The sequence below is a fragment of the Protopterus annectens genome, chromosome 8.part1 (assembly GCF_019279795.1).
Source record: "Protopterus annectens isolate FY-2018-M chromosome 8.part1, PAN1.0, whole genome shotgun sequence".
NCBI lineage: Eukaryota > Metazoa > Chordata > Ceratodontiformes > Protopteridae > Protopterus > Protopterus annectens.
In genome coordinates this window covers 337,481,090-337,553,178 of record NC_056742.1, presented here as the reverse complement: position 1 = coordinate 337,553,178, position 72,089 = coordinate 337,481,090, and positions in this window count along the sequence as shown.

Sequence of the window (72,089 nt, the reverse complement as noted above, 5' to 3'; positions counted from 1 at the left end):
ACAAGTAGATCTATTTGCCCTCCCTTCCAAACAGACAACTTCCTCTATTTTGTGCTGGAGTCCCAGGTCCTCTGGTGTGGAACGTGGAAGCCCTTTCTTTTTCTTGGAAGGGGATGTTTCTTTATGCATTTCCTTTGCTTCCTCTTATTCTAAACGTCCTGTTCAAAATTCAACAGGGTGCTCCCAAAATCTTGTTGGTGACTCCCCTTTGGCCACAACAGCATTGGTTCCTTCTGCATTTAGCCAAGGACAATCATCACAAGTTACCTCACAGGGTGGACCTACTCACACAAGACAAGGGATCTCTCATCCATCCCCACCTGTCCACTCTTCAACTGACACTGTTGGGTGATAGGATTTTGATTCCACAGAGTCACTCTGAGGTTGTGCTGATGTTCCTGCAGGAGACCAAGAAACCCACTACTAGAGAATCCTACTTATTCAAATAGAAGAGGTTTTCTGTTTGGTGTTTCTCTTGTAAACTGGCCCTACTTATTGTGAATATTCCTCTGGTTCTATTTGTGTGAGTTGCTCAATGCTGGTTTGGCCTATCATTCTATTAAGACCCACTTATCAGCTCTCTCTCCTTGTCTGCCTTTATCTCCTCCTTTAGCTTCTAGGTTTGAGGCTAAACAGTTTCTTAAAGGCGTCCTTCATATGAGACCTCCCAGGAAGCCTATTCCACCTCCCTGGGATCTTAATTTTGTTGTAGAGAATTTTACTCAGGCTACTTTTGAGTCTGCTCCTTCAGCTTCTTTGCAACATTGCTCTTGGAAGATGTTCTTTTGTTGGTCATTACTTCTGCCAGATGGGTGTCTGAGCTTCAAGAAGGACAGGGTGTCCTTGCATACTAATCCTTTTATGCCTCAGGTGGTTAATCCGTTATCACTTAATCAGTCCATTTACTTTCTTACGTTTTTCACCTCTCCTCAATCTGACAGTGAGAGGGTGCTGCATACTTTGGATGTGCATAGACAGCTCATATTTTATTTGGATAAGACTGAAGCTATTAGAAAATCTGATCAGTTGATTCTTTTCATTCTAGGTCTTTAGGATTAGCTGTATCCAAACAAACTATTTTTTATTGGATTTCAAAGGCTGTTTCTTTGTTATACTTTTCATGGTAAGAGCCTTCCTTCTTCTGTAAAGGCTCATTCTGCTTGAGCTGTGGCTATTTCTGGTGCCTTTTTCAAGGAATTGGATACGAATTCAATTCTTGAAGCAGCTGTCTGGACCTCTGTGCATATTTTTAGTAAGCAGTACAAGTTGGATGGAATCTCCAGAGTTTAAACTGGTTTTGCTAGGGCCATTCTTCATGTCTTCTCAGAGGGTTCTACTGCTCCTTCCTCCTACTAAGTTTCTTCATGTCCTTTCCTTATCTGTTGCAGTATTCTCTCCCTCCCTCCTTCCCCGTAGTCCTTTTTCTTCCTGGATGTCCTGGTTACCTCCTGGGTTTCCTTAGATTGGTCTCTCTACTGGGGCAATCACTTATGAGGATGGTACATCCAGGCATCACCTTTGTGCCCTGTACTATCTGAGGAGCATACATGTGATGTTCGGCATACATTAAAGCAATAGTAAGTTAGTTTATACTAGCCAATCTTGGGCTAACCATGGCAGGGAGTCCCATATGTTAGGAATTCTGTAACAGTGAGGGGAAAGGGCCTCTGCTGTTACGGTAAGATTTTGCACAACTGTGCTTTCCTGCAAGTTCAGAATATCTGCACAGATGTTGTTTAAGGGCAATAGTGTAGGAAGCCAACTGCTGTAATGGGGAAATAAGCTGCATCTTTGGTCTGACTCATTGTAGTAATGATTTCCATTAACAGAATAATTTAGGACTTTTAAAAGTGTGTTTATTGTAAAGTGATGTCTTATTTTGCTGGTCTGGCCTGATAAATATCTACTTTTGTATTTTGCATTGAAGGCTTTGTTGTTTAAAAAAATCCATTCTGAGGAATATGCCATAAAGACATACTTGTTTTAGCACTCTGGAACACTTCCTTTCTTCATGAAGCATATTTGAACTGAGTTGTTAATTAACATTAATTTAGAAATCTTTTTTCAGTAAAAAGATAAGCCAGCATGTTCTTTAAAGGTTATTTTCTATTTATGTAGTTTTCAAATAAAAAAAGAAAAACTAAATGTATGTACAACTAAGAGTGTTTTGAGACTCAGGTTTAGTTATATAGTGCCAAAATTAAGACAGACGGGTGGCATTCATTGTAAGGATTACTGTTGCAGTGCCTTTCCATACTGAAGACAACTTCAGCCTTCTGAGCTGACTTCCAGAGCTCTTGCAGACATCCCTTGTTGAGCATAGCTCCTCCTCTAACCAGTGGTGGTCTAACATAAGTTTAAGACATGCTCACACATTATATGACATGCTCACACATTACTCAGTCCTTTTTGAGGCAAAAACAATGATCAGTCATCATTTCACTGACCATTGATTCTGTTTGATATGCAGAGTGATAGGTACCCAGGTTGGTAACCTTTATTGGGCTTTAAATTTCTGTTATTGCTTGTTTCTTAATAGTGTTACAGGAGTTCAAGTAAAAAATAGTTTCTTGGAAATTGGATTTTTTTTTAAATTTTCTGAGGTCCATAACTTAAAAAAAGTGTTTAAATTATGAATGTTGTAGACAGTTTCATCTTTAAGATTTCTAGTCACAGTGTCTCTTTTTGTTTAAGTAAGGAACAGCAAGTGTTTTTTTTTCCCTGAAAGGACTGTGCTGCATTCAGGAAAAAGACTCTGGGCAGTATGGCCTGAAACCTCAGGCCCTGCTTAGGTCAGAAAAAAACAAGAGACCTTCCTTGGTCCAGGTCAGCTGTTCCCAAAGCAAGACTTCTACATCAGGTCTTCAACCAAAGATGCACAACATGAAGTAGCACAAGAAAATTCATCTGCTGACTTCAGTAAGCAGAGAGCAAGAGACATTTTTAGTCCCCTGGGTTCTATTGACTTTGGTGAGGAATTTTGCTTTTTCAGACTCCTGTTTAGCTGTTGTGGATTCCTTGCCTGTGCTGAACCTTTTATAGGCAGATATTGGGATTCAGAGTTTAACTACTACTTCACCGGCCTCCAAAAGAGGTTCTGGAATGTCTGGGTTAGACATCAGGTTCTCTGTACATGCAAAGTGCCTTAAAGATTTTTGCTGCTTCATCTGAATTACATGTGTTGTTGGGATGTTTTGACAATTGTAATAGATGATGGTCAAGAGTTCCTGTTTTGAAAGTTCTGTAGACTCCACATAACTAAGGTTTTGACTTCCACATAACTAAGGTTTTGGCTCCTGGTGGTAGAGTAAGCACAATGCTAGAGTGCCTAAGTTACCACCCTTATGCTGATACCTGAGGTGGTGATTTGTATGATAGTTGATGGGTATGTCACAGCATGGCAAATCAACCCTCAGCCCTCGTAACACTTTGTGCCAGGGATGCCCCTCCTCCAGAGAAAGAGTCTCTTCTTTTTGTATTCATCAGAGTCCAGCTTCAAAGGGCAGGATTTGGTGTACTTTCTCCATATGTTGCTTCTTGTAGGGTATAGTGTTGACAATGTGGAAATACTGTCTTCTGGCTTCTTTTTAGAAAACATGTCATTTGTACCTTGATTTGGTGAGCTTGAAGAGCCCAAGCCTTTACCTGAAGGGTGTCAAAGGGCAACTTGTATATGTGCCCTTGGATAAGGTTTTGCTGTTTGGGCCACCTTCCCAAGATATTTTTTAAATATCTGGAGTACAAAGTTAAATGGCGACATCTATGAAGATGCTTTCTCACTCCCTTCTCCACGTGTAGCAGAAACTGTCCAGTTAAAGTGCCTGGTTTATAATAATAAGATGAGCAGGACAGTTCAAACAGAGTAAAGGTTTAGAGGAGACACAAGCATAGTAGATGGCAAGTGAAGGAGTGAAAACTCCCCTGCCTGCCAAAAAATTCATGTAAGCATTACAGACTATGCCATCAGTTCCTACCACTTCCAACTTTTCCTTCATTCTTCCTTCAGTCCACCTCTTGAGCAGTAGGCTGACTCGCTTAAGAAATGACTGGTTTCTTGTGACATTTGACAGGTGAGGGGCATTATCATGGTTGCAAGTTCTTTTAAGCCATTCTGCCTTTAATATCAGTATATACCTTCAGTACCTCTAGATCACTCCTGTCTAGGATTAAAGATAGACAAGTAGTTGTGTATGGTAACCTGAACAGATCTCCTGTGAGACTAAGGTCAGGGTATTTACTCAGACCCTTCCCATGAAAGTGTTGCTAAGCTTTTCTCCACTGTGATCAGTAAAACTAAAATGCTCACTCTGCAGGTCCTGTTTATGTTGCTGTTTCTGGGAGCCTTTCTTGGCAACCCAGACCTAAATGATGTCAGTTGGAACATTCTTTTTTACAATTACCGTGTGATTCTTGAAATTCATGGTTGGTGGCTGGCATTTTCTTTTTGCACAGTGGGTATTTGTAGGTTTCTTAATTCCAGTATTGACCTTTTTGAGGATACCAGGCATACATGTTTAAAGGGGGTAAGTAGTCTATGACCAAGGGCTGCCTGACAACCAAGGCCTCTCCCTGATTCTTCTGAAAAGATTGAAAGTCGTCTTGAAAGTCTTCTTAGACATGGAAAGGGGCTACTTCTTTCTGTTTGCAAGAAAACCCACCAGTTTTGAGCCATAGTCCACAAGTACCAAACCACAGATAGGAAAAGTACTTTGGTATTTAGACCTTGTGTCAGGACTCTGTATGGTTTTTAGTGTCTAGACTATGTATGTAAAAAAGTATAGTGATCAGGTTAGTATTTTGCAGTTAGGTTTACCCTTTTCATCTGAAACAATTATATGGAGACCTCTGTATGCCTTTCCACCCTTGCCACTGTTACTAAAAGTGTTCAGATGAATAAAGGCAGACTGGGACAGGGTCCTACCAGTGCGCTGCACTCTGGATCAGATGACCATGGTTTATTTGCCAATACCGATGGATAGAAAAGGGCTTCTTAAACTGTTACAGTACTTTTATACTGCTAACTCAGGGCAGGAGTACATAGATGCTCCCAAACCTCAGATGTTCTAAGACTAGTTTTGTGGATGGTCTCAGACTGATATCTAGTAAGAGTGTGCTGCCTAAAGAGAAAGTCATCATACTGTAAGAATCTGAAACAGTGCACTAAAAGATAATGTTTGGTGAAGTGGGAAGAACCTCTATATTTGGTTTGCATCCAGGCATAGTTGTAATGGAATGCAAGTTGCCACACACCATGCAATTTTTGGCTGAGTTTCTCACACACATTTTCGCTCTGTATCAAGGTGCATCTATCCCCCATTGCACTATGCCTCCCTGTGGATCTGCATTAGTCAACCTTTTACTTTGTAAAGCAGTTTTTGATGGAGGTATTGCAACTAAAGTCACCTGGGGAAACCACTGCATCTTCCTTAGAGCCTGAATTTTGTCTTTAAAATGCTGACACTTGCTCACTTTGAGTAGTGTCTCTAGTCTTGTAGTTCCTTTCCTAGAAAACTCTATTCTTGGTGGCTATGACTTCAATCAAGAGGGTGTCGTAGCTTCAAGCCATCATGTGCAAGAAACCCCCTATATATTGTTTCATAAATACAAGGGGTTAGCCTTGGAACCAGATAAATACCAAAAAAAAAATGGTATCTGAAATAAGTCTTTTTTTTTTTCAAACACCTTTATTCAATTATTACTTGTAACAGACAAATTTACTTTCATATAAAAGTAATCAAACTGTATTAACATAACAAACAGTATACTTTACGTATACTGAAATAACAAGTCTTGTCATACAGTTCATCTACTTTTTCCGTAAACCTCAAAACAAAGGTGAGAGAATATTGCATCTTTGGCATGTTCATAGGTAGTTCAGGCATTACATTATCGGAGCCAACTACTAGACACATAGACCACATTTGTTTTCTTTGTGCAATGCAGAATGGGGAGGACGATCTCTAAACAGATCATTTCCAGGTGGTTTGTAAACTCCAGCAGCAGTTAATTTGCTTATAGTGCACTAGGGCTGGAGCCACTACAGCTATAACATTTCAAAAGGAGATAGATGTACTGTTGTCTCCTCAAAACAGCCAAGCTTTTATCACAGTAATTTGGCAACAATAGTTCGCACCTGTATTGAACTTTTTTGCATTTGTCATGAAGATGACACTGGACGACAACACCCTGCACCCCCCTACCTCCTTCACCCCCTTACTTTGTTGTTGCTGCAAGGTCATTGCATCTTTGAGATTAATCACCTCTGCTGCTGTGCTTTCCATCATAGAAATTTTGTAGGAAAGGTAGGCAACTATGTCCCTAACATCTGTGTTTGTTCAAGCACATAATGTTAACTGTGGTGTTCTTTTCAGTGTTAACTGCTCTGTTATCAAGCTGAAGCTTTTCTCCTTGGACCTCTGCGGAAAAGGGGCTTCTGCCCAGTCGGACTTTACCAGTCAAAATGCAATAAATAACTCATCCAAGTGGATCTTCTGTTTTGTTTTGTACTTAACATTGCCAGGCAGGCATTTCCTTCCCAGCTGCCAATGTTTATGCTACTGACGTGCTTTGAATGGTGTAAATGTTTCTTTAAGCATTTGTGACTTTCAGTGACATAGCTTCATTCCTTAGGAATGTGAGTTACAACATGGAGAGTATGATTCATGCAGGGCATTCTTAATTAAGTCATGTAAATTGATACTGCATATTCTGTTGTGTCAGACCTCTGTCTTATGACCTTCTGAAGCTGCTGTTGCAGTTGCAGTTACATACAGAACTGCGAGTGGTATATGAGTGACCAGCTGTTTGACTTTTCAGTAACTTTTGAGAAAATGCAGGACAAAATTTAGCTTTTTATTGTTTTAATTAATAGAGTATTAAGATATTGGGCTTCTGAAAATTGGTCTTTACCATTCATTGCTGAAATTGGACTCTCAAAATTGTATTTGAACGGCTTCGGTAATGCAGCCATCTCATGAGAAAATGTGTAAATTTAAAGTTTGAAAAGTTGTCCAGCCGTATTCATACATGCTTTCTATCTAGTTTTGGCCCCCAAATGTTGTGCTTTATTCTTTGATAAACCTCTTCACCCCTCCCAGTGACTGTGGCCATCATACAGTAAGGGACTTTGAGATTTTGTAATGCTCCTATAGCCTTCCCCAGCTGACCTGTAGGTAAGGTGCTGAGCTCATGACACCATTCCTATCATAAATGCTCGCATCCACACAGTGTTCATGTCGAATTCAAGCACCGTCTTTACTAGACTTGCTGCTGAGAGTCTGTGTGTAGCACACATTAGTTTTCCACAAAGGAGCACTGTTGTAAAGCATAGCCAAGTTTTTTTTTTTTTTACTTGCTCCATCAGGCACATCTTGTCTTAGGACTAGTGAGATATGCACATCCCTGCTCCTGATTTGCAGAAATTGCTGCATATGTGGATTTGCAGATAATATAATGACAAATGTAATCTCTATTTTACATTGGTAGCATTGCAGTACATTTTACTTGATCACAAAAGGAGGCAGTAAGCATGCCTCATCTGTCCTTAAAATGCACTGAACATTGTGCCTTTCTTCCTTGCCTTATCTAATGTCATTTTTCCACTTGTACTATGTCCTGTTGAACATCTCTGTTGATTCTTTGTCAGCCATTTTAGTAGACCATTTCATGTGTCTGCAGCCTTTTTTAAAAGATCTACAGAGTAGATGATCCCTGCCTCATTCCTTTTCACAATGACACTTTTTATGTCTCTCTGACAGGAACTTATGCATCCATGTCATGTCCATTGCATATGTTGTGCTTTCATTTGTGTAGAGCTTTAGCTCCTCAAGCCTTTGGTCATATCCTTTCCCTTATTTTATATTTGTTAACCAGATAAATGAGCTGGTCTGAGAGCTCTTTGTAGCTACAGCCTCAGTCAAAAAAACAGACTTGAGCCATCAGTCAGCTGGAATGCACACATCCATGCAACTTCCTTGTTGGCTACTACTAGCAGTTTGAATCCCCTATCTCAGACCTCTAGAACTGCACACAGTAGTCAAAATCTGCTTAACCAGGGCCTGGTTTAGTGGAAGCATTGCTTCTGGATTCGGTTCTCTTGAGGGTACATCTCAGCATTCTTTTAGATTGTACTACTGCCCTCTCTCACTCTGTTCCTGGTTAACCAGTCTAGGTATGATCAGCATACATGGAACCATTTCATGCTAGGTTGCCATCAGTTCACCTCTGAGCTGATGCTTCATCCTCCAGGGCTGTTGTGGTCTAGATACGGTATTTTGTATTTGTCTGTTTAACCTTATCTGCCACCTTTCTAGCCCACTTCATCTGCCATTCTAAATAATTTTGCCCATCCTTCACTGTTGCTTGTAACTTGTGTAGTTCGCAGAGCTGTTTACCCTGTTTTTTTTTTCTTGCAGATATGTCTGAAATGTACATAGTAAAGAGTACTAGTCTCAGGAGTGTTCCCTACTGTATTCAACTGTCATGTTCTTTAGCTCAGGCATATACTGTCTTTTCCACAAGCCTCTATTCCCTTACCATTTAATCTTTTGACCCTGTGGTGTTCTGGTTCATTAGTCTTGATTCTACAAACATCTTTTTCAGTTTTCCTAATAGTGTGTGACAAGAGTTGGAATCCTTGCTGAAATCGTGGTAGACCATGGCAGCCACTGCTCCTTTTTCAAGCTCTCTTTAAACTCTGTCATTACACTGAATCAGGTTTGTTTGAAGGCTTGTTCTGGCCACAAGCAAAAGGTTTTTGCTTCCTTAAAGAAAGTAGACAGCCTATAGTTGAGTAGTATTTCTGTGACATCCCCTAACTCTCATATTAGGCTAATAACACTTAATTTCCCTGGATTCTTAATCTTTTCCCATCTTGTACAGGGGTACTGCAGTTATCTTTGTGTTCCACAGACAGTTCTCCAGTGGCAAGTGATTTGTTGAACATGTTTGCCAAAGTATTTGCCAGCACTAGACCAGATTGTTGTAGACCCCTGAAGGCAACACCATTCATGTCTTGTGATCCCACCCTCATCATACACTTAGCAGTTGAGTTTGAACCTCTTCCGTCACTATCCTGGTGTCTGTCCACTACTTGCTCTACTCTGCCCTGCTTACCATGATGTCACCCTCCTTTAGAGAGTCTGTCAGCAAGGGCTTTGAGTGTTTACTAGTCTGTATGCCCTAGCAACTGTCCACTATTTTGAGGTACTCCATTCACTGCTTAATTTGGGCAGGTTCAGGAAGAATGCCAGGTTGATTAGTCAGTGGTGAAAGAACTCTTCCCATCAGTTTGCATTCACTTTAATCCATATGTATGACTAACTTTCTAGGCTAAGGGAGAAGTATGTCCCTGCTCTTGGGATATTTGTGAAGTTCTAGAAATCAGATCAGATAAGTGTGAAATGTCTGCCTGCTGCTAATTCACACTAATAAGGAGTCATACTGCAGCAGTGATCTTCTTACTTGAACATCTACTCTTTTATGGTCAGAACATTCCTACAACTTTTTTTGTTCATTTTTTTTATTTGCTGTAGGGATCAGACAGTAGACGCTGAGTGCTTATCATTCTATATGTAGGAGCAGTGCACAGAATACAGAATTGTCCTTGTACAATCTACATAATCTTTGTAGATAACTAATATAAATTTAGTTACATGGTGCAGAAAGTGGCTTATCTGCAATCTGCAGGACATATTGCCCTTTGTGTAGGTTGTATGCATACTGTGGAATCAGTTTTTGCAAGTAATTAAAAAAAAAGCAAAGATTGCTTATTCAAAGGTACGTACTGTAATGAGATGACAAGGTTGAAAAAAAAAAGCTACACGGTTTCCTTTTTTTGTTAGGAGCTCTAGGCCGGTAAGAATAATTTTTCTATCATTTGATTAAAAAAAGTGTTTTTCCTTGTTCTCCTTGTTATGTATGACAAACTTATTTGTGCTTGCTACACTTTCCTTTTGCAAACCATTGTGTAAGAATTCAGTGAGGGAGCCGTTCATAGATGCATGTACATGCACAAGATTCCCTTTTTGTTAGAAACACTGGGATGGGAAGAAATTATTTTTCTACCAATTAAAAAAAAGTCTAGGGACACTATTCCTTTTTAAGCTCTTGCAGTCAGTCAAAGGTGTATCTCCTTTTTTTATGGTGTGTAGTATCTAGTACAGGGAAGAAAACATGCGTACTGTGAATTGTAAGTAATAGACTGATAGAATGCTTGTGTCATTCAGTGTTGTTTCTCATTTTTTTTGAGACCACTTTTTGTGTAGTGGCTTGTGCTGGGTATATTTGGGGACTCCATGAGAGGTGATTACTGGTTTATCTCAACTTGCAGAATCAATCGTGTTTAATAAGCAGACAATTGATGTTTACCCAAATTCCTTGATTTTAATTGCCTTGTGTATTTGTAATAAACTGACAGCAAGTAAGATGTTAACCATAATTCTTTGTTAAATGCCTCGAATCAACATCTGTTTTTAATCAGGTGCTGTGGTCCTTATGCATTTACCTTCATTTCTTTCTTTACTTCTTTGTGATTAACTGCATTATATTTCTTCATGACTGTGGTATGCAGACAGCATCAGGCAGAACCCAGATTCCCTGACCTGGACATTTTAAGTTGGAGCCTTCAATAGCTTGTTCACATTGAAAAGTGGGAAATTTGCGTGATTTTTTCCCCCACAATTTGGATAGCGTCAGGGGCTTATTGCTGAATCTACAAGTGCATTTCACTTGACCACTTAACATTTTCATAGCCAGTGTATGTGATGATGCATCTTTGGTGTTTGTGTAAACAACTGCATTCCTAAGTGCATTTTAAAGTTGTCATGTTTATATTAATAAATTGTGTTAAATGGTTGTGGTATAATGTATGTTTACATCATTTTTTTTCTCCGTTTTTAATTTTATTTGCTTATTGGTATGGTAGGATGATATTAGTAATTCATGTGGTAGATATCCTTGCAAGAAAACATAGGATGAAGAGAAGCAATATTGTCTGCATCCCCTTTTAATCTTTGCGACTCATGAATGAGAGCACATTGTAAGTAACATTGCCTAAAGTGACTTGTTTAAGTCTTAGGACACTGATAGCAATGTGAATTAAATTGACTGACCTCTAACAGAACAGAATGGGAATTGTTTATCTTCTGTGTCCAAGACCGCTTCTGTAAGGATGGACCTCGTTAAAACTGGCTTTAGAGTCAGCTTGCTTTTAAGTAGGGCACTACTGCTTTCCAGAAAGTCTTCAGAATCCTTACTCATGTGGTTAACAACTCCTCTACATTTCATAGACACTAGCTTAATTGAAACTTCAACCATGCAAAATCATACATACCAACTCCATACCCAGACAGGGAAAAATACACTTTGGATCACTGAATATACATGACTAGAGCCCACAATATCAGTTATTTTGTATGGAAAAGTCACTGGAGTACTAGATAAGGGAAGAGAAATGTGGACATTTAAAACATGTCCAGTTTACACTTGCAGAAGTGAGGGGAAAGCACTGTTAAGAGTAATGGTACATCAGAGAACCTGGTACTGAGCTTGACTTTAACTGCTTTTTCACATTACTTTTTTTCATTTGTGCTACATTTAGTTGCTTTATATGCCTTCAGTGCAGTCTAATAGCTTTTAAACAAATTAACGTGTATGATGACGTGAGACGAAAGGCCTGTGTAGTCTGCCTTCAAGTACATTAAGCATTCTGATTTCCCTCTTTTCTCATCCTTGTCACCTTTCCACTTCCGCAGTGCCCTCTTGAACACCTCTCTGGGTTCCTTCTCCATCACCTAGTCTGGTAGTAGTCCATAACCTTGTCTGTGAAGATATACATTTACAGATTGTGCCAATATTTTTGGTTACTGTTATCTGCTGCATACACCCATTCCTCTCCTTTTTCCTTATGGTTCAGTGTGACCCCTTATCTGTCTTGATTTTGTGCAGACGTTATGCCCTTGTCTTATATTTTTGGTTACTATTGTCGCCTGCGTACACCCATTCCTCTCCTTTTTCCTTATGGCTCAGTGTGTGACCCCTTCTCATCTATCATGATTTTGTGCAGACGTTATGCCCTTGTCTTTTCCGGTGCCAGTTAAGAAGAAGTTTGATTTTTTTAGTCTGTGGTCACATCCCCAACCATTCTTGTGTTGAATTTCCTCTGTAACATTATTGTTTGATATCCAGAAAAGTAGAAGTTACTTGGGTTATGGCCTAACCATAGTCCAGTTTAGAAGAAATAGTACGTCTTTGCCTCTGGAATCAGGCTGTCTGAGGATATATTCCAATATTCTATTGACTTGAGACAAGACCGTTCTGCTGCTGGAGATCCAATCCATTTAGCTGGAGATCCAATCCATTTATGATGACCACGCTAAGTCTTTTCCAGTATTGCCATTAGTTCCACTCCTCCCAGTTAGGACTTCTCACCATAGTTACTGTGGCCTAGGTTAAGTATTTGCCATTTGTTTCCATTGAACCTCATCTGCCACTTTTCAGCCGTTGGTCCCTTTCCAGCTCATTAGATTCATCCTACTTATCCTTCACTATTGCCTCTAACTTTAACTTTGTGTTGTCATCAGCATAGAGGTTAGTCATTTACTGTGCTTCCTTGTATTTACACTAAAGAGCACTGGATTCATGAATGACCCATGTTTTTATCTGTCATATTCGTGATTACTGACATTTTTACTATAGCCATCTTTGTTCTACCATTTAACTATACAACAGTCTGTTTCTTCAGTCATGATCCCAGCTGCAGTCCCTGCAGTGTTCATAGTAGCCTGCTTTGTAGGGCCAAGTAATAGGTTGTGCGTGTGTCCAAATATACCATGTCTTTTGGTACTCCGTCTCGTATTCTTTTGTAGCCCAGTTAAACTGGGCCAAGTTTGTTTGTCTGACAGCTGTTTGTGACATGAACCCATGCAGTTGTCTAAGAAAGCAGTCAGACGTTCCAGCAAGATTCTGTCCAGGACGTTTCTTGACACTGCTATTGGGCTAACAAAACCAGTCCTTCCATGTGCTTTTATTGCACCCCCATTACAAGGTCACTAAAATTGCTGTCATCCACTCTTTAATCAGCTACTATGGAAGTGCTTTCACCTGTTGCAAAGCTCTATCAGGATATCTGTCAGCACTAAGGTTAAATCTTGAGCATCATGGGAGGAAGTCTTATGTGGTCCTTGTTTCCATCTTCCATAGGGAGGCTATTTCAGTCTTGGCCTCTTCTCTCTGTCCTGGAATCTACCCAGTCTTCTTCCTATGCTGCTATACCTCTCTTGTAACATGGCACTTTTCTTTTTGTTTTCCTTTTTAAGTAATGAAGGAAAGAGTTTATTCAGTTTCTGTTTTTCCCCAATCTTCTCTGACATACTTCCCATTTTTGCTGAGCCTGTCCATGTTTGTTACTTCCTTCTTTCTACTGTGTACCTAAAGAAGTATTTGATCCAATTTTGTTTGTTTTTGTCTCTAAAGCTTCTTTGGATCCAGAGCTCTGACTCCTCCCTTACCAATTAATTCCCTGGACTCAACCATAGCTGCTCAGATCGGAGTTGCCACCTGAATTTATCAGATGTGTAAAACAGCTCTTCTCAGTTGTATTTGTATCCTTTTTTGGATTTTCAGCTGACTTCCTCTTCTACCAATAGTTTTCTCTTGCTCTCTATTATAGAATTAGCTTTCTAGTTATATTTAGATTATAGTGACCTTCCAGTTAGTTGATTTAGTATTGTAGTATAACTGAAACTAGCTTAGTTTTTTCTCTTCCAATTTCAAGGGCTTTTGACCAAGTTCAAGTTTAGTGTGTGTGTGTGTGTGTGTGTGTGTGTGTGTGTGTGTGTGTGTGTGCGCACATTTAAAACTGGTGATTCGTTTTAGGATCCTGACTCTTTCAGAGATGAATGTCTGAATCTTCTGGATTCAAGAAATGTTTGGAGTCTGGATATAAGCTCCCACCCCAGGACCCGTATTCTTAAGTGCATCTATTGCTTGGGCATGGCCCAAGCAGATGTAGACTCAGCCTTTCACTGCCTTCAGTGCAAGGGCTCTTCAGACTAGAAGAGAAAAATTTGTGCTGAAGAGGCTCCTTCCTGCACAGATAGGGGCACTCCAAGTCCTCCTTTCCCTTCCAATAAGCAAGACAACTCTGAAAAAAAAGAGTCAAGAGAAAGGAAAGGACAGGGAATCGGACAAAGAAAAAAAAAAAAAAAGAGAGAGAAGGAAAAAAACTGAAATGGGAAAGCCAGTCAAATTTCCAACAAAAATGGCTAAAAAGCACTCTAGAGCTGACATCTTCTCTTGGACTTGACCCAAAATGTGCATACATCATAACTGGCTTCTTGACTCCAAATCTCCATCTCCAAGACCTAGGTACTCTGGAACTGAGGAGTCCCTGTCTATAGTCCCCTATTTTTCAAGAGAGAAGGTACTCCAGACTACCATTGGTCACTTCATGTGCTCAAACATCTCAGTCTCATGGAGCAAGATGTTGACAGAATGATTAAGTTTCTGAGAAAGCAAATCCAGCTTGGGTAATCCCAGTATCATATCCTGGGAAGTTACGGAGTACTAGCCATTGTACCCATCCAGTCATCGATCCAATACTGGTCTGCTGTTCGGGTCCAGTTGTTGGATCTGACTGGACTCTGTGCACCTTTGTTTACACTGGAATTAACCATTTTAATGACTGTTTCCATATCTCTTTTGACACAGATGCCATCAGATAGAGAGGAGAGACAAAGCATTGGTGCTGGGTTCTGGGGGGGGGGGTGAGTTGACATCGAGGTTCTCTGAGCCAGCTCTTCCTCTTAGTCCTCCTGCTCTAGATAGCTTGGATCTGAGATCAGCTTCATTGCCAGAAAGTGTCTGTGCTAAGGGTTCCTTTCCATCTTCAGAACGGAGGGCATCCTTTGTACTTGTTGCGGCTTCGGCCTTTAAAAGGGTCTTGGTAGGTTCCAAGTATAAGGTCTTCAACCAGTTCAGCTCCATCTGAGCCCCAGTAGGGGTTTGCTTCCCCCCTTCATCATCATGTCGGACAGGGGAAGTCTGTTCCAAAGGTTTCCAAGGTGGTCTGCTTTGTCAGTTCCCAGTCTGATTCAGAGCCTTCCGATATTTCCCCAGAAGGACCTCACAGGAAACCGATGTGCAGACAGAAGCATATAGACTCTTCCTCAGAGTAATTCACAGAAGTCATTGACTTAGAGGAAGGGGAGGGTTCCCCTCGTTCCCTCTCTGAAGACCTCGCCTTTGGCTATATACTCAAATTGATGAAGTATATAGTGGGTTGGTCATCTCAAGACCCTTCACCTGATGAGTCAGTGTTCTTGGAAGCGTTTGGTTCTGGCCCAACACCATCCTGTACAGTATCACCCATTGATCCTCTTATTGACCTTATAGCTCAATAGGCATGGAAGAACCCTGGATGTGGTGGAACCCAGCCCCAAGAAAGTGAATCACATTTTAGCTGTTCCTAAGGACAGGAAACACTGGAGCAAGGGTCCACCAGTGGATGCTGTAGTGGTAGCGGCAGCAGCCACAAGAAAAAAGAACTGTCTGAAGAGAGTTCATCTTTTCATCCCCCAAACAGAGAGTTGAGGGTGATGGACAGGTTTGGGAAGCAGGCCTATGCATCAGTGACAGAATTGTGTTTACAGACGTTTAAACAAGGCATTATTGGGATGCTTGTTTCTAATGTCACTAAGATGCTCCCCAATCCTAAGGTGAAAGACCTGGAGGTTTGTCCCACATAGAATAAGGAGCATGAACAAGTGACTAGGTAGAAGACCCACTCTGTGCTACAATTAGCCCAGTTCTAAACATGTCTGTAAACACAATTCTGCTTCTTTTTATTTTACTGTTATTGATTGCATTGTAGGTAAATGTAGGGATAAATCAGGTTGGCATGATTTACTTAATTTCAAGGAATGTAAATGGATCATTAAATTAGGGGCTTTATTCCCACCTGGTCTTAATGACCAATTCTAATTTACCAATGAACTGCCTTTCTGTTAGTATATATAAATACACTTATTTGAATGGACATTATGTGCTGTTTGTTAAACTCACTGAAGACAGCTATTATAGCCGAAACCAGTTTGAGACAGGTAGTTGGGCTTACTACCCCCTTTCTAGTTATGTGCCTTATATTAAAAAACATTTTGTATTCCACCATTTCTGCTGGCTATTTTTGTTTTTTTCACCTAACCAGATTCCAGCTAGACTTGACCAAAGAGATCACAAAGTCCATCTTGGTGGTATTGCCTGTGGATGTTCAGAAAACTGTGGACTCCCAGCTCTCTACCCTTTAGTACACCTCCTGTGTGGCCATGCATTTGCTCTCTAATGCAGCTGATGGTACGGCCAGAGCAACAGGCGCTGGAATTACTGTGCACCGCCATGCCTAGTTGTATCTATGACTTTGTGGAAGGCTTTAACTCATCCCTTGTGAATGTCCCAACTCTATTTGCACCTAAAGTTAAAGACACACTTGACCAGGAGTAAGCAGGATGGAAAGATGTGCTTTGCAGTGGGAGTCAGCTTCTCAACCCACAAAGATCTTTCTCTAGGAATTGGAGATCAGGGAAGAAAATGTGGTTCCGTAATTCACTGAGTTCTTACCATGGCTCCCCATGTGATAGGTCTCCCCATGGTGGGGGGGTTAACACTGATGGACAATGCTGTAGAGGCAGACCGCATAACTAGGGCTTTTGCAGCCCTTTTACTAAGAGAGACTATCAGCGCTCCTGAACAATTGTCAACTGCTGCACTCTGGAGGCAGTCAAAGGCTGCTAACATTGCATCCTTAAGCATGGCATTACATAAGTTCAGATTCTTGGGTGCTGAAGATAATTTCTAGAGGCTATTCAGTTCCCTTTTCCCTTCCGCCTCAGAAAAAGAAGAAAGTCCCCGATGTTCCACCCAGTCAGTGGGACTTATCAGCTTTACAAATGTCAAAGCTGCTGAAGAGTCATCCAACCAGTGCCCCCAAGACCATTTAGAATCCAGAGTCTATTCAGTGTTCTTTAGTACCAAAGAAGACTGGGACTTCAGACCCATTCTGGATCTTGGTCACCTAAACCAGTTTGTGAACTGGACAAAATGCCAGATGGCCGCAATTCAGTCCATTTTACCTCTACTGAGGAAGGACTATTGGATGTGCTTCATAGATCTCCAGGACACCTACTGTCATAGGAAGATAGCAAAGTACTCCAGGATATTTCTCTTCTTTCAGGTGGGAGCTGGTCACTAGCAGTTCCAAGCCCTGCTCTTCTGTCTCATCACAGCTCCCAGGGTGTTCATCAAGATCATGGCAGTGATGGCAGCACACCTGTGTCTGCTGGGCATCCAAGTTTTCACATACCTTGTCAATTGCCTTCTAACTGCAGTCTCTGAGCATTTACTACTCTACCATCTGGACCACATGCTCCAGTTGTTGGACTTGAGGATAACCATGAGTATAATAGTGCCACATGACCCCAACTCAGAAAGTATAATTTATAGGATGATACCTAGATACCACCCTTCAGATAGTCAGCCTTCAAAGTCCAGCGTTTTTTTCATTTTGTTTCACAGCAGTGAAGGTACTACATCATCCATCACCACCATTGAGGTTAGTGCTGCACCTTTTAGGGCTAATGGCATCCACAGTTCTGATGGTTTCTCTAGCCAGATACTGTATGAGAGTACTACAAGGGACTTTAGCAGTATAGTGGTCTCAGTCCATTCATCATTGCATGCAAAGATTTGAATTACTCAAGTTTGCAGACAGCACATTGCTTTGTGGGTAACATCTTCAGCAGTAAACGGGTGGTGGGGCACTTTGAACGGAGAATGGACCGAGGTACATGGTCATCTCTAGGACAACCAGTGTGTTGATGTCTCATGATTCTCTGTCCTACAGTGGCACATTTTGAACTTCAGTTGCTGGGGCCAAGCTTGTTGCAGTCTATTTGCCTGCTATCTCAACAAGTGCTGCAGGTATTTTGCCTTGATCCCTCCTCCACAGGGCAGTCATGGAGACACTGTGGTCCATAATTGGCCCTTGGGTCTCCTATATGGTTTTCCAATGAACAAATTCATACAGAAAGTGACAGTACAAGGCAAGGGTGATTCTCATTGCCCCTTTTTGGTCCTGACAGACTTGGTTCTCCAAAATATGGATTCTACGTGCACATCTTCCATGGATGTTGAATCACTTCCCAAACCTAACTCCCCATCTGGTGTAACTCTCCCTGATCTGAAGTCCATGACGTTAACTGTATGATACCTCCAATTTTTAATGTAGCTATAAATACCAGACCCCCCTCTGTGGTAATCAATTTTCTTTCTTCTTCAAAACCAGCCATTAGAAAGATATATTGGAGCAAATAAAAGAGATTCTTTATTTGGGCCTTTTCTAAGGGGTAGACCCTTTTTCAGTGCCTGTTCCATCCATATACTAGAATGCTCATATTTGTTCTTTGATAAAGGTTCCAGCTATTCCACCATCAATGTTCAGATGGCAGCTATTTCAAATTTTCATATGGAATGCAGGGACGCTTCAATTGCTTCACTGAAAATATTTAAAGCTTTTTGGAAGGCACTTTCCTACTAAGACCTTTGATTAGAGACCCAGTCCCTCCATGGGACATCACCATTAATGCTGTAAGCTCTGACTCTGTTTCCATTTGAATCCACAGCCACAGTAGATTTAAAGTTCCTTAGTTGGAAAACAATTTTCCTAATTGCACTGACATCAGCCCTATGAATTTTGGAGTTAGAGCACTCTCATGTAAGCGTCCCTATTTAGTATTTCACAAGGATGGTCTCTCTAGAACCAGTGCATCCTTTATTCCTAAGGATAATCCGTCTAGAACCAATGTGTTCTTTATTCCTAAGGTGTCATCTGAAGTAAACCTAAAGTAGTCCATAAACTTAGCAGTATTCTTTCCCAGGTATTCAAAGCAGAATACATATTGCATATGTTGTCTACAGACAACTCGGATTCTACTTTCATAGAACAAAACCGTTCACATTTCATTTTCAAAAGCAAAGTTTGGAAAAGTGGTAGCAAAGGTTAATTGTCAAGATGGTTGTTGCATTGTGTTTCCTTGGTCTGTCATAGGTTTACTGGGTGAGGGTAAATTCTTAAGGATCATTCAACTAGGGCAGTTTCTACTTCAACAGCCTTCTCTAGAGCACTTTCCACTGATGACATATGTGCTGCGGCCACTTGATCCACTGTATGCATATTTGTGTCTTACTATAAACTGGATGTACAATCTAAGTTGCTTTCTTCTTTTGGTTCCACCATACTCAGGAATGTCATTCCTTGATACTGCCCAGTTTGACTACTTGGGATTCTGTCCCATATGTTTGGATCAGATAAAAAATATGTACTTACCATAACATTAGATCCATGTTGTCTGATTTTCATCTGGTTCAAACTCCCTCCTGCCCCCTTCCAGATAGTCACCTATGGCTTTGAGATGATTGAGTAGATCTTTATTCTCTGTGCAGTCATGTGAGACTCTACCCACATTTCCTCAACCGGTTGGAACTATCTAGTTTAGGGGATTCCTTCTATAGGATTGTTCAGATATAAGACAGAGGGGGCAAGCTCGAACTGAGCAGCTAAAGTGGAGTCCAGGGAATTATGGGTAGGGGGAGTCTGATCTCTGGATCCAAAGAAGCTTCAGAAGTGGCGCCAAGGCCAGATCCAACAACCCATATGTTTGAACCAGACTAAAATCTGACATCATGGATCTAATGTTATGGTAAGTACATAACTTTTGTTTTCCCCTTTTGACCCCTTCCACCAAATGTTTCTTTGGGAATAGGAGAATAAATATGTTTCAACTCCTGCAAGGCTTTACCCTTGTATTGGGGAGACTTGAAAAGTTCATCATCAGCAGATCCAAAAAATAATTTTATTCTGTAAAGGAGCTTCCAAACATGTTGCACTTAATCTTGCCTCCTTGTAATACGACTCCTCTTGTTTCAACCCCTCTTTTCTAACCCATCCCTCCCTTATCTGTCATTCTGTGCCGCCTATACCTGGCATCTTCATTTCTAACCTGTTGTATAGGTAGTGTCCACCATCCCCTTCTATATCACTGTCAGCTGCTCCATCATCTTACCCTAACTCCTTGAATAATACCTAACCACTCTAGTTTGTGTTCCTGTTAGGGTTGTGTACCTTTTCCTTCTTTCTGCTGCCTCCTAGCTGTAAGCACTACATTTTCTAGTTAAGCTGGAACCTGTCCCTGACATACAGCTGTTTTTCATTGGAACTGCTCCCATCTACCTTTCCATACACTTGCCTGTCTTGTCTGCTGCAGCCGGGTATTACACTCCTTAATCCCTTTCCTTCAATGTACTGACATTTGCCTCAAGTAATACTTTCAAAAAATGGAACCGCCAGCTTTCTATTTGGCCTCTCGGCCATCTTCATTTTCACTCTTGCTACTGCCTCTGCTGTCTCCTTTGACAGTTCATTGGTGCCACCATGCACTACAGCCTGCATCCACCCTTTTCAATTTATCCATCTTTGCCATCTCTCGTAATGTCTTGTGAAGTATGAGTGATGTCACCAAAATCTGGTCTTCCTTGCTTCCTTTTTAGAGACTCAATCCCCTTTCTCTGATCAGTAACCCACCTTTCTGTCCCTACACTTTTTCTGGCTAGTTATTCACTTTCCATCCTATCCCATTAATTATCTTCCCCAGCCCTACTCATTGTCTGTGCTATTTTTATTCCCAGTGATGCATTTGGTCTCTTTCCCTTCCTTTCTGCAGTCTTCCTTGAAACTGTTTTCACTGTACTGTCCCTCTAATCTGTTAGGCTTTCCACTAAGTTGATATGTTCATCATTTCCACTGCTGCATTAGTCTTTAAGCTATATGGGTTGACCATCTTCCAAAAGTGCTGTCTGCCTCCCACACTTCCACTCTGATTACAGATTGGTCACCCCTGAGGAAAGAGAGAAAATCAACAGTCAGAGGTTAAAATCTTCAGTACTTTTTTGGTGCCTCGTGAAGAAGCAACTTAGAAGCTTTACATGAGCATCAACCGGCCTTCCAGCTCCTTTCTGGCAGATAAGTCCCTTTTGGAGAACCCTTCCTCACAAGATTTATTAAGTGTTTTTTATCTTTTTTTTTTTTTTTTTTTTGAAAATGTAACATGGTCCCTTCAAGAAACCTAGTATTTCTTTATTACCATCTGTTTCCTATCTGGGACATTTTTTTAGCTTCAGATGTTATTGTGACTTATTTTACGTAGAAGTGTACTGTTTATGTAAACATTGTAAATATTTTATAAAATTTAAAGTGGGACATGGTTTCCTTTGTGCAAGGATGACTACAGGGCATGTTGCACTTGTGTTCACGTTGTGACATCTTCCTGCCATTTGTTTGTCAAACTGACTATACTTCTAAGTTTTCTGACTGGATTTTAGTGTGCTGTTTGTGCATACTTGTGTTTTGGGGACTTTATGGGAGTAGGAAAAGTATAACTGCAGTGGTGGTGCTGCGGTAGCGTTGTCATAAGACATTGCCCCATTCGATTCTCAGAGCGTCTTCTGTGTGGCGACATGCGTGAATGGGCGTTCCTTCGTTGAAGGTTGTACATCAGGCCCGGCAAGTAAAAATCTACTGCCAATCATTAGCGGACCGGGGTTCCACTGTGGCGACCCCTAACTGGAAAAAGCTGAAAGAGACAACAATTCCAGTGATTCTTGCTGCATCAGAATCATGCTGCTTGGTCACTGCATAGATACATACCCCGGTCCAGTTGGTCTTTCTTTGTAATTCCTGGAAAGAAAAAAATACCTACCAGAGAGCCCTTGCCTATGCCTCATGCTTAGGTTTCTCCTGAGCTGATGGTGGGTGTCTCTGTAATGGCCAGCAGTCATTCCTCAGACCACTGACCTCTTCTTTGATGTCCTTTCAGCCAGCATAAACCAGGGGTTCCTGGTATAACTGTCCCAGTGTCTGATATGGGCATGGGTGGACCAGGCTTTCTGGGTCTGAAAGATATTCTTGGGGATGCTGCTGGATGTGTTAGAGGGAAGTGACTTCTTAAGGGGTTGATTTTTTTGTCTTCATGTCTGTTTCTGCACATACCTGTTAAAAAAAAAAAAAAAAAAAAAAATCTACATTGATGTTCTTCCTAGTCAGTGTTGCAGTATTGGTTCTTGTGTTTTACTGCCATGCAGGAGTCCTAACTGGCACATTTTTCAGAGTCTTTGCGTTATCCGAACCTGATGGATGACCAAAGACTGAGTTCTGGATATCAGGGTGTAAGAAAGGCATCTGGCATCTTCAGATTTCTTTCCATATCACTATTGTAGTGTTTTTTACCAAAGTGATCTCCTGCCAAGGGTAGCCCAACATCCAGCCAGTACACCAAAGCTTCAGCTCTTACAGGTGTCATATGTCACACACATGCCCCTTGCAGATGACGTAAGACATAAGCTGGCATACAAATGCAGATATTCATAACTTCTTTGCCACCAGTCAAAACACCATTGCTGAACGTCTGGTATGAGCGCCCTTCTGCTGTGCTGATTACCAGTCTGTGTTTACAGATAAGTGCTCTGTTGGGGTTTCTTCTCTTTCTCATATTTTTTGTGGTCATGTAGTCCAGAAAGGGAAAATGTTAGTGTGGGAGGCAGATTCCCAATAAATACTGTCATAACCAGTGTCGCTTCTTTATGGTTGTGTCCCACAACCATATGCAGTGCTGTGTCTGCCAGGCATTTGTGCCCAAGACCCTTTGTAGTCATCTTCCCTCCTTGTCTATCTACCTGGAGAACCAGTGGCTTATGTTGTTGGCTCAAGAAGCTGTGGTGGAATCCTTCTGTCCCGAAGGTCAACCATCTGCCAAGAAGACCAAAAATGTCTGATGTTCATCGTGTTACATTGCTGCAGTCATTACACTTGGGTTATCCTGCCATCAGGCGGTTCCCCAGTCGGCCTGAGTTCCAAAGTCTTGGTCCGGCGTCAGTTGCTGTCGCCTCCTCCCTGACGTCAGTGCGGCAGAGGTATGAAAGATGCAGCAGACGCCATTTTCTTCAGTCTTTCTTGCTGTGCGGTGCCCGAAGCAAAAGCAGTTCGCAAGTGCCAGTCGGCCAACTCCTGAGATTTTCATTCCGAATCCAGAACCAAAGTCTTCTACAAAGCTAAGTACCCCATTGGGGAAACTTTTTCTTGCCTCAGACCGATGTCAGTAAAAGTTAATAATTGTATTTCTTGTGGGAAGCAAAAACCTCATAAGGATTTCCATTCCTATTGTATCCCATGCCTAGGCCCAGACCACGACATCACTGGTTGTCGGTTTTGTGCTAGGTTTAACAAGCGCACTATTAAACATCGGTTTGATTTTGCCTGACATTATTTTGGCAGAAAATTCAATTACACCATGCCGTCGGAACTTCCAATGGCCGGTATACATAAAAAGTGCAAAGATAAGGACAGGCATTCGAGGCCCAAAACTGACGACAAAGCCTCTTCTAGGCCAGTCCCCAGTTCTCAGGTTTTCAGCGAGGCGCTTTCACAGCCCCTGATGACCGCTTCTGCAGAACCACAAGCTGCCTCCAACTCCCAAGTGGAGATGGCTGGGCCTTCGGACGCACATGTTTTTCAGCCTACCGAGAGTAACCCTACAGAGGGATCCGGAGTAGCTGAGCAACCCGCAGTTTCAGAGGGTGTCTTCAGACCTACTCAGTTAAGCATTAAACCCTCTGCTAAGTCTAAGACTCCTTTAAAAACAAAGAAACAAATGCAGCATTCTCCAGGACAGGCCTCTATGCCTAAGAAACAAATGCTCAAAATGACCGAAGACCTAATCACTCTGATCAGGGTTTCCCATCCCCCTCCTGATAAAAGGCCTAGACAGGATGCAGACTAGGACTCATCCGACCAGGTGTCCATTTCTTCAGATTCATCCTCAGACCTAGGATATTCTTTACCCCCTTATGAGGATTCTGATGCTGAGGAATCAATTCCATCAGCCTCTCCACCTGAGGACTACTCTTTTGGGGAAACCTTTCATACCATGAGGGAGCATTTCCATTGAGAACGCCAGGATTACTCAGAATCCAAGAAAAGGCTCAGAGACTTCCTTTTATTACCTCAACACAGACCCCTAGCTATTCTGCCAGTGTTAGACATTGTGGATGATGTGTATACTGAATCCAGCTTAAATCCTGATTCCTTACCTCCAGCCCCAGTTAAACCTGACAGATACTACAGAGTCCCTGACTCACACAAATTTCTGTATAAAAGCCCTGTTGCTGACCCTGAAACTGTTTCTCAGGGACCCAAAGGAGTTAAGGCCTCATCAGCAAAGAATCCAGTTTTCTCGGACAGAGATGCCAAAGCATTAGACAGATGGGGAAAGAAAGTATATACGCCTGCAACTTTAGCAATGAGAGCCTTAAATTGCCAATTTCATATGTTAAAATATCAGCAATTTCTGATGTCTCAGTTGAAACAAAAAATGCTTCCAGATTCAGATCATCCTAATATAAAAGAAATGCAGGATTTATTGCATGCTGCTGAACAAATGGGAAAACATACTTTGCAATGTGGTTTTGATTCTTTAGAGGCCTCCTGTAGAGCAGCAGCTACAGGCTCTGTCATTAGAAGACATGCTTGGTTAAAAGAACATACGTTACCAGATCATGTTAAAGCAAAATTATTGGATGCACCTTTACAGCAGGATGTATTATTTGGAGTGAAGGCAGAAGAGGTATTAAAGAAAATGGAGGATAAGGCAAAATCTATGCAAACGGTGAAGGATTTCTTACAGGTTCAGCCTCCTCGATTTAGCAGAAATTGGCCATCAAACAATTGGTCCTTTCCAGTTAGACCTCAAAGGGGCAGATACAGACATCCAAGAGGGTAGAGGTCAACCACAAGGTCCTTACATGCCTCGACAATGGGGTGCACCAGGCCAGAAAGAAGGGGAAGACAGGCCCCAACCATATAAAAAGCAGCCCCAATGACTTCCCACTACAGCTGCCAAACGGCTCTCTCTTGGCAGCCCCCTTGGGAGGAAAACTGGTACTTTTCTATCACAATTAGCAAGTGGTCACCAAAGACAAATGGGTTCTCAACATTGTATCTCAAGGTTACAGGTTCCACTTTCACACTCTGCCAAGGTTAAAAGGAATGCCAAATCTGCCAATAAATCAATGGGCAGAGGCTCAAAAACAAATTACAGCACTCATAGACATGAGAGCTATTCAAAAGGTACCACCACAGGAACAAGGACAAGGATTTTACTCAAGACTCTGGTGCCCAGAAAAGACAAAGCCTGGAGGCCCATTCTGGATATTTCTTCTCTAAACACTTGCCTGGATGTTCTGAAATTCAAAATGTTGACACTACAGCAGCTTCTTCCCATGCTGGGCAAGAAAGCTTGGCTTGTGACCTTGGACCTCAAGGAGGCATACCTGCATGTCCCTATCAGACAGAATTGCAGAAAATACCTCAGATTCATAGCTGGTTCAATGCACTATCAATTCTCTGCACTGCCCTTTGGCTTATCTACTGCGCCCAGGGTCTTCACAAAGTGCCTGGCACCAGTAATTGTATTTTGCAGACAGAAAGGAATTCAAATTTAAACGTAACTGGACTGCTTGATTCAAACAGAGAGCAAGGACATTCTTCTAAAGCATCTGGCATTTGGAAAAAAGTTAAGTTGCCTGGGGTACACAGTAAACAAAAAGAAATCAAAACTAGTGCCCTCACAAGAGATAATATTCCTGGGTGCCAGCTTGAACACAATGGCCCAGATGGCTTATCTCACGCCAGACAAGCAAGGACAATTGACTCAATACTTTCAATTGATGGCAACAAAGACCCAACTCCCTGCAAGAAAAATTCTGCAGGCCTTGGGTTACATGGCATCTTGCATACTACTAATTCCATATGCCAGACTGCATATGATGAAACTACAATGGTACCTAAAGAGTGTATGGTCTCAACACTGTCAAAGTTTGGAAACAGTTATACCACTAATTCCTTGCCTTCAACAGGAGTTTCTATGGTGGGCTCTAGATTGTCACCTCAACAAGGGACAGCCTTTTATTCAACCCACAGCCAGACAAACACTGACAACAGATGCATTGGATTACGCCTGGGGAGCACACATGGCAGGAAAATGTATTCAGGGCAAGTGGCCTGCAGAACAAAGGCATCTTCACATCAATCAAAAAGAGATGCTAGCTGTACAAAATGCCCTTATAGCTTTCAAGGACCTGCTGCATCCATGACAACTACTACTAAAGACAGACAACACCACAGTTATGTGGTACATAAACAAGCAAGGGGGCACTCACTCCTACCCCCTCTGCAGACAAGCCATGATCTTGTGGAACACAGCTCTAAACTATCAAGTTAATCTGCAAGCACAATTCCTGCCAGGAGAGAACAAAACACTGGTAGACGACTTAAGCAGAAACATCATGGATCCCCACGAATGGGAATTGATTCCACAAATATTCAGAATAACACAGAAATGGTGGAGCCTGGACATAGATATGTTTGCATCCCCAATGAACTACCAGCTACAGAAATTCTGCACAAGGAGTTACCATCCACAAGCATGGAAAGTGGATGCCCTCTCGTTCAGCTGGAAAAGCCTACAAGTATACGCTTTCCCACCACCTCTCCTTCCAAAGGTACTCCTAAAAGCCAGACAAGAAGAGTCAAAGATGATCCTGATTGCACCAGATTGGTCACGACAACACTGGTACCCAGTCCTAAAGAATTTAGCACAGGGACCACCCTGGATTTTGCCTCAAATCCCACATCTGCTGACTCAGCACAGCAATCAGATACTCCACAGCCAGCTAAAGACCTTAAACCTAGCTGCATGGAAGATTCCTTAGTAAAGCAAGCAATGCCTCTCTCCAAAGCTGTTATGGATGTCATTCTGGAGGCCAGAAGGCCTAGTACCAGGAAAGCCTATTCGGATAAATGGAAGAGATTCTGTGCCTGGAACCAGGCTCACAACCTTGACCCTCTTGTCCCAAACATTCCACAGATACTACAGTGCTTACCTGAGATGCTGGACAAAGGCATCTCCTTTTCATCCATCAAGATCCATGTCTCTGCTCATTACAGCACGGATCCACCAATTTTCTCTCATCCTTTGCTAAAACAGCACCTCAGAGGGGCTAAAAACATAAGACTGCCCCGTAGAGCACCTACTCCAACTTGGGACCACAACTTTGTTTTGGAAAAATTAACTTTACCGCCTTCTGAGCCAGCTAACACAGCACAATTAAAATATATCTCTTGGAAAACTGCTCTGCTCCTGGCAATAACATCAGCACGAAGAGTTTCAGAATTACAGGCACTAATGGCAGTGGAATCTTTCCTAATTTTCCACCAGGACAGGTTGTCTTTAAGAACTAACCCTACGTTTATGCCAAAGGTGATATCAAGTGTGGCTCTAAACCAAACTATTCACTTGCCAACTTTTTTATCCAAAACCACAGAATAAAGGGGAGAGACTACTGCATTCTTTGGACATTCATAAGCAGTTATGCTTCTACTTGAACAAAACCAAAGCTTTCAGAAAATCTGAGCAATTATTGGTAGCATATGCTGTGGAAGCACAGGGAAAAGCCATTTCTAAACAGACTATTTCAAAATGGATAGGACATTGTATACGTTTTTGCTATACACACCATGGGAAACCTGTACCTAGCAGCATTCAATCTCACTCCATTAGGGCAACAGCCACTTCAACTGCCTACCTCAGAGGAGTACCTACCAAGGATATTTTGGAAGCAGCAACATGGAATTCTGTGCATACCTTCACCAAGCATTACCATCTGCCTCTTTACTCTAAATCCAGAGCTGGCTTCGCCACTGCAGTGCTGCAGGGCCTAATAGCCACCCCTAATGCCTTTTAGAACCAGCCTCCCTACCTCAGATTTGGGATTCTACCCAAGTGTAATGACTGCAGCAGTGTAACACGAACATAGTACAGTTTTGTACCTACCATAAATGTAGATGTTCGACTGTAGACACTGCTGCAGTCCAGGTTACCCTACCTCCTTCCCCTCTTACTTGCTGGTACGTACCCATATCTTCTACCCTTTACTACCTATGGGGAGTATTTGCTGGTAACTGAAAGTTATTTGCTTTTCTTATGTATATTTTATTAGGAATATAAATTGCCTACCTATTTGGGGGTACCCGACATCTGGGGGAAGAAAAACTGAATAAAATGCGTCGGCTGCATTTTTTATACCCCTGCCACACTGACGTCAGGGAGGAGGTGACAGCAACCGACGCCGGACCAAGACTTTGGAACTCAGGCCGACTGGGGAACCGCCTGATGGCAGGATAACCCAAGTGTAATGACTGCAGCAGTGTCTACACTCTTAACATCTACATTTATGATGGGTACAAAACTGTACTTTCTGGCTGCTGCCCAGTCTCCCCAGGCATCTATCTTGAGGCTGCTGAAAGCAAGGAGGACCATCCGGTAATTGCACGTCCTCTGAGGCTTTTCAAATATCTGTTCCTGACATTGAGGGGGAACCTCATCTGATTATATCTGAAGGACTGGGGGGATTCCTCAGATCTTAGGGAGGAAATCCCTAAAACCATTGAGTCACACTAAGGGTCTAACTGTCCAAGGGTGTTTTGGGCAGATGTCCTGCAGAAGAAGAAAAAAAAAACTGAGCATATTTCCCTTTTTAATTTCTCCAAATCTTTTGGGTTTCTAATACCGTGACAGGAGTGGACCCCATTCCTAAGTCAAAGCACGATTAAAGGTCATGAAATTAGTATCGTTTCAGTCTTTGTTGTCAGCCAAAAGTGCTCTTTGCTGTACCTGCAATGTGCCCAGTAATGCCTCCTCCTGCACTTAGTACAGGGTTATGTGTATTGGTAACATATCCAAATATGACCGTAGATTCTTTAAGACTTGTGCTACTACTACTGTTGGAACTGTGTGGTTATCTTTCTTCCACATTGCTCTTGTTTCTGCCTGCAGATCCTGATATTTTATGACTGGGTCTGTCTATACACAAGACACTGTAGTCACTGGGTATGGCAATTTCAATGATCAATGCTACTTTTGTCTTCTTTTCATGGACCACTGTATCCAGTTTTCTAGCATCTATCCTTTGAACTGTTGGTAATGGGTGATCCCATGTGATCTAAACTTAAGTCATTTTCAGTGATACTTTGTGGCCCATCTTTCCAGTGTTTCAGCCACTTCAGTACCATAATGTTTTTTTGCACATTCCCCAGTGCAATTGTCTTGCCACATTATTATGCCTTTCAGTATACAGTCTTCTGCCATTAGTATATCACAGCCAGCAACAAGGTGTGCGACTGTTTCCAATTCAGTTTTACAAAACCTACATTTGTCCATTTCTTCCACATGTTCAGTGGACTTTGTAAACCAGCATGTACATAGCCCACTATCTTGGGCTGCTAATATTAACCTTTCATCTCTTGGTTTGAATTTGCCTCTCCTTAACCATTCCTGCATTCTTTCCTGATCAACATGAGGTTCTTCCAGAAGTTTTCTATAGTTGCAACTATATTTATGCATTTTCCACATTTCATGCCTTCTCATCTGCTCCTTCACCTTATATTCTTTCTTTTGTTTTTTTGGGACAGTTGCTGCCTGATTTTTTCCTACTTCTGGTTTGATTTCAATTCCTGCTTGATGCCAATATGCTTCTGCTAGATTAAGCAGCGAAGTCATCATGGATTTATTCTTCTCATGTTTCAAAACTTTCATTACATTTGGGTCTTGTGTGCTCAGCAGATGTATGTGGAGTCCCACGATTGCAGATCTGTACATGTAATCAATTTCAAGGGGCCTATCCCTCCTTTGGAACAGGGAATGTATAATCTTGGTATGCACTGATTTTTATAAATCATTTGGTGAGCATGAAGCATCCTTGTTTTCCTAGCTAATCTAACACATTTTGGGGTCAGTCAATCACTCCAAAACTGTAAGTTAGAACAGGAAGAGCAAATTAGTTTATAGCTTGGATTTTGTTCCCAAAGATGTTTGAACTGTTTACAGGATTAATTTAAGCTCTTCTAAAGTTTTCGTTATGATGTTTTATTCACATTCCTGTCCCAAACTGATGATGTTCTTCATCTCACATTGCTGCAGTCATAACCTGTGGGTAGTCCGCTGTCCTCGGTCGGCCCGAATACCAAAGAGCTAGTCTGGCGTCGGTCATAGTCACTCAGAGCTGACGTCAGTATGTAGTAGTACTTAAGCGCATGACCGACGCCATATCCTCAGTCTTTCTTGCCGCGTGGTCCGAAGCAGAAGCAGCGTTTGCAAGTGCCTTTCGGCGTTCTGAAATTTTCATTTATCGAGTTTCAGACCGAAGACCAAGTTGGGCTAAGTACCCCATTGGGGAAATTTTTGTCTTTTCTTGCCTCAGTTATCCGGATGTCAGAAAAAGTTAATAATTGCATTTCTTGTGGGAAACAGATACCTCATAGGGATTATCATTCTTTCTGTATTCCTTGCTTAGGGCCTGAGCACGATGTGGTCGGGTGTCGCTTTTGTGCTAGATTTAATAAGCGCACCATTGAACGGAGATTAGATTGTGCCAGGCTTGTTTTCGGTAAGCGGTGTAACTATAACATGCCGTCGGATCCTCCGACGCCCGCTACCGCTAAAAAGCGTAAAGACAAATCTTTGAGGTCTAAACCGGATGAGTCGTCCGTTGCGGACACCGGTTCTACAGAGCCTCCGGTTGAATCTGTGGATCCTGCAGAGGGTTTGGCTGAATCCCAGGGGGAACCTTTACTTTTGCAGGAGTTGGCCTCTCAGGAGGTAGGCCAGGCTGAGGGTGCTCTCGGGTGTCTGTGGTTCCATCCTTACAAAAGGTTATTAGGCCTTCTACTTCAGTGGCTAAAGGCCATGCTAAGGCCAAACCTGGTCTTGTTGGCCCTGGTCATAGTTCTAGCTCTCCAGCCCCTGTTCCTAAAAAGCATATGTTGAAAATGGCAGAGGACTTGATTACTTTGATCAGGGGTTCTATGCCCCCCCCCAGAGAAGAGGCCTAGGGTGGAGGCAGATTTAGAGGGAATGGATCATTCTTCAGACTACTCTGATTCCTCAGCTGAAGAAATTCAGGATTTCCCTTCCTATTCAGATTCGGATGCAGAGGACTCCTGTCCTTCTGCTTCCCCTCCAGAGGATTTTTCTTTTTCTAAGACCTTACATTCCATGAGGGAACATTTCAAGTGGGAAGGTCAGGATTTTTCAGATTCTCGGAAAAGGCTTAGGGAATTTTTGTTTTTGCCTCAGCATAGGCCCTTGGCTATTCCTCCTGTCTTAGATGTTGTTCAGGATGTTTTCTCTGAATCTTCCCTTAATCCTGATTCTTTGCCTCCTGCCCCTGTTAAGCCAGACAGGTATTACAGAGTTCCAGAAGCTCATAAGTATTTGTACAGGAGTCCTAGAGCTGATCCGGAAACTATTATTCAAGGTCCAAAGGGTGTTAGGGCTTCTGTGGCTAAGAATCCAGTTCCTTTGGATAAAGATTCCAGAGCGTTAGATAGGTGGGGGAAAAAAGTGTACACCTCTACGTTAGCTATGAGGGCTTTGAATTGCCAATTTCATATGCTGAAGTATCAGAACTTTTTGTTAGGCCAATTGAAATCTAAGGTGGATGCTTTATCTGAGGGTATAGAGTGCAAGGAGCTCCAGGAGTTGGTTCATGCATCAGATCAAGTTGGCAAACATTCTTTGCAGTGTGGTTTCGATGCTCTTCAGGCTTCTTCCAGGGTGGCGGCTACAGGTTCAGTTATTCGTAGGCACGCCTTAAAGCTCGGATTTTGGATGCTCCTCTTCAATCTGAAGTGCTTTTTGGTCCTCCTGTGGAATCAGTTTTGAAAAAGATGGAGGATAAGGCTAAGTCTATGCAGACGGTCAAGGATTTTCTGCAGGTGCAGCCCCCTAAGTTTAGTAGGAATTGGCCTGCTAGGGGATGGTCTTATCCTTCTTCGGACTATCAGTCTAAGGGCAGGTCTAGAAGTGGTAGAGGCAGGGCTCACGCTCAGGGTTCTTTCAGACCTAGGACTTTGAGTTCTCCTGCACAGTCTTCTGGTGAGGGCAGGGGTCAGCCCTTTCGTAAACAGACCCAATGACCTGTATCTTCAGCTGCCAGACCCTTCTTTACTGGCAGCTCCTCTAGGAGGAAAGTTGGGACTTTTCAAACAAAACTGGCATTTGGTCACCCAGGACAAATGGGTGTTGGATATAATAAATCAAGGTTACAAGTTTTATTTTCACACTTTTCCTCCTTTCCAAGGCATGCCGGATGTGCCTCCCCAGCAAAGGCTGGAGGCTCAGGAACAAATTTCTTTGCTTTTGCAGATGGGGCAATTCAGGTGGTCCCTCCGTCAGAAGTAGGCCTAGGATTTTATTCCCGTCTATTCCTAGTGCCAAAGAAAGGAAGCACTTTGAGGCCGATTCTGGATTTGTCCATTCTCAGTACCTACCTAGACATTCCAAAGTTCAAGATGTTAACATTGCAACAACTTCTGCCTATGCTAGGCAAAGATCACTGGATGGTAACCCTGGATCTCAGAGGCCTATCTTCACATCCCTATCAGGCCCAGCTGCAGAAGATTCCTGAGATTTCGGGCTGGTACTTCTCATTATCAGTTCTCTGCATTGCCCTTTGGTTTATCTACTGCACCCAGGGTATTCACAAAAGTCCTGGCTCCGGTAATTGCTTTCTTCAGACAGAGAGGAATACAAATTTATCCTTATCTGGACGATTGCCTGATTCTTGCTCAAGACAAAGACAAGTTACTTCAACATCTACAATATGTAATGGCAGTTTTAAGGTGCCTAGGGTATTCTGTGAACGAAATAAAGTCCAGTCTAGTGCCCTCTCAGGACATGTGCTTTCTGGGTGTGAGACTGAATACAGTTTCTCAGATGGCATTTCTGACCCCGGACAAACAAAGAACTCTTCATCTATACTTCCAGCAGTTATCAGTAATGTCCAGGCTGACTGCAAGGACAGTCCTTCAAGCCTTGGGGTTCATGGCATCTTGCATTCTAGTACTTCCCAATGCCAAACTGCATATGAGGAAGCTACAATGGTATCTCAAAAGTGTGTGGACTCAACAATGCCACGATTTGGACACTGTCATTCGGATTATACCGTGCATCCAGAAGGAATTCTTGTGGTGGGCTCAGGAATGTCACCTAAACAAGGGACTCTCTGTGACCCGACCAGAGGCGAGTCAGATCCTAACAATGGATGCCTCGGACTTGGCTTGGGGAGCACACTTCAATGGGAAATGGATACAAGACATGTGGCCTCCCAAACTACTACATTTGCATATCAACATGAAGGAAATGTTAGCAGTCCAATTTGCTTTGATAGCCTTCAAGGACCTACTTCAGCCGGGACAGGTGTTGATTCAGACAGACAACACAACAGTCATGTGGTACATCAATAAGCAGGGGGGAACCCATTCCTACCCTCTGTGCAGGCAAGCAATGATTTTGTGGAAGACTGCTCTGAGTTTGCAAATCAGTCTTCAAGCACAGTTTCTGCCAGGAGCACAGAACTCCCTATCAGATGTATTGAGCAGACAAATTGTAGATCCCCACGAGTGGAAACTGGATCCTCAGGTATTCAAACAATTGACCGTGGCTTGGGGAACTCCAGACATAGATCTGTTCGCTTCTCCACTGAATTTTCAACTGCCAAAATTTTGCACAAAGATGTTCCACCCAAATGCTTGGAAAGTGGATGCTCTATCTTTCAGTTGGAACAACCTTCACGTCTACGCTTACCCCCCTCTTCCTCTTCTTCCCAAGGTACTCTTGAAAGTCAGGCGGGACAGGCCTTGCATGATTCTAATAGCACCAGATTGGCCACGTCAACATTGGTATCCTCTGCTGAGGAGTTTAATTCAGGAGCCTCCTTGGCCTTTGCCACAGATTCCTCATTTGCTATCCCAGTCAAACAATCATTTTCTCAATGTCAGGGTGCAGTCCCTGCATCTAACAGCCTGGCGTATTCTGTATTAGAGCCAGTGGGGTCTCAGCTTCCTCAACAGGTTTTAAATGTCATTTTGGAAGCCAGGCGGCCTAGTACTCGAAAAGTTTATGCTGATAAATGGAAGAGATTTTTTCTTTGGAGCACAGCAAAGGGCTTTGATGTTTCAGTACCTAATTTGAGTTTTGCACTATTATTGAATTACTGGACAAGGGTTTGGTTTGTCATTTTCTTCTGTGAAGGTTCATGCTGCAGCCATTTCTGCTCACTATGATTGTGACCCTCCTTTATTTTCTCACCTTTTGTTCAAACAATTTCTTAGAGGGGCAAAAAATATAAGACCCCCACATAGAGCTCCTACTCCTTCCTGGGATCTCAATTTTGTGTTGGAGAAGCTTACTTTACCTCCTTTTGAACCTGCAGCTATGTCCGAGTTGAAGTTTTTGTCTTGGAAGACTGCTTTTTTGTTGGCCATTACTTCTGCTAGGAGGGTATCTGAATTGCAGGCACTCATGGCAGTTGAACCCTTTCTGATATTCCATAAGGATAGAGTTTCTTTGCGTACTAACCCTACTTTTATGCCTAAAGTGATTTCTAATGTGGCCTTGAACCAGTCTATTCATTTGCCTACTTTTTATGCTGATCCCCAAAATAAGGGGGGGGGGAGTCTTGCATTCTTTGGATATCCACAGGCAGTTACGTTACTATTTGAGCAGAACTAAGGAGTTCAGACAGACTCAACAGTTATTAGTTTCTTTTGCTTTGGGTTCACAAGGGAAAGCTGTTTCAAAGCAGACTATTTCAAAGTGGATTGGTCAATGTATTGCTTTTTGTTATTCTCATCATGGGAAGAATGTTCCTGCTGGGATCAGACCTCATTCTACTAGGGCTACTGCCACATCTACTGCTTTTTTGAGGGGTGTAGCTACTAAGGATATTTTGGAGACAGCTACTTGGAGTTCAGTACACACTTTTAATAAGCATTACCATCTCCCTCTTTATTCCAAGTCCAGGGCTGGGTTTGCCACTGCAGTTTTACAGGGCATGTTAGCAGCTCCTAATGCCATTTAGTTTGCCAGCCTCCCTTTTCCTTTGCTTTGGGATTCTACCCACAGGTTATGACTGCAGCAATGTGAGACGAAGAACATAGTACAGTTTTGTACCTACCATAAATGTAGATGTTCGAGGATCTACATTGCTGCAGTCCTTTTATCCCTCCCTCCTTCCCCTCTATAGTTTGGGGTTGCTGTGTTTCTTTTTGGGGATATTCTTTATTTCCACACTGGTGGTGGTTGAGTGTTTACTATTTTGGCTCTGGCCTTTCACTTCTAGGCCTTCTGACATCTGGGGCAAGAAAGACTGAGGATATGGCGTCGGTCATGCGCTTAAGTACTACTACGTACTGACGTCAGCTCTGAGCGACTATGACCGACGCCAGACTAGCTCTTTGGTATTCGGGCCGACCGAGGACAGCGGACTACCCACAGGTTATGGCTGCAGCAATGTAGATCCTCGAACATCTACATTTATGGTAGGTACAAAACTGTACTTTTTTTCTGGTGCTGCAGTTTTCCTACTTTAAAGGTTGCTTTTTCACATTTATCAAGACCAAATGACTTTCTTATATCATCTGAAAAAGTTTTGACAACTTGCAGTTGTACTTTCATTTCCTCATCTGATGAGCTATGCAGTTTTAAATGATCGACAAATAGAAGATGAGAAGTCTTTAAACTTTGTTTTCTAGGAGACAAATTATAGCCATGGCCTAAGCTGTTAAGTAGACAGCTTAATGGGTTAAGGACAAGACAGAATAGCAGTGGTGACAGAGACACCCTGGAATGTCCCCCTTTGAATTTTTTATCCCTGGGATAATAATTTGTCCTTTATCATGGCTTAACTGCAAAGTGGTCTGCCACTGTTTCATGTAACTGTATTGTAGCCGATCAGTGTAGTGTGTGTGTCTTACACATTTTTAAGCACTCTCTTATCCATGAATGTGGGATTCTATCAAATGCTTTTTTGTAGTCAATCCATACCATACTTAGATTCTTCCCCTTTTTACAGTTCTCCACTATGACTTTAACAACAAATGATCCTTTGTTCCATATGACTTTCTTTTATTACCCTTTTGTTCTACTGCCATAATTGAGTTTTCTTCTAAATGACTATAAACTCGGTCATCATTTCCCGTGTATAGTTTATACATTGTCGGAAGGCAAGTTATCTGTCTATAATTTTAGGGTAGCTTGCAGGTTCACTCTTAAGTAGGAGCATTGTTTTTCCTGTTGGCCAGGTTAGTGTCTGTTTGGGGTGCATATATAAATAGTTCTTACTCATAGCTAAATCTTCATGCAAAGATGTTAATACTTTTAACCAAAAGTTAGGTACTGCATCTGGATCTGGGGTTTTCCAATTAGAGGCTTTTCTTAACATTGTTTCAATCTCTCTGGCTGTTACTTCATCCCATTTCATATTCTTTATCTTTGAACTTATTATTCTTTTACTTTTTCTATCTATTTGGCATCCTTATGTTCCACGGGATCTTCATAGATACTTCTCCAAAATGTATCTATTTCTTCTTTTTTTGGTGGTCTTTCAATTCCTTTTACCTTGTTTCCCAATTCTCTATAAAACTTTTTTTGGTCATCAATAAATTGTTTATTTGTAACTTTTCATTTATATTTATCTGTGTATCTTCTACATTTTTCTGCCTGTGCTGAGATTTTTAATTTATTTGTGATAGTGCATGATAGATCCTGGTCTGTTCTAATAACTGCACATTGCTTTTATCACGTCTGCCTATCTTACTATTTTTGTTGATTTGTTCCCTCTTCTATTTTCTTCAGTGACACTTGTATAAATTGCTTTATAGTTTTCCATATTCGATACTTCCATGGTGGTATTCAATTTCTCCCCTTCCTTTCCCTCACTATCCTGTGTTCTTGTGGTAGAACTTTATCAGTTATTAATTTAGCTGCACAATAATATATCCTGTTTACTTCTGTTATGTCACATGCATCTCTGTGGGAAGTCCTAAATACTGTGTTAATTTGTTTTATCGAACTTCTGATTTTATTTTTTTTTACCTTCTGCAGTCTTTCTTTTATTGATCTTAATATGTCCATCTGTCTATTAAATCAAGCAACTCTTCTCTTAGTTAATTTTCTTCTAAACTTTGGTGCTGCTCTTTTTGTATTGGTTAGATGTTCTTCGTGTTTCACTGTTGCAGTCATTACATTTGGGTTATCTACTTGCAGGTAGCCCTCAGTCAGCCTGATTATCAAAGTTTTGGGTCCTGCGTTGGTTGCTGTCTCATCTTCCATGGCGTCAGGTAGTCAGGGGTATAAAGCATGCAGCTGATGCTATTACATCAGTCTTCCTTGCTGTGCGGTGCCCGAAACAGAAGCAGTTTGCAAGTGCTGGTCGGCCGACTCCTGAAATTTTTGTTTTCGAGTTTCAGATCTGAAGTCTTTAGCTAAGTACCCTGTTGGGGATCCTTTTTCTTGCTCTAAACCGATGTCAGTAAAAGTTAACAATTGTATTTCTTGAGGAAAGCAAATACCTCATAAAGATTTTCATTCGTACTGCATTCCTTGCTTAGGCGCAGACCACGATGTACCCCACTGTCAGTTTTGTGCCATATTCAAACCTTGAACTATTCGTCGTCTGTTCATTTTCACATCTAAATATTTTGGTATTTGGTTCAATTATCCAGAAATGACTTCAGTAAGCCACCCGACCACTAACATTCTGAAAAAACGCAAAGATAAAGACAGAGACTGCATAGGTCCAAAGCTGTGGACAATGCTTCTCCTATGCTAGTCACCAGTTCGCCGGAGCTCAGTGAGGCACTTTCGCAGCCCCCTGATACCCACTACTTCAGACTCGCTGGCCTCTACTGGGACCCATTTGGAGTCCGGTATGCTGTGAGATGCTTCTTCGACTGTGGAACCTGCAGATGATATACCTTGGATGGGTCCGCATCTGTCACCGGTGCAGGCACCGGCTTCTGAGGGTGTATTCACGCCTACTGACTTGCATATTAAACTGATGCCATCATCATCTTCAAGGCCTAAACTGCTATCCACGCCTAGAAAACTGATGCCCAGACTGAATGGTCAGGCCCCTATGCCTAAAAAACAAATTATAAGAATGGCTGAAGACCTTATTACTGTAATTAGGGGAAGCCACCCTTCTCCTTCTAAGAGACCTAGAACTGATTTTCCTTCTGATTCTTCTGATCAGGATTCTGAAATTTCTATTTTCTCTGATGACCAGGAGTTGCCCTTATCTACCTATGAGGATTCTGATGCAGAGGACTCCATTCCCTCTGCTTCCCCTCCAAAGGATTTCTCTTTTGGTGAAACTTTACATGCTCTTAGGGAGCATTTCTGGTGGGAAAGCCAGGATTACTCTGACTCCAAAAAGAGGCTTAGGGAATTCTTACTCTTACCTCAACACAGGCCTTTAGCTATCCCTCCTGTACTGGACATTGTAGATGATGCCTTCTTGGAATCTAGCCTGGCCCCTTACACTTTACCTCTGGCGCTCAGAAAACCTGACCTGTATTAGAGTACCTGACTCTCACACGTTCCTCTTTAAGAATCCTACTGCGGATCCTGAGACCATTTCACAGGGACCCAAAGGCATTAAGGCTACTACTGCCAAAAACCCTACCATCTCTGATAGAGATTACAGGGCCCTAGACAGATGGAGTAAAAAGGTATACACTTCTGCAACTTTGGCCATTAGGGCCTTAAACTGCCAATTTCATATGTTACAGTATCAGCAGCATATTATTGGATTGCTTAATCAGAAAATGATTCCTGACTGTGCTGAAAATAAAGCATTACAGGATTTAATGCATTCTGCTGAACAAGTTGGAAAACATACTTTGCAATGTGGTTTTGATTCATTAAAGGCATCTTGCAGGGCTGCTGTCACTGGGTCTCTACTTAGAAGGCATGCTTGGCTTAAGGAGTAATCTTTGCCAGATCATGTTAAAGCTAAATTACTAAATGCTCTTTTAAACCAAGACCGCCTGTTTGGCAACAAAGCAGAAGTAATACTTAAAAAGATGGAGGAAAAAGCTAAATCTATGCAAACTGTTAAAGATTTCCGGCAAGTACAGCCTCCCAGATTTAGTAGGCACTGGCCTTCTAAGAATTGGTCCTTTCCTGCCTCTTCCAGGCCTTCTCAGTCCAAACCCAGAAACAGCAGACCACCCAGGTTTCAGTCTCAAGGTACTCACAGGCCTAAGCAGTGGGGGCTCCCACTTCCAAAGCTGGGAGTAGTAAGATACCCCCTTATGATAAACTGTCACAATGACGACTTTAAACCTTCCAAGCCCTGCAAAACTGACTGTTCCTTTAGGGGGAAAGATTGCCCTTCATGGAAAAAACTGGGAATTCATTACCCAAGACAAATGGGTTTTAAATATAGTTTCCCAAGGATACAGATTCCACTTCCACTCCTTACCAACCCCAAACGGTTGTCCAGACCTACCCCCAAATCAGTGGGCAGAGGCTCAAAAGCAGGTTCTCTCTCTTCTAAGCATCAGGGCTATTCAACCTGTCCCAGAAGAGGAATGGAGGCAAGGTTTTTACTCAAGACTTTTCCTTGTACCCAGAAAAGGCAATTCCTGGTGTCCTCTGCTAGACCTGCCTATCCTAAACACTTTTTGGTAATCCCAAAATTCAAAATGCTAACTCTTCATCAGCTGCTTCCCATGCTATGCAAAAATGCCTGGTTGGCAACACTGGATTTAAATGAAGCCTACCTGTACATCCCAATTAAGGGAATCTTGCAGAAAATACCTATGTTTCACAGCAGGCTACACTGCCCTTTGGCTTATCTACTGCACCCAGGGTATTCACAAAGTGCCTAGCCCCAGTCATTGCATTTTGCAGGCAAAGAAATATTCAAATATATCCATATCTGGATGATTGTCTAATTCAGGCAGAAAGCCAGGGCTACTACTTCTTTTGGCTGCTCCTGTTAGGGGTCACCACAGCAGATAAACTGTCCTCTGCATCTTGCTCTGTCACACCAACCACCTGCATGTCCTCTCTCACCACATCCATAAACCTTATCTTAGGCCTCCCTCTTTTCCTCTTACCTGGCAGCTTCATCCTTAGCATCTTTTTCCCAATATACTCTGCATTCCTCCTCAGTACATATCCAAACCAATGTAATCTTGCCTCCCTGGCTTTGTCTCCAAACCTTCCAACCTGGGCTAACCCTCTAATATACTTATTCCTAATCCTGTCCATCCTCGTCACACCCAGTGCAAATCTTAACATCTTCAACTCTGCCACATCAAGATCTGACTCCTGCCTTTTTGTCAATGCAACTGTCTCCAACCCATATAACATAGCTGGTCTTGCTACCCTCTTGTAGAGCTTCCCTTTCACTCTTACTGGTACTCATCTGTCACAAATCACTCCTGACACTCTTCTCCACCCACTCCATCCTGCCTGTACTCTCTTCTTCACCTCTCTTTCACACTCACCATTACTCTGAACTGTTGACCCCAAGTACTTAAACTCATACACCTTCACCACCTCTACTCCCTGCATCCTCACCATTCCTCTATCCTCCCTCTCATTCACACACATATATTCTTAGTCCTGTTGACCTTCATTCCTCTTCTCTCTAGAGCATATCTCCACCTCTCCAGGGTCGTCTCCACCTGTTCTCTACTCTCACTACAGATCACAATGTCATCTGCAAAGATCATAGTCCATGGGGACACCTGCCTGATCTCTTCTGTCAACCTGTCCATCACCATTGCAAATAAGAAAGGGCTCAGAGCTGATCCTTGATGTAATCCCAGCTCCACCTTAAAAGCATCCATCCCTCCCACCGCAGACCTCACCGCTGTCACACTACCCTTGTACATATCCTGTACCCACCACTCTTACATACTTCCCTGACACTCCCGACTTCCTCATACAATACCACAACTCCTCTCTAGGCACCCTGTCAAATGCTTTCTCTAAATCCACAAAGACACAATGCAACTCCTTCTGACCTTCTCTGTACTTCTCCATCATCACTTTCAGAGCAAACACTGCATCTGTAGTGCTCTTTCCTGGCATGAAACCATACTGTTGATCACTAATCATCACCTCCCTTCTTAACCTAGCTTCCACTACTCTTTTTTTCCATAACCTCATGTTGTGACTGATCAGTTTAATCCCTCTGTAGGTACTACAGCTCTGCACATCACCCTTATTCTTAAAAATCGGTACCAAAACACTTTTTCTCCATTCCTCAGGCATCCTCTCACTTTCCAAGGTTTCATTAAACAATCTAGTCCCACAGGTATGTCATTTGGACCAACAGCCTTTCCATTCTTCATCCTTTTCATAGCTATCCTGGGGATGCACAAGCCAGTGCATTTCTTTGTGGCGGTCCCAAGCCTGGATAAATGGGGAGGGCTGCGTCAGGAAGGGCATCCGGTGTAAAATTTTGTCAAATCATACATGCAGACAACAGTACAGGCAGAAGGCCAGGACATACTATTAAATCATCTGGCATTTGTAAAGAAATTACTAACTTCTCTGTGGTACACCATAAACGAAAATAAATCACATGTAGTACCCTGCCAACAAATTGTATTCCTGGGAGCAAGCTTGAATACAACTTCCCAGATAGCCTACCTCACGAGAAAGAAACAAGTTCATTTGACAGCCTACTTCAAACTACTGGCCACAAAGACCAAGCTATCTGCAAGGAAAATACTGCAAGCCTTGGGGTTCATGGTATCTTGCATTCTACTAATTCCATATGCAAGACTGCATATGAGGAAACTACAATGGTATCTAAAAAGCCTATGGTGTCAACATTCTCAGGACCTAGAATCAATGATTCCGGTCATCCCTTGCTTAAAGGCAGAGTTCTTTTGGTGGGCAGAGGCCTGCCACCACAACAAGGGACTGCCATTCACTCTACCCCCAGTCGCCCAAATCCTAACAGATTCATCAGACTATGCATGGGGGGCTCACTTGGCAGGGCACTGCATTCAGGGCAAATGGAACCCAAGTCAAACGCACCTACATATCAGTCAAAAAGAAAGGTTAGCTGTGCAGAATGCTCTGACAGCCTTCAAGGACCACATTCTTCCAGGACAATTATTGGTAAAGACGGAAAACACCACTGTTATGTGGTACATAAACAAGCAGGGGGAACCCACTCATACCCTCTCTGCAGACTAGCCATGGCTCTGAAACACAGCCTTGCGCTACCAAGTGCACCTACAAGCTCAATTCCTGCCTGGCAAGCTAAATACACTGGCAGACGACCTAAGCAGAAATCGCATGGACTCACACGAGTGGAAACTGGAACCAAAGATATTCAACATTTTGAGAAACAAATGGGGGTGTCCAGAGATAGACCTGTTTGCCTCCCCTCAGAACTACCAATTGGACAAATTCTGCACAAGGACTCTCCACAGACAAGATTGGAAAGTGGATACCCCGTCCTTCACCTGGAAAAACCTATCAGTTTATGCCTTTCCCCCTCTGCCTCTCTTCTCCAAAGTGCCACTAAAGATCAAACAGGACAAACCAAGGGCAATACTTATTGCACCAGACTGGCCATGCCAACACTGGTACCCCCTCCTGTGCAGTGTGTCAGTTCTGGAACCATGGCACCTGCCTCAGTCCCCTGCCATGCTGTTCCAGCAGGAGGGCCAGATTCTCCACCCACAGATTCAAACCCTGAACCTTGCAGCCTGGTTAGTTACATGATCCCTCTATTACCATCCCTCAGTAAGCAAGGGATGGATGTCATTCTGGAAGCAAGGAGGCCTAGTACTAGAAAATCCTACACTGAAAAATGGAAAAGATTCTGTTCCTGGAGCCAAACTCAGGGGATGGACACAACAGTGCCCAATTTACTGCACATTCTTCAATACTTAACTGAGATGCTTCACAAGGGCCTTTCCTTTTTTTTCATAAAAATTCATGCCTCTGCCATTTCAGCTCATTATAATACAGAGCCACCCCTCTTCTCTCATCCACTGCTGAAGCAATTCCTCAGTGGGTCCAAAAACTTAAGACCACCCAGGAGAGCCCCTACTCCAGCCTGGGACCTTGACTTTGTATTGGAAAAGCTCACTCTACCTCCCTATTAGCCAGCTGCAAATGCAGATTTGAAATTCCTTTCTTGGAAAACAGCCTTCCTTCTAGCCATCACTTCAGCTAGAAGGGTGTCTGAATTACAGGCCCTCATGGCAGTGGAGCCTTTCATCATCTTTCATGTGGACAGGGTGTCCCTCAGGACCAATCCCTCCTTTATGCCCAAGGTGGTATCCAGTGTGGCCCTTAATCAGTCCATTCATTTGTCAACCTTCTTTTCTAATCCACAGAACAAAGGGGAATGAATACTGCTCTCCTTGGACGTGCACAGACAACTTATATTTTACTTGGACAGGACTAAGCCTCTCAGGAAATCTGAACAGCTGCTGATTGCATTTGCTGCAGGGGCAGAGGGAAAGGCCATTTCAAAGCAAACCATTTCTAAGTGGATAGGCCACTGCATTCATTTCTACTATAAGCACCATGGAAAACCTACCCCAGAGGGGATAAGACCACATTCCACTAGGGCTGCATCTACCTCTACAGCCTTTCTCAAAGGTGTCCCTACCAGGGACATCCTAGAAGCTGCTATCTGGAGTTCTGTACATACCTTCACCACTATCTCGAGTTCTGTACATACCTTCACCAAGCATTATCACTTGCCATTTTTTTTTCAAAATCCAGAGCTGATTTTGCCACCACAGTTTTGCAGGGCCTCATAGCTGGTCATAATGCTATTTAATTGCCTCCTCCCTTCCTTAGCTTTGGGAATCTACCCAAATGTAATGACTGCAACAGTGAAACATGAAGAACATAGTACAGTTGTGTACACTTACCATAAATGTTTGAGTGTATTCACTGTTACAGTCCTGGTTACCCTCCCTCCAGCCCCCTGACGTCTATTGACTATACCTTTATTCTTGCTTACTGTGCTTAAAGCTTTCTGGTGTATTTGATTTTTGTTGGAGGTGTAACCTTTATATAATTGCTTCCCATTAGGGGGGCAGCTGACATTTGGGGCAAGAAAAACTGATGTAATGGCATCGGCTGCATGCTTTATACTCCTGACATCATGAAAGATGAGACGGCAACCGACGCGGGACCCAAGACTTTGATAATCAGGCCGGCTGAGGGCTACCTGCAAGCCGATAACCCAAATGTAATGACTGCAACAGTGAATACACTCAAACAACTACATTTATGGTAGGTGTACACAACTGTACTTTTTGCTTCCTTCTTTGCATAAATATTACACAGTATTAAATATGTTTTTCTTTCCCATGTCCATATTTCTTTTTCAGATATATTCTGATCTTCCTGCTTCTCCTTACTTTGGGGACTCACTCCATCATGCTGTAATGTAACCTGTGATAGACCTTTTACACCAAATCCTTCACTTCGCAGGCAGTCCATAACTTCAACTTCTATTTTTTTTAAACTTCTACTTTACTAATCTTTTCTACATTCCCTCTTTGTGATATTTTTTTAATTGTGAAATTTTCCATATCTGGATGCCTTTGCCTGTATTTGTCTTTGAATATGTTTGGGGCTACCTCATTTAAATTGATTAATTTGGCTTTCTCCTTTGCATAAATATTGCTCAATATCAAATATTTCTCTTTCCCATACCCATATTTCTGTGTTATACTTTTCAAAAAAATCTCTAGGTCTTGTTTATATTATCACACTTCCTGAGATGCTTCTTTTTCCAAACAGATCAAAGTTTCTTGATCTATGTACTGTTTTTCACAAATCTGTTATATTAATGAATACAAATTTTTATTTTAAGCTTCTGACCGTTTTTCTTGTTGGAAGTACTTTTCTTTCCCCTAATTTCTCTCAGTTGTTTTGTATATCCTGTGTCTGGAAATTCTGGGCTTTTTGCATAATAGTAACAATACATAATTTCTGTCTTATCCTCAATAGTCCACTTTATTGTCTTTATGGTTCTTCTTTGCCATATCAGTTTTTGTGAATTTTGTGGACTACTACTTCCTTCTACAACGGGGGGGGGCATCCTCCCCCTAGGCCTGGACTGACCCCATTGTAGGAATGTTTCGGTATTTTGAGGATTCTACACTGTCATCTTTTCCAGTCCTGGCACCAGTGTGCCTACGAGGATTGGACAATTTTTTATCCTGGGTCTTGTGACCCAGCTATCTTTTTTAATTTTTGATATACTTTCTGTCCATGATGTATATAATATAAATACAGTCTGTATATCAGTGTCGTCTTGAGATTTTTATGAAGAAACAGGGTCCACCTCTCGAAGGTACTCACCAAGACTTGAGGACGAATTCAATTTCAGCAATAATACTCTCCTTTACTTGCTGACTTCTCTCCATTTGGACACCATTTTCTCTGTTAAGGTTAACTAGCATGAATGGTAGGATTTCACTTGAGTTCTTTTTAATGCTCTGATGGTCCTGAAGCCTCCTCAAGGGGTCTCTGTGCCTGCTTCTCCCTGGTCTTCCACTCCACTCAAGAGGCCTAGGGAATTGGATTCCTCCAAGGACCTGGACTCAAGGGAAGAATCTTTAGCTTACTCTTTCCAAATCTCTTCCCCCTTGGACTACAGTTCAGAAGAAGAGGACTCCAAAAGTCCAGACTTCCCCCTGTTGGAGCTTTCCTTTGAGGATACCATTGCCTGTATGATGAATTATTTTAAGTGGGATTATTCTCAGGTCTCTGAGATTCAGAAAAGATATTATACACTGAACAGCCTGCCTGTCCCTGGAGGAGTGGTTACTACCTAGAAGCTGTAGTTTTATTAGCCATTTTGGGTCAATTCTAAACTCCTTGATCTCTCTCTCTCTTAAAACCAGGCTGCCTCTTGGTTTTGGCGTCTTTTCAGGCTTGCTAGTTGTTGCTGAAGCACCTACCAAGAGGAGAAAATGCTGAGAGAAGAAAAGGAAAGGAGCCACTTTTGTGATTTTAAGTATTTTCTTCTGATTTTTTTGTTAAGTTTTACTGCTTTGCTGCCTACTTTTTGGCATTTTCTGGCTTGCTAAAGTTTATATCTGTAACAGTAATAGTACTTGGAACACATCTAGAGCCTGTTTACTGCATTTCCTGTGTTGCACTTAATTTAAAATAGTTTTTTTCTCTAAAAACTGCATTTTACCTGATTTTGACCTAGCACTCAAGTGTGGGGTCATTTATTGCACTGTTGTGATTATTTTGCTGCCTGTGTGTCTCTGCTATCTTTAAACTACAACAAAAAGAAAAAAAAAACAAAAAAATCTTGCTTTTTTCCCACTTTCTGAAAGTTAAGAAAGTTCAGTTACAGATTTGCTGTTCTGAACTGTTTGGAAGTTTCTAGAAGGCCAGTGCTTGCTTGGGCTAAAGGGACGTCTCTGTGTTCACCAGTGGGAGTGGTAAACACTGAACAGCCTACCTGTCCCTGGAGGAGTGGTTACTACCTAGAAGCTGTAGTTTTATTGGCCATTTTGGGTCAGTTCTAAACTCCTTGATCTCTCTCTCTTAAAACCCTACATCACTCTTTTTGCGCGGTTTTGCACACTGAGCAGCGTTGGGCAGCGCTGCCTAAACAGGTTTAAACTATTCCAGGCTCCACAAAGTCTGCTCTTCACTTTTTCCCTTAGAACTGTTCAAACTCTCAAAGAAATCACTCTATTCTCTTTCTAAAGCCCTGCACTTGCTCAATTCTTATAAGGAAACACCAACTAACTAAAGCACTACACCCTCCTTGACTTCTCATAAGTATTAGACTCCCGATTGGTCCTTCCTGATCAAGTGAAAAATCAGTTCCCTTCCCTAATCTGATCAGTAAAAAAAAACAGTTCCCTATACTAATCTGGTATGTCCAAGGGTCAGTTTCAAGGTTACTCTCCAGTTCAGCTGGTGAATCTGGGAATTTTGAGGCAATGTTACAATTGCCTTATGTACATAGACAACCCTCTCCGCCTTCCAACAAACTCTAATACATGTGAGAGATGCAGTTACACAGCCAAACTGGAGGCAGAGCTCTCTCAATGCAAGACTGGCACAGTCAGTCAGGAGGAAAAGGTAACCACCCACACCACAAATCCAGTCTCACACAGACCTATTGCACCTGCATACCCAACACATAAACGCACAAAAACATACTCGGAGGCTCTAAATAAAAATCTGCCTAAACAGCAAAGACCTCCTAAGCAGATATCCAAACAGCCACCTCTCAACAATACCCACAAATCACATATCTCACAAAATCAGTGTGCCTCAGTCACAGCCCATACGGCCAAACAACACACCAAATACACTTGTTATAGGGGACTCTATTGTCCGGCACACTGATGTCCCACTCACCAGACTGAACAAGGAAAAGGTCACTGTAAGATGCCTGTTGGGTGCCAGGATCCGCCACATAATGCAAGCACTCAGGTCACTCCAAAGCAAGTACAAGTATGACTCTGTCATTGTCCATGCTGGTGTGAATGACCTGAGATGTACCTCCCTGGACTACATGAAAAGAGACATAGAGGAGCTTTCTGACCATGTAGCCCAGGCTGGTATGTCCCTGACCTTGAGTAGCATCTTGCCCTCACCAAGAATGATGCCACAGTATAAAGACAAAATGATCAGTTTCAATAATTGGCTAAAGTATTGGTGTCATTCAAAGGGGATCCAGAGTCTGTCAACCTGGGATGACATGCTCGACAAGCCACGTTGCTTTGCTAGGGACGGTTTGCACCTGTCACCCTTAGGCTTTCGTATACTGGCCAAGGCTCTTGCCACCCCCATAGTGCCTTTTTTAGGCAAGGCTCAAAGGACAAACCCACCTCCATAGACAACCCAAAGATAAAAAAAACTAAAGGTAATGCTACTCAATGCCAGAAGTCTAAACCTCAAGATGCACGCACTCAAGACTCTCCTCAGTATGGAGAAAATCGATGTCTGTGCAGTAACAGAAACCTGGTTCAAGGCTCCTGAGAGCACCCCAGCACTACCAGGTTATAACTCATACCATGCTTCGCCCCAAAACTCAGACCGAAGCACAAAAGGAGGGGGAGTATCTATATTCATCAAAGATACCTACACCTCCAGGTTAGTGGCACTGCACGAAGCATCGGAAACCATTCATGTGCAACTAACAGCGGGCAAAACTGCCTCTTAGTTTGTAGCCTGCTACAGAACACCCTCCCTATTACAGGAACCCCACTTGGCATTCCTGAGAACACTGGAGAATATGAAGTTCTCTCCAAACACTATGTTATTGGGTGACTTCAACTACCCAAACATTGACTGGGAAAACTATTCGAGCCCAAACACCCTCGCCCAATGGTTCCTTGAATTTATAAACTCTAACACAATGGAACAACTGGTCACCACTCCCACAAGAAGGAACAACATATTGGACCTGGTCATCACCAACATGGGGACTCTATGTTCCACACCAGAGGCAAACCCCTCATTGGTAAGATCAGACCATAAACAAAGTTTCCTGGACATCCATATCCTGTCCCCACCCCCAGCCAAGGAAATCACTGTAAAGAATTTCTCCAAAGCCAACTTTGCACTTCTCAAGACTGAGATGGAATCCTTCAAAGCCCATGGGCCAGAGGATAATACAGCCCAATCCGCAGAATCCTTTACAAATGCATTCTATGAGCACCTGCAGGAATGCATGGATCGTGCTATCCCAAATAAAACCAAGACTCACTCCTCCAAAAACAGGAGCCATAAAATAAGCTATACAACAGAAGGAGGAAGCTACTACATGACAGAGCAAAATCCCGAAAAGGGAAGGCATCTCTGATCAGTATTAGCAAGAAACTTCAATCCCTCATAAAATCATCAAAGGCCAGTTTCAAAAGAAAAATTGCCCTAGACACTAAAGATAATCACAAGGCCTTCTTTAGTTATGTCAGAAACATGGGCGGAAACTTTCAGATATGCTCTGAATTGTTGCATAACGGTACAAAATATACTGAACCTGCAGACATAGCCAACATCCTGGCAGACAGATTCAGCGCAAACTTCTCCCCTCCCTTCCCCCCAAAAGAGCAAATGCCTATCCCAACTGAATGTAACCTCCCTAACATCACAGATGCACAGGTGAAAGCTGCCCTCTCCAAAGCAAAAAACACAGCATCTATGGGACCGGACGGTGTCCCAGGCTGTGTCTTACATGAGCTCCAAGAAGAACTGAACCCTCACATTAAGTCACTGTTCAAACTTAGCCTTACTACAGGATATGTACCCAAAGAATGGCATACAGCTACAGTGGTCCCACTCCACAAAGGTGGTGCCACAATGGACCCCGGAAACTATCGCCCCATAAGCCTGACTAGTCTGGTCTGTAAAGCTATGGAGTGTATTATCATGGAACTCGTAAACAAAGATATTGGGAGCCTCCAGACACTGGACCCTACCCAATTCGGCTTTGTTAAGGGCAGATCTTGCCTCTTAAACCTAGTTGATTTCTTTGAAACAGTTACCAAAGCCATAGATGAGGGCAAGGTAGTCCACACAGCCTACCTGGACCTCGCAAAAGCCTTCGACACAATACCCCACTCGGGCATCATAAATAAGCTTACCAGCTTAAATATCAACCCCTATATCATAAGATGGGTCACAAACTGGCTCAGAGATAGAACCCACATGGTCAGAATCACAGGTGCCATGTCCGATTCCAAACCAGTTACAAGTGGCATCCCACAGGGCTCAGTTCTGGGACCTCTCTTGTTTGGTATATACTTCTCCGAGGTTCAGGCTAACATGGGGGGATTATGGCTGACAAAGTTCGCAGATGACTGCAAACTGGGGGCCATAATCGAATCTCCAGCTGACACACGCATCCTCCAAAAGGGTCTCACAGAGACGGATGCTTGGTGCCAGAACCACGGCCTCAAGCTAAATGCTAAAAAATGCATAGTCATCCCCTTTGGGAAAAACAAGGTGCCCACAAATTACCACATAGGTGGTAATCCATCAAGTACGGAAGAAGTAATTAGAGATTTGGGGACCAATGTAGATAGTAATCTCTCCTTTGATAATCACGTTGCCAAAGTGGTTAGAAAGACTTTCTATATAGCCCACCTTATCACGAAAGGGTTTGCATCTAGATCAAGAGAGGTCATTGTGCCCCTCTACTCGTCACTCATCAGGCCCATAATTGAATACAATGCCCCTTTTGGGATGTACCTTACCTGACACCTGCAGCAACTGGAGAGACCCCAAAAGTACCTCACCAAGTGGATCATGGGCTACAAACAGATGTCCTTTGCAGCTCGACTAAAGAAACTCCAGCTCTACTCAGTTGCTTACCACCTACTCAGAGGCGATCTATGCCTGACGTACAAAGCCATGTCAAACCCAGAATTAATGGACATGCTCCACCTCAAAAAATCCAAGTCCCTTAGAGGTACACGCTCCAGGGACCTAAATCTCAGCACAAAAATAAATAGGACATGCTGGAGGGACAGATTCATTTCCCAGAGGCTCCCCTAACTCTGGAATAGAATCCCAATTCATGTTAGACATAGCCCCTCACTGACCCTCTTCAAGCGAAATTTGGACGCGTGGATGGGAAATCGCAAATTCACCCCTGGGATCTCTCCTGTGTCTCTGCTAGACAGAGGCACAGTAAACTAATCTTAAAAGGGTACCTTCTGTGACCTACTTTACAGAGGCACAGTAGGCTAATCTAATAGGGAGGCGGAAGCCAAATACACTCTGGCTAGGCTTATAAATGCCCTAGAGCAGACAGCCTAGTATCTACCTATGAACCTATAAGGTGCTACAGATGGAGTCTCCTAAGCCATCCACTTTTCCTGCTGTTCTGGTTGCCCTCTTGGATACTTTCTCAGCAGCATCTGTAGCCCCCTGCATCTAAAAAGCCAGATATATTCTATAAAGTGCCGGAGGAGTGCAAACTTCTTTATAGCTGCCCTTTTGCTGACCCTTCTTTAGTCTCAGTCTCTTGTGATAAGCCATCCATGTTGTTGCTGTCTACCAAAATGTTGCCTTCTGATAAGGATAATAGACTATGGAAAGGCTGGACAAAATGTTTACACTGCTGCCACTTCATTTTTCAGTGCCATTAACTACCAGATTCACATGACCAGGTATGTTTTGGCCCTCCTTTCTCAGGTTTCTAGAGTGGTTTCTGACCTTTCCTGACTCTAGGGGAAGGTGTCAGCCCTTTCCCTGCTGGGCTGTACTTCTAAAGTTGGTATGATGCAGTTGATGCCTGTTCCAGAGCTGCAGCCTTTGGTTCAGTTATGAGAGGTTATTCTTGGCTTCATTTTCATGCTTCACCTGATGACATTAAGGCCAAACTTTTGGATGCTGTTTAGATAATAAAAATCTTTTTTGAGTCTGCTGTAGCTGAACTTTTCAATTCTCTCTAGGACAAGGGTAAGGCCTGACAGGAGATGAAACATATTTTTGTTTCTCCTACTCACACATTTTAGAGGAATTATCCATCTAAGTCTGCTTTTGCTCATAGGCAATCTCATCCTCCTCTTAAGGCAGGAAGGGTTCTAGGTGTGTGCCTCCTGCTAAGTCTACTCAGACCTCTGCCACCCAGAAACATTCTTTCTAGGATAAGCCAAGTTCTAATTGACAGTTTTTCTCTTACTCTCAACCAGCTTCCCTTGAACATCCATCTGCCCCTGTCTCTTTTGAATTGGCTACAGATCACTTCAGACTCTTGGGTTCTGTCCATTATCAGTCAGGGTTATTTCATGGTTTGGAAATCCCTTCCTCCTTTTTTCAGGCTTTCTTCAACCTCTTTGGGAGCAGGTTGCTCATTTCCCAGAGGTACTTCACTTTGTTCTGGCTCATTCAAGCCGTGCCTCCTGCCCAGGTAGGGAAGAGATTTTACTCTGGAATGTTTGTAGTCCTACGAATGGAGGGCACTTTGATACTAATTCTGGATGTTTCCTGGCTGAAAACCTTTCTCAAGATGTTCTTCGTGTTTCACTGTTGCAGTCATCACATTTGGGTTATCTGCCTGCAGGTAGCCCTCAGCCAGCCTGAATACCAGAGTCTTTGATTCCTGTGTTGGATGCTGTCTCTTCTTCCATGACATCAGGTCATCAGGGGTATAAAACATGCAGCTGATGCCATTGCATCGGTCTTTCTTGCCGTGCAGTGCCATAAGCAGAAGCAATTCGCAAGTGCCGGTCGGCCGACTCCTGAAATTTTCGTTTTTGAGTTTCAGAACTGTAGTTTTCAAAAAAGTTAAGTACCCCATTGGGGATCCTTTTTCTTGCTCTTAACCAATGTCAGTAAAAGTTAACAATTGTATTACCTGTGGAAAGCAAATACCTCATAAAGATTTTAATTTGTACTGCATTCCTTGTTTAGGCCCAGACCACGACGTCCCTCTCTGTCAGTTTTGTGCCTTGTTCAACCCCCAAACTATTCTTCATCAGGCTATATTTGCAGCAAATTGTTTTGGTACTCTGTATAACTATCCAGAAATGGCTTTGGTAAGCCATCCGACTACCAATATTCTGAAAAAACATAAGGATAAAGACAGACTGCATAGGTCCAAAACTGCCGATGACTCTTCCGTTAAGCTAGTCAGCAGTCTGCTGGTACTCAGTGAGGTGCAGCCCGTGATACCCACTACCTCAGATTTGCAGGCCTCTACTGAGACTCATTCGGAGTCTGGTATTCTGCGAGATGCTTCTTCGACTATGGAACCTGTGGATGTCTCTACCTTGGATGTGTCCAGAGCCGCTGTGCAGGCACCGGCTTCTGAGGGTGTATTCAGGCCTACAAACTTGCATTTTTATACCGATGCCATCTTCTTCATCCAGCCCTAAAACTCAACCCACGCCTAGAAAACTGAAGTCCAAACTGCATGCTCAGGCCCATATGCCTAAAAAACAAATGCTTAGAATGGCTGAAGACCTTATTACCTTAATTAGGGGAAGCCAGCCTTCCCCCTCTAAGAGACCTAGAACTGATTTTCCTTCTGATTCTTCTGATCAGGATTCTGATATTACTTTCTTCTGATTACCAGGATTTACCTTTATCTACCTATGAGGATTCTGATGCAGAGGACTCCATTCCTTCTGCTTCCCCTGCAGAAGATGTTTCTTTTGCTGAAACCTTGCACACTCTTAGGGAGTATTTCTGCTGGGAAGGCCAGGATTACTCTGACTCCAAAAAGAGGCTTAGGGAATTCTTACTCCTCCCTCAATACAGGCCTTTAGCTATCCCTCCTGTCCTGGACATTGTAGATGACGCTTTCTTGGAATCTAGCCTTTCCCCAGACACTTTACCTCCAGCTCCCAGAAATCCCGACTCTCACAAGTTCCTCTAAAAGATTCCTACTGAGGATCCAGAGACCATTTCCCAAGGGCCAAAGGGCATTAAGGCTACTGCTGACAAAAACCCTACCCCTTCTGATAGAGATTCTAGAGCCTTGGACAGATGGGATAAGAAGGTATATACTTATGCTACTTTGATCATTAGGGCTTTAGATCGCCAGTTACATATGTTAAAGTACCAGCAGCATATTATGGGGCTACTTAAACAGAAAATGATGTTGATTCCTGACTGTGCTGAACACAAAGAATTACAGGATTTAATGCATTCTGCAGAACAAGTTGGTAAACATACCTTGCAATGTGGTTTTGACTCTCTAGAAGCATCTTGCAGGGCTGCTGTCACTGGGTCTGTACTTAGAAGGCATGCTTAAGGAGCAAAACTTGCCAGATCATGTTAAAGCTAAATTACAGGACGCTCCCTTGAACCAAGACCGCCTGTTTGGCAACAAAGCAGAAGAAGTCCTCAAAAAGATGGAGGAAAAAGCTAAATCTATGCAAACTGTCAAAGATTTCCTGCAGGTGCAGCCTCCCAGATTTAGTAGACATTGGCCTTCAAATAATTGGTCCTTTCCAGCCTCTTCCAGGCCTTCTCAGTTCAAACCCAGGAACAGCAGACCTCCTAGGTTACAGTCTCAGGCTACGCACAGGCCTAAGCAGTGGGTGGCTCCCTCTTCCAAAGCAGGGAGTAGTAAGACACCCCCCATGGAAAAATGACACAATGACTTAACCTTAACCCTTCCAAGCCCTGCTAAACTGCCTGTACCCTTAGGAGGAAAGCTCGTCCTGCATGCAAAAAACTGGGAACTCATTACCCAGGACAAATGGGTTCTGAATATAGTTTCCCAAGGATGCAGATTCCACTTCCACACCCTACCAGCCCCAAGCAGTTGGCCAGATCTACCCTCAAATCAGTAGGCAGAGGCTTTTCAGCAGGTTGTCTCTCTTCTATGTATCAGGGCTATTCAACCTGTCCCAGCAGAAGAAAGAGGACAAGGTTTTTATTCAAGACTTTTCCTGGTACCCAGAAAAGACAACTCCTGGTGTCCTATCCTGGACCTCTCTATTCTAAATACCTTTTTGGTAATCCCAAAATTCAAAATGCTAACTCTTCAACAGCTGCTTCCTGTGCTAGGAAAAGATGCCTGGTTGGCAGCCTTAGACTTAAAGGAAGCTTACATGCACATTCCAATAAGGGAATCTTGCAGGAAATACCTACGCTTCAGGGCAGGCTCCATGCGCTATCAGTTCTCTGCACTTCCCTTTGGCTTACCTACTGCACCCACGGTATTCACAGTGTCTAGCTCCAGCCATTGCATTTTGCAGGCAGAGAAATATTCAAATATACCCATATTTGGACGATTGTCTGTTTCAGGCAGAAAGCCAGGACCTGCTATTAAAACATCTGGCATTTGTAAAGAAACTTCTAACCTCATTGGGGTACACCATAAACAAATGAAATCTCACCTAGTACCCTGCCAACTTGTATTCCTGGGTGCAAGCTTGAACACAACTTCCCAGATGGCTTTCCTCACTCAAGTGAAACAAGTTTATTTGACAACCTACTTCAAACTACTGGCTACAAAGACCCAGCTATCTGCAAGGAAAATTCTGCAAGCCCTAGGGTTCATGGCCTTTTGCATTCTACTAATTCCATATGTAAGACTGCATATGAGGAAACTACAGTGGTATCTAAAAAGCCAATGGTGTCAACATTCTCAGGACCTGGAATCAATGATTCCCATCATTCCTTGCATAAAGACAGAGTTCCTTTGGTGGGCAGAGGCCTGCTACCACAACCAGGGGCTCTCTTTCATTCTACCCCCTGCCACCCAAACCCTAACGACAGTACGCATGGGGGGCTCACTTGGCAGGGCAGTGCATTCAGGGCAAATGGAACACGAGACAGATGCACCTGCATATCAACCAAAAAGAAATGTTAGCTGTACAGAATTCCCTGACAGCTTTCAAAGACCACATTCTTCCAGGACAATTATTGGTAAAGACAGACAACACCACAGTTATGTGGTACATAAGCAGGGGGGAACCCACTCGTACCCTCTCTGCAGACTAGCCATGGCTCTGTGGAACACAACCTTGAGCTATCAAGTGCACCTACTGGCTCAGTTCCTGCCAGGCAAGCTAAATTCTCTGGCAGACAACCTAAGTAGAAATCTCTTGGACCCACACGAATGGAAACTGGAACCAAAAATCTTCAACCTCTTGAGGAGCAAATGGGGGACTCCAGAGATAGACCTATTTGCCTCCCCTCAGAACTACCAGTTGGACAAATTCTGCACAAGGACTTCCCACAGACAAGCTTGGAATGTGGATGCCCTGTCCTTTATCTGGGAAAGCCTCTCAGTTTATGCCTTTCCCCCTCTGTCCCTCCTCTCGAAAGTTCTGCTAAAGATCAAACAGGACAAGCCAAGGACAATACTGATTGCACCAGACTGGCCACGCCAGCACCTCTTGTGCAGTATGACACTGCTGGAACCATAGCACCTGCTTCAGATCCCTTCCCTGCTGTCCCAGCTTGCGGGCCAGATTCTGCACCCTCAGCTTCAAACCCTGAACCTTGCAGCCTGGCTAATTCCTTGAGCTCTCCAATAGCATCCCTCAGTAAGCAGGTGCTAGATGTCATTCTGGAGGCAAGGAGGCCTAGTACTAGAAAATCCTATGCTGAAAAGTGGAAAAGATACTGTTCCTTGAGCCAGACTCAGTTGATGGGCACAATGGTGCCCAGCTTACCTCATATACTTCAGTACTTAACAGAAATGCTCCACAAGGGCCTATTCTTCTCGTCAATTATTCATGCCTCTGCCATTTCAGCACATTATAATACTGAACCACCCCTCTTCTCTCACCCCCTGCTAAAGCAATTCCTCAGAGGGGCCAAAAATTTAAGATCCCCAGGAGAGCCCCTACTCCAGCTTGGGACCTTAACTTTGTATTGGAAAAGCTCACTCTCCCTCTTTTTGAGCCAGCTGCAACTGCAGAGTTGAAATTCCTTTCTTGGAAAACAGCCTTCCTTCTAGTCATAACTTCAGCAGGAAGAGTGTCTGAATTATAGGCCCTCATGGCAGTGGAGCCCTTCATTATCTTCTATGCAGACAGGGTTTCCCGCAGGACTAATCCTTCCTTTATGCCCAAAGTGGTATCTAGTGTGGACCTTAATCAGTCCATTCATTTGCCTGCCTTTTTCCCGAATCCACAAAACAAAGGAGAACGAATACTACACTCTTTGGACGTGCACAGACAACTTAGATTTTATTTGGACAGGACTAAGTCTCTCAGAAAATCTGAACAGCTGCTAAGTTGGCTTTGCTGCAGGAGCAGAGGGAAGGTTATTTCAAAGCAAAACATTTCTAAATAGATAGCCCATTGCATTCATTTCTGCTATAAGCATCATGGAAAGCCTACCCCACAGGGGATAAGATCACATTCCATCAGGGCTGCATCTACCTCTACAGCCTTTCTCAGAGGTGTCCCTACCAGGGACATCCCATGGGCTGCTACCTGGAGCTCTGTACATACCTTCACCAAGCATTACCACATGCCTATTTTTTTCTAAATCCAGAGCTGGTTTTGCCACTGCAGTCTTGCAGGGCTTAATAGCTGGCCCTAATGCTCTCTAACCCCCCCCCCTCCTTAGCTTTGGGAATCAACCCAAATGTGATGAATTCAACAGTGAAACATGAAGAATATAGTACAGGTGTGTGCACTTACCATAAATGTAGATGTTCAAGTGTATTCAGTGTTGCAGTCCTGGTTACCCTCCTTCTAGCCCCCTGACTTCTTTTGGTTCTACCTTTCCTTCATTTGGTGTATTTAAGCTTTCTGGTGTATTTGCTTTTTGTTGGAGGGGTACCATACCATATAATTGCTTCCTATTGCGGGGGCACCTGACATCCGGGGCAAGAAAAACTGATGTAATGGCATCGGCTGCATGTTTTATACCCCTGACAACCTGACGTCATGGAAGAAGAGACAGCATCCGATGCAGGAATCCAAGACTCTGGTTTTCAGGCTGGCTGAGGGCTATCTGCAGGCAGATAACCCACATGTGATGACTGCAACAGTGAATACACTCATCTACATTTATGGTTAAGTGTACACAACTGTACTTTTCCTTCCTTTCTTTCAGATGTTATGTCTGCAGACTTTTTTCCCTCTTCTACCTCAGGCCTTTTTAGTATCTCTGGATCACAAGGGTGCCTACCTTCACATCCTCATCTGTCCTGCCTTCAGGAAGGTTTTTTTTTTGTTTGTCTCTTCCTTGCTTTCTCAGTTTTCTGCTTTGCCCTTGAGCATCTCTACTGCACCAGAGATGTTCATCAAATGCCTTGCTCCTGTCATTGCTTTTTGCAGGATTCAAAGAATTTAGTTCTTTCCCTGTCTGTACAATCTGCTTATTCAAGCTACTTCCCCAAACACTCTGCTTCAAGATGTCAGGCTTACTACTTCCCTGTTGGTCTGGCATTCACCATAAACTTCCAGAATCGGTTCTGATGCCTTCCAAGAATCATACTGTCCTCAACTGCAGACATCAAATAGTTCCCATGCTGGCATCTTTGTCTCTCTGCCTTTTTTCAATCCCTTCTTCCTCTGGCATTTGTCACGGCTGGTAAATTTTTTGAGGTTCTCTAGTTCATGGCTTCCACCATTCCCATGCTCTTCTCTCTTGCCAGGCTCCATATGAGGAAACTTCACTGGTACCTCGTCAGTGTGGCTTCAATAGTGTCACCTCCTGAACTTGTATCATTCCTTCTCTGTCTCGGCTTGAGCTTCAGTGGTGGATTTATCAACTTTCACTGAACCCAGGGCTTCTTTTTCAGGCTGCAGTTCCAACTGCCTCAGAAAGGCAGTGGAGTGCCTCTTGTGGCCCTCTCAAGGTTGAGGATCTCTGGCATCCTCATCAGAGATCAGACCACATCAATATAAAGGAAATGAGGGCTCTGCTTTTGGCCCTTGTCAAAGGAAAATATACTTTAAAAATGATCAATACATGGTAGGTTCAATTTAAGGCACTTTAATCTTGCAGCAAGGAGACAAAAACGTGCTAATACAGAGTTTGTCTAACTAGAATCAGGAAATACCAGCATTTTTATACATTTTCTAATAAGACATTGCCTACCAAGCTGATGTAGCAGATCACAAGTTTTAACATCATCATTACATAGCAGTTTTTTTCATGCTTTTCTGCTTGTACTATCAATTTTTGTGAGAAACTTCCTAAAAAAAACAACGTGGCCTTGGCTACCACCGGTTAGATATATGCAATGTTACCATTCAAGGTACTATGGCTAATTTGAGCACAAAGCAAGTATAGATTGCAGTTCATTTCTCCAACAGTTCTTTGTCTGTCTTTATCTCTTCCTTCTGCAGCTGTGCACGTCCTCATACCACGAACAGAGCTAATTGTTCAGAATCATAACATTATAGAATATAGCATTGTTCATTAATTGCTTCCTGACCTAGCAGATAATCACCTGTTTTTCAAGTACATTTCCAAAAGGCATAAACATGAATTTTGCTGTGCTAGCAGTTACTAGGTCAGAGGGCATCTTGCAAGTTTCAGAAAGCACACTGCAGTTTCAAAAGCATCTTTTAGTCTCATATAAAACTAAGCTGTATGTAAAACAGTGTATATAAAATAGAATGAAAAACATGTTAACTCTTTTAGTTTCTAATTAGCATTAAGCACACACATTAATACATATTTTTCTAACATTTGCCCCGTTGATACTTTTTAATTCTATTTTCAAAAGCATAAACAGTTTGCTTCTTCTCCTAACCTCTTCCATTCAGGATTTGCATTTAAGAGAGTCATTCAGTTTAAACTTATGAAAGTGTTTCACTTTTCAACAACTCTTCAATTTCAGTACTTTGATACAAAGTCTCAGAAACTGACATGTCCTATAAAATCTTTGATTAACTTCTTCATGCAGGGAATACCCCAACAAATGCATGCTCCTAATAGGAGTAATCCCACACAAATGGCAATCAGGATGTTCATTAGGATGGAACCTCACCCCCAAACAGATTCTGGAAAAAGTCCATCAGAGGGTTTGGGCCTGGTTTGGTCATGGTCATCACTTGCTAGATCACCTCAAGATGGTTGTTTATCTCGTGCTGGTTGTCAGGAATATATGAACAGCATTCTTCTTTGATTAAAGTGCATGTACCACCTCTCGCCTCTAGGATGAAGTCGAGAGCCATGTGGTTCTGAAGCACCACAGTTCTCATAGCATTCAGTTCATCAGTCACTAATTCGAGAGCAGAAAAAGTTGCATTGCTCATAACTTTGAGAAGTTTAGACAGTTTTCTCAGCTCCCAAATCAATTTCACTGCGCCATATGCAGGGGCTATGCCTGCCCATGATATTATGGTGTCACTCAAGTCCATGTGTGTCAGTTTATCTTTGATTTTTATGGAGTTATGGTTTCTCCACCCTGCTTCGATTCGTCCCACTGAATTCTCGAGTCTCTTGATTGGACTTCTAGGTTTACTTCTGACCTCTCTGACGTTTCAAATTTTTCCCTGAGGCAAATCTAAAGTGTGTTGTATGGCTGGAACCAGGTAACCCAAAAAACAACTGCCGGACCAATTCTCAGGTAGCCATTTATATGCTTTTTTCCCCACAAACAAAATAACAATTCTCTACTTTAGTATTGATATAAACTTGCCCTGCATGAAACATTTTCTTATCAGTAATAGAAAGCTGTTTTAAAAGAACAGGATTATGTTATATTTCATTAACACTTCTATGCATCTTTTTGAAATATGCATCATAGTTTGTATCACAAATAGTTTTTGTCTTACTGGCCTTAATATAACATTTATAAGAAACAGTCACATTGCAATTGCTCAAACCCACCTGAATAGTGTCATTTTTATAAAAGCATACAATCCCTTTTTGTGTAACAGGTAGGTATAATGCTATTTTGTCTTGTGATTTCACAGGTGTAGTATCAAAAATCAAGTTTTCCCAGGTCTCATTGACCCCTAGGGGGACAGCAGTCATCAATAATCCCCCGTATGCACATATTTTATTGCTTGGTATAGCTGTGCAAATCCAGCAGTTCGAAACATTAAAAGTCTAAGCATACACATATTTAATTGCTTGGTAAGTGTTAAAGTTTGGATGCCAGTCTATGAGTAATGCATCACGGTTGTTCAGTTCAACTCGTGTGGCTGGGAAAAGGAAAGGCCACAGCAAAAAGATCATTGTTATCAGTATAGCTATCAGAATAATCATGCAAATTTTCTGAGGTTGTTCTGCATCTCTGTTTACTCTATACCTGGTCATTTTCTTGTTGTACAACAGCAACAAGGTTTTTGTCCAGTTCAAAGTTCTTAACCAATTTACAGTGTGTCAGATGAATCCGGGATGCTCGCTCTGTGATCTTAACTGCAGTGGGTGTTGACAGTAGCACCTGGTACGGTCCTTCCCATTTCGGAGAACTCCAGTTCTTTTTCTTCACAACCTTCACCCAGACCCACATGCCTGGGGCTATTGCTGCTTCCGATGGTCTGGTTTGTTCTTTATCTGAAACAGAATTTAACTGCAAAAGTTTGTTATTCAAAAATCACCTCATATACTCTGCAAGTGAACTGTCAGCCTCCTGGTCTGCAGGCATGAGAGGTTTCCACTGAGGTGTACAATATGCCCTCCCAAACAGAATTTCAAAATGAGTTAACCCTTTTACATTTGGAACAGTTCTCATACAACAGTGCTAGAGGTAGACAGTGCACCCAGTTCTTTTGTGTCTCACTAATCAATTTCCTGAGCTTATTTTTCAAAATTCCATTGTGCCTCTCTACTAATCCTGCAGATTGGGGGTGGTATGCACAATGTTTTTTCAGAGAAATCCCAAAGTAACGGCTTAATTGTTGTATAGTTTGATTTACAAAGTGTGTGCCATTGTCACTATAAATCTTTTCCGGTATGCCAAATCTAGGAATAATTTCTTTAATGAGGACTTTTGCAACAGTAGCTGCATCTGGATTTTTAGTTGGAAAAGCTTCCACCCATTTGGTAAACTTATCTATAATGACAAGGCAGTACTTCTTATTTTCGCATTTGTTCAGCTCTATAAAATCCATACAGATAGTATGGGATGGATACGGTGGTGTAGGGAAACTCCCTTGCTTAGGTTTCAATGCCCCTTGTGCATGATGCTTGTTACAAACATGGCATGCTGCACAAAAATTTTTTGTGTAGTTTGTAAATCCATACGTCGTAAACACTCGATTCACTAACTGTACCATCCCCCTTGTTGAGACATGGCACTGCCCATGGCTCAACAAAGCTGCATATCTAAACAAGTTAGATGTCAAAATCGGTTTCCTCTCTTTGGAGATGAACAGCCCTTTCTCAAGAATTGCTCCTCGTTTTATCCATTTTTGTTTTTCTATATTTGTAGTAAGTGTCTGCATTGTTAACATTTCTAAGTCTAAAATCTCAGATGGTTGTAACTCCTCACTCAAAAGAAATACTTCTGAAGCTGCTTGTTTTGCAGCTGAATCAGCTCTCTCATTACCGTTTGAAATCCTATCCTGTTGCTTGGTATGAGCTATGCATTTGCAAATAGCTACTTTCTGAGGTAACTAAATAGAGTCTAACAAATCTAAAATAAATTGCGCATGATTAATTGGTTTACCAGTAGATGTTATCATTCCTCTATTTTTCCACTGCTGCGCAAAAACATGCACAGTAGAAAAAGCATACTGGCGGTCAGTAAAAATGTTCACTCGTTTATCCTTTGCCAAGGTACATGCCCTTGTTAAAGCAATCAATTCTTGCTGCTTGTGCAGATAAGTTGTGTGGTAAAGACTTTGCTTCTAAAATGTCAGTATCAGAAACTACTGCATACCGCACTAGATTCTGTCCTGTAGGACCCCTCCTACACGAGCCGTCCACATAGTATGTCACCTCAGCATCATCCAAGGGAACATCCGTGAGAACTTTTCTAGGTAGTGTCTTTTGCTCAATCTCATGCAGGCAGCAGTGTGGTTTGCCATCTGCAGGGGTTGGGAACAAGGTTGAAGGATTCAAAGTTGTGCATCGTTCAGTTGTCATATGTGGTTGGCTCAACAGTATAGTCATACAGGAAAGATGTCTAGCAGGAGAAAGATTTGCTACTTTTTCTTGCAGTAAAATAATTGTGACTGCATGAGGCACTCTCAATGTGAGAGGGTGGAATAACACTACTGAGGCTGAAGCCTGCACTGCCATTGCAGCTGCGACTACTGCTTGTACACAGTGGGGCAGGGATCGTGCCACTGGGTCTAGCTGTGATTAATAGTAAGCTATGGGGCGTTGTTTGTCCCCATGCTGTTGTGTTAACACTGATGTCATATAACCTTGCTTACAATCTACAGTTTGGAAAAATCGTTTATGATAGTTTGGTAATCCTAAAACTAATGAGGATGCTATCAGTTGTTTCAATTTGCAGAAAGCTGATCCTGCTTCTGGTGTCCACTGTAATAAATCTTGTGCTGCCATAGGCTTTTTGAATATCAAGTTGATCAGTGGAGCAGATTCCAAGGCATAGTTTGAAATCCAACTCCGACAAAAATTAGTAGTACCTAGGAAGGACATCATTTCCTTCTTGGTAGTTGGTTTAGGTGCTTGTAATATTGCTGTTTTTCTGTCTTCATCTAATATTCTGCCTTCTTTGGATATTACATATGCCAGGTATTTGACCTGTTTTTTCCAAAGTTGCAGTTTGTTTTTGTTTACCTTGTATCCTTGAGTAGCTAAAATTTGTAGCAATGCTATGGTATCTTCTCTGCATTCTTGCTGGGTGGGGGCTGCCAGCAGAATGTCGTCTACATAAAGTAAAATCTGGCTGCCTTTCAGTGGAATAAATCCCGCCAGGTTACTTGCCATTTCCTGTGTGAATATTGTTGGACTCTCACAATATCCCTGTGGTAGTCGCGTATATGTATACCTTTTCCCCTGAAATGTAAATGCAAACCAATGTTGACTGTCAGGGTGTATCAGTATTGAGAAAAACGCATTGCTAATATCTACCACAGAAAAATATTTTTGTTGAGGTTTCAAATCATTTAATAAGGTGTGTGGATCTGGCACCGTAGGTGCCCTGGGTATAACTGCATCATTTACAGCTTGTAAATCTTGGCCATACGCCATTCTCCATTTGCTTTCCTAACAGGAAATAAGGGTGTATTACATAGTGAATCAGGAGAGTCTATCAATACTCCTTCCTTTAAGTAAGGCTGCTATTATAGGTTTGATTCCTATTTCTGCATCCTTTCTCAAGGGATACTGTCTCATTTGAGGTCTAAATGCTGACTTTGGCATGATAGTGACTGGTCCTGCTGTACGAATAAGTCCTACATCAGATTTTCCTGTTGACCAGAGAGTCTCTGGTATGTCTTGTAAGGCTTTTTCCTCTTCCTCTAGTAAGAGTGCTACTCAGCTGTCCTCACTTGCCTGCAAGTGTACAGCTGGGTGTGTCTGTGTTATCCAATTCAGCTTCTGCTTTTGTACTCCCTGTTCAGAAAGTTCTAACTCTGTCTGCTTTTCTCACCTTGTGACTTTTTCTCCTAGGTCTGCCCACTTCACATTTCTATCGTTAGTCAAACTCACATGTGGTAATCGATTAGATTTGTAAAGTGCTAGGAATTCCTGGGGCAATGAACAGCTTACTACCCTGTTTCCTTCTGTGTCCCAGTACAGATTTCGTAATACTAATCTGTTAGCGTGGTTTCTAAACAGTTCTTGCTCATATTCTTTATCAGGTCCTGGTTTGCTACACTAATATAGAGTGCAATGCAACAAATGCTATTTATCAGTGTCAAGGGAGGGGGATTTACTGATGGCTACGTTCCTCAGTTCCCGCCCCTGGACCAGTCGTAACCAAGTCCTGGCTGTACCAATAAAATGTTTCACCCTCCGGTCGCACTACAAAAGTATCCATTTGTCGCTGTGCTTCCATACTCTGCATAGTTGGAACTACTGCTATGCCAAATATCTGCATTAGGTCTCTGCCCAAAAGATTTACCGGGCATTTTGCAGAAACAACAATTTTGCTTTTCTGGGTCATCCCTGAAATGGGGTCAGTTATTGCTATGTTGTGAGAGAGTGGCTCCCAATACAGCTGTCCATTAGCTGCTTTCACTAATATGTAATCAAGTGATTCTGAATTTTCTGGTAGTTTGGAAGGATGTATCAGGGTGTCACACAGGAATTTAACTTCCCTCCCCTCTACCAGAAGTGTAACTTCCGGTTTTGTGTCTGCTAAGTAGAGCTCTAGGCTCAATAATGCTAAGTCTAAAATTTCATTTTCTTCATTATCTGTGATTTCATACACATCCTCTATTTCTTATATCACATCCTCTACTCCTTCTATCACATTTGCACTTGTCTTTTCTTGTTTATTCCTTTCCAGTGATTCTTGACTATCATATAGTCGGTCCTCATCCTCCTTGTCTTCTGTGGTTACCTTTTTATTTTGCCTGCAATCCCTTGCTAAATGTCCCTTTTTCCCACATTTAAAACATTCACCCCTTTTCTTTCTCTCTTCAAAATCCTCTGATCGTTTATCAGATTGTTTGTTTCCCTGGGCATTTTTCTTACCCTTCTTCCCAGTTTGTACTACAAAGACTTCTGATCCATCTTCTACTGCAAATACTTGAGTTTTCTTTTTGCTATTAAAATGCCTTTCGGCATGTCTTGTATATTCAAGTAATGACTGTAATCTACTTGTACGATGATCTACCATGTGCTTTTTAATAAAGCTGTTAATGGGTACAATACTGCCTTTCAAAAATGCATTCTTTAGCTGCTGCTCATATGGGGAATCATGTGTTTGGTCTTCAGGTACCTGCATTCCACAATGGTTATTAAAACACTCTAATAATCTGGCATAATATCTATCAACGGTTTCACCTTCTTGTTGTATGCATTGATTTATGCAAGTCCAGTCAGCCCTAGGCTTCCATTTCTCAGAGATCCGTTCTGTCAGACCTTTCACTCTGTTATCCAGTTCTGCGTTACTATGTGGGAGTGGCCTAAGTTCTGCGTCACGGGGATTCCAGTTGCCACTGATCATGTGCCAATCTGGACCCACGATTTGTCTGACTACTTTCTCTACTTCCTCTCCATTCAAATGATAACTTAACCTCATGCCCTGTAAGTCTTCTAAGAATTTTCTAAAATTAACTTTCGGATGGGGAATTTCCTCTGTGGCTTTCCGGATGTCTTCCGGTGTCCACAGTCTATATACTAGAAGAGTTGGGTCCTGTCCTGCCTGTGGATTTGGTACCTCTATGAGTGGACATATCTCTTCTTCACTAGTAGCTTGTGAATTTTTATTTATTTCATACAATTCAATATCCCCTCTTAAGTTTTGTGTTCGAGACCTAGTCTCAACAGGATCTCTGACAAACGGTTTTGGTTTTGCAGGAACAGCTGGATATAGCGGAGGTGGATCAATTTGTTCACTTGCTTCATATTCTGGTAAGGGAAGCGGAGGGGCTGTTGCTATTACCAAGTTATTGTCTTCTTTATCTAAAAACATTGCTTTTGAGTTTTTAATCTTTTGTTCCCTGCGGTTTGCTTCCTCAAGCCAGCTGTGTGCCTGAGGGACTCTTAATTGACGTTGCTTTTTTAGTTGACCTTTTGCGTCTGTTTTAAGCTGTCTAACAAGTTTAATAAGTGAAGGTTTATCTAAATTACCATCAAATTTGTATTTATTAACCCATTTTGTATAGTACCTAATATTGTCGGCACGCTGAAATTGCATATATTTCGAGTCTTCGGTTAAGGGCGGATCTCGGGAACTTTTTGTGCACTGATTTCCCATGTTGTCTTAGCTAAGTTAGAAATTGTTACGTAACCCTTTTTATCACTTGGTACCACGACTTACACTTCTTCACAGTTTATCTAGAATAACTGCCTACCTATTCTGTTTCCCTGATCTATGACAAGACAGCAATCTTTTTTGTCCGTGATCTGCACTTGCAAATCTCCCTGACAAAAACAAAAATACTGTAACAAGTCCCTGATCTAAAACAGAAAAAGGTAAATTCCTCCTTACCTGAGCCTCCGTGTTTGATCCCACCGGAACTTTGACTCGTCCTCCAATCGCAGACAGTGGCTGGCCTCTTTTGAACGACAATTCAGTCGGAGGTCTTTCAAAGCAGAAGAACCGATGTGGCTTCTTCCCCATACGGTTTCATGCCACCGGGCCCATCTGACCTGAGCTAGAGCGAGAGATATTTCCAGTCCGAAGGACCAATCTGTCAAAGGAAAATATACTTTAAAAATGATTAATACACGGTAGGTTCAGGTTAAGGCACTTTAATCTTGCAGCAAGGAGACAAAAACGTGCTAATACAGAGTTTGTCTAACTAGAATCAGGAAATACCAGCATTTTTATACATTTTCTAATAAGACATTGCCTACCAAGCTGACGTAGCAGATCACAAGTTTTAACATCATCATTACATAGCAGTTGTTTTCATGCTTTTCTGCTTGTACTATCAATTTTTGTGAGAAACTTCCTAAGAAAAACAACGTGGCCTTGGCTACCACCGGTTAGATATATGCAATGTTACCATTCAAGGTACTATGGCTAATTTGAGCACAAAGCAAGTATAGATTGCAGTTCATTTCTCCAACAGTTCTTTGTCTGTCTTTATCTCTTTCTTCTGCAGCTGTGCACGTTCTCATACCACGAACAGAGCTAATTGTTCAAAATCATAACATTATAGAATATAGCATTGTTCATTCATTGCTTCCTGACCTAGCAGATAATCACCTGTTTTTCAAGTACATTTCCAAAAGGCATAAACATGAATTTTGCTGTGCTAGCAGTTACTAGGTCAGAGGGCATCTTGCAAGTTTCAGAAAGCACACTGCAGTTTCAAAAGCATCTTTTAGTCTCATATAAAACTAAGCTGTATGTAAAATAGTGTATATAAAATAGAATGAAAAATGTGTTAACTCTTTTAGTTTCTAATTAGCATTAAGCACACACATTAATACATATTTTTCTAACAGCCCTTCAGGCTTTTTATTCCTTCTTTCATTCTGGGCCCCTCAAAAGTTTTCACAGACAATACCACAGTGATGTGGTATATCAACAAGCAAGGGGACACGATATTCTATCTTCTCTGCAGACTAGCTGTTCAGGTTTAGTATCAAGTAACTCTTCAGTTAGTTTACATTCCCTCTGAGCACAATCTAGTGGCAGACTTCCTTGAGCAGGTGTAGCACGCAAAGTCACAGATGTGTTCTTCACAGACGCATGTTCTTGGATACTGTCCATTGGTGGGGTATTCCTCAGGTAGATCTTTTTACCTCCACTCTGAACAGACAACTTCCTCTATTCTGTTCCAGAGTTCCAAGTCCTCTGGCAAGGAAAATCGACACCCTGTCTTTTCCGTGGAAGGGGAAGTTTCTGTACACCTCCCCTCCCCTTCCTCAGTTACCACAAGTCCTGCACAAGATGAGGCAGAACTTCCTCAAAATCTTGCCAGTGACTCCCTTTTAGCCCAGACAGCATTTGTTTCCTCTTCTTTCTCACTTGGCCAGGAGCAGTCACCACAGGTTGCTTCACTGGGTGGATCTTCTCAAACAAGGCAATGAATCTTCTCTTGTCCAGTTTTCAGCTGATGCTGTGGATGATAAAGTTTTGATCCCTTTTAGGCAACTCTTTTTTTAAGATCATGCTTTGGGTTCTGCAAGAGGCCATTAAACAGACTACCAGGAAATCATTTGTGTACAAATGAAAGATTTTCTGTCTGGTACCTCTCTTGCCATCAGGATCGCCCATATGTGGAACGTCCTCTGGTTCTCTCATTTACATGATCAGCTGCTTGCTGGGTTGGCATATTCTTCAGTTAAAGCTAACCTGTCAGCAGTTTGCTTTTAACCCCACCTCTGGCCTTTAGATTTGAAGTCGAGCAATTTCTTAAAGGCATCCTTCATATCAGGCCTCCCAGGAACCGTATTCCGCCTTCATTGGACTTCAGTTTTGTCCTTGAGAAATTGATTCAGACTTCTTTTATGCCTGCTTCTTCAGCTTCCTTACAAAATTATACTTGGAAGACTGTTCTTTTGGCCCTCACTTCAGCTAAGAGAGTGTCTGAACTTCAGGCCCTCATGGCTATTCCTTCTTTCTTAGTTTTCCACAGAGACAGGGTAACTCTTTGTAATCCTCCTTTTATACCCATGGTGGTTAAGGATTTGTCCATAAATAGTCTATTCATCTTCCTTCTTTTTTTTTTTCCTTTTCCACAGTTTGCTAGTGAGAAGGTTCCTCACACCTTGGATTTGCATAGACAAGTCAGATACTGGGATAAAACTAAATTCACAAATTTAAGCAACTTTTTGTTTCCTTTCATTCCAGGACTTTGGGTTTGGCTGTTTCTAAGCAAACCATCTCCTCCTGGAGTTCTATAGCAGTTTTTTTTTGTTGTTCTTTTCATGGAAGATGTCTTTCCTTATCAGTAAAGACACATTCTACTAGGGTAGTTGCCTCCTCTGGAATTTTTTCAATGGTCTGGGTGCAAGTTCCATCCTTGAGGCTGCTACTTGGTCCTCTGTTCATACCTTTAGTAGACATTACAAATTGAATGTTATTTCCAGGGCTATCCTGCATGGGTTTGTAGATGGCTGTTCTGTGCCTTACTTGATTTTGAAGGGCAATATAGTTGTGTAAAATCTTACCATAACAGTAGATGTCTTTCTCTCAGTTGCAGTATTTAGTCCCTTCCTCCTTCACCCTCTGTTCTGCTCTTGCCCTGTGTTCTAGTTGCCTTTCTGGCCGAGGGGCCTTTCTCCCTTTTTCCTTTATTTTTTTCTTCTGGATGCACTTTTTGTCCTGTAGGGTATTTTCTTACTCCTGGGGCTTTTTCAGTTTTGATTATCTGTGTCTGTTTGTCACTTTTATGCCCTATGTTGTGTGCTGTACATGTGACGTACAGTGTCTATAAGAGCCGAAGGCTTTGGTATTCCCAAACAAGGCAATGAATCTTCTCTATCCTCTCTTGTCCAGTTTTCAGCTGATGCTGTGGATGATAAAGTTTTGATCCCTTTTAGGCAACTCTTTTTTAAGATCATGCTTTGGGTTCTGCAAGAGGCCATTAAACAGACTACCAGGAAATCATTTGTGTACAAATGAAAGATTTTCTGTCTGGTACCATCAGGATCGCCCATATGTGGAACGTCCTCTGGTTCTCATTTACATGATCAGCTGCTTGCTGGGTTGGCATATTCTTCAGTTAAAGCTAACCTGTCAGTTTGCTTTTAACCCCACCTCTGGCCTTTAGATTTGAAGTCGAGCAATTTCTTAAAGGCATCCTTCATATCAGGCCTCCCAGGAACCGTATTCCGCCTTCATTGGACTTCACTTTTGTCCTTGAGAAATTGATTCAGACTTTTTTTAAGCCTGCTTCTTCAGCTTCCTTACAAAATTATACTTGGAAGACTGTTCTTTTGGCCCTCACTTCAGCTAAGAGAGTGTCTGAACTTCAGGCCCTCATGGCTATTCCTTCTTTCTTAGTTTTCCACAGAGACAGGGTAACTCTTTGTAATCCTCCTTTTATACCCAGGGTGGTTAATGATTTGTCCATAAATAGTCTATTCATCTTCCTTCTTTTTTTTTTTTTTCCTTTTCCACAGTTTGCTAGTGAGAAGGTTCCTCACACCTTGGATTTGCATAGACAAGTCAGATACTGGGATAAAACTAAATTCACAAATTTAAGCAACTTTTTGTTTCCTTTCATTCCAGGACTTTGGGTTTGGCTGTTTCTAAGCAAACCATCTCCTCCTGGAGTTCTATAGCATTTTTTTTTGTTCTTTTCATGGAAGATGTCTTTCCTTATCAGTAAAGACACATTCTACTAGGGTAGTTGCCTCCTCTGGAATTTTTTCAATGGTCTGGGTGCAAGTTCCATCCTTGAGGCTGCTACTTGGTCCTCTGTTCATACTTTCAGTTGACATTACAAATTGAATGTTATTTCCAGGGCTATCCTGCATGGGTTTGTAGATGGCTGTTCTGTGCCTTACCTGATTTTGAAGGGCAATATAGTTGTGTAAAATCTTACCATAACAGTAGATGTCTTTCTCTCAGTTGCAGTATTTGGTCCCTTCTTCCTTCACCCTCTGTTTTGCTCTTGCCCTGTGTTCTAGTTGCCTTTCTGGCCGAGGGGCCTTTCTCCTTTATTTTTTCCTTCTGGATGCACTTTTTGTCCTGTAGGGTATTTTCTTACTCCTGGGGCTTTTTCAGTTTTGATTATCTGTGTCTGTTTGTCACTTTTGTGTGCTGTACATGTGACGTACAGTGTCTATAAGAGCTGAAGGCTTTGGTATACTGTCAAAATGTTCAGCTATCCTTGGCAGGAGATCCCTGTGGTAAAGAATACTGCAACAGTGAAGAGGACAACTACTGTTATAGTAAGATTTTACACAATTGTACTTTCTAGCACTGCAGTCTGATGTGCTTCACACTTGCAGTTCACCAGTAAATTTGTTTTTCAGAGTGCCTTCCAGTCAGATAAGTACCTCATTGGGGATTTTCCTCTTAATTGAATGTTTAAGGAGGTCAACAATTGCTTGAAGTGTGAAATTTTCACTCATTTTGTTCTCTTGTGGCCTCTGCATGGTCTGTAATTGTCCTGATTGTGCAAAATTCCATGTGAAACCCCCCGGTCATAGGGCCGAGGTATTAACTGCCCATATGAAGACTTTGTCTTTGGTTTCCCCAGAGGCATAGCAACCCACTTCTACTGCTGGGTCTTCACAAACACCAGCTTCTGCTAACATCATTCCTAAGAAATGGAAAGACAAAAAGGTCAAGGACTCTGATGTTTCTGAAAAAGATACAGCTGTAGTCCCTAAGTTGACTGATAACCCAGGTGAGCTGCCTTTGCAGTCCCTGGTCCAGCAACTCCTTGACCTATCCCTCTGGCATGATCCCTTAGGAGGTTGCCATGGTTTCAGGCCTACCTACCAGAACTGTCATGACACAGACATCATTTAGGTCTGAGGATGCTCAGTAGGCCTCAGCTTATGACGTTCAGGTTGTGGGTTTCCAGGGAAGACACCCTGTCTGCCTCTGCTACTTAAACTTTAAAGTCATAATCAGATGATCACAAGTGCAGGTCATCCCTTCTAAATGCACATCTAAACAAAAGCATGCCAGCTCCTTTTCTTCACCCCTGCTTTCAGTCACCTATTCTCAGGCCAAAGCCCAAAAGTACCTAAAAATAGCACAGGAACTCATAGCTTTTTTGGAATCCAGAGAGCTTTCCAACATTTTTGCCACTGAAGGCTCCCCATCCAAAACAAGCAGGGAAGTGGCTTTTCAGGAAGATTCACATTCCTCAAGCTCAGAAGATGAGTTGTCCTACTCTGAACACCTGCTATAATAAACTTATCCAGATTCAGACAGATTCAGACTCTGATGGCACCCTTGTTTCTACCCCCCCCCCCCGCTAGACCTTTCTTTCAGAGGCTTTCATTTGGGAAAATAAACACGTCTCACAAGCACAGACTCATTACAGGAAGCTTCTAGGCTTGCCTTCTCACAAGCCACTGGCCATCAGTCCTGTACATTTAGCACTGGATAATGTCTTTGAAGGCATTGCTTTACATCCTGATTCTTTACCACATCCTCCTAGGAAACCAGACAGGTTTTATAGACTGCTGGAATCTCACAAGCACCTT